Source organism: Pelophylax lessonae (genome assembly GCF_965119305.1).
Source record: "Pelophylax lessonae genome assembly, chromosome: 6".
Taxonomy (NCBI): Eukaryota; Metazoa; Chordata; class Amphibia; order Anura; family Ranidae; genus Pelophylax; species Pelophylax lessonae.
This window is the reverse complement of record NC_138773.1, coordinates 24858526-24930614: the sequence shown is the minus strand read 5'-3', so window position 1 is coordinate 24930614 and position 72089 is coordinate 24858526. Positions and strand designations below refer to the sequence as shown.

General features: G+C 42.9%; 1 protein-coding gene across 1 annotated transcript; it reads left to right on the top strand.

Annotated features, from left to right (window-relative positions):
- Window positions 1-26215: 26215 nt before the first annotated feature.
- LOC309558500 (up-regulator of cell proliferation-like) lies at window positions 26216-65244 on the top strand (the record flags this gene model as incomplete). The annotated part of the gene is made up of 3 exons (XM_082261580.1): window positions 26216-26236; window positions 47138-47448; window positions 60563-65244. Exons 1-3 carry the CDS (start codon window positions 26226-26228, stop codon window positions 65242-65244), a joined length of 5004 nt encoding a protein of 1667 aa, XP_082117706.1. The 5' UTR covers window positions 26216-26225.
- Between the last annotated feature and the right edge of the window lie 6845 nt (window positions 65245-72089).

Sequence of the window (72089 nt, the reverse complement as noted above, 5' to 3'; positions counted from 1 at the left end):
CATATTAACAAGCTTTCTAATCCACTTGGTGTAACTCTGACTAATGTGACTGCAGAGTGAACACATGATATTGGGGGGGGGGGGGGGTGACCCATTGGGAATGGATGGTGACCTCCTGTTTATAAACATGGTCAATGCAGCTCATTGATGTAATTGCTCTTGTATGTACAGAATTGTAAGGGCATTGAGTATCGTGCTAGCATGTTTAGAGGTTGCTGCCTATTTGTGTCCTCAAATAGTGTGTAACTTGTCATGTTGTTCCTTTTAGAAACTAGCGATGAGGAGCTGGAGGCTCAGCCTTCTCAGGCCCACTGTAAGTAATGTGGCTGTGCTGGTGTTTTGTGTGTTTGGTCTAACTTTGAGGAATTGAGGAGGAGGGTGACCAGGACAAGGCAGCATTGGCCGTGAGTGATAAGGAGGAGGACAGCTGCCCTCAAATTGGAAGTAAATACACTACATGTGTTTGTGTCTTCAATGGGTCCTCGTAATTATAAGGGCTGGAATGTATGATTTTTTTTCTTTGTTTTGGGGTTATGTAGCAGCTGACATTGATGATGATGTTAGTTGTGGAGGACAGGGGAATAGGGGCCGCTGCTTACCCAGTCCACTGTAACTACTACCTTCAATGTTTAGGGACTACTTTCTGCGTGCCTTTAGAAAATAGCTGTTGTTAAATTATTGTATTCTTGTCTTTGTGTTTCTAGGATCTCCAACATCATCTCCCCAATTGTCGCCCCCTCCAGGGATGGAGGAGAATAATCCTCCGGCAGTGTCGGCCGGCTCCCCTGAACCACACTGTAAGTACATCGAATGTGATTCTCACACGTATTGTGTGTGCTAGGGTGATGTGTATCTGTGCTAATCTAAGTTGTAGTCAAATCAAGTGCAGTTTAGCTAGATGTGACAGGAAGGTTGATTTGGAGTTTGACATATATAGGAATGATAAGGTCAAGGAGGGAGAATTATACCATGAGGGTCAATGTAAGGCTGGGATCTTCTAAGACTGACCAATATTTGCAAGGTTATTTTGCACAACACTGTCAGCGTGGAGAGACTAGTGCTTAACTTTCACGTTTGGAAGGTGTTATTGGGGAGCATTACTGGACGTTTTAGTATTTCTTTGCTTTATGAAAGCCACCCTCCTCAAATCAATAGGAGAGAGGTGCCTAGAGGGGTGTAGAGGGACCCTGTGAAGAGGAGGATCAGGACTGCTGTGGTCCAAACCACTAAACAGGCAACAGCGGGTAAGTCTAACCTGATTCTTTTTTCCAGCCATCAAAAAGGAGATGGTCCAAACACTTTGAAAAGGCAGGGCCGAGGCAGAAACAACATCTGAGAAAAACCTTCATCACAAAATCATGAGAACTTATCTTTATGGCTACAAGCTTCACCAAGAAGCATGAAGTTTGCAGTGTAGAAATCAGCCTCACCCCTAAAAATGTTCAAAAAGCGCCCTTTCAGGGGAGTGTGGAGGGGGAAGAAGTGGGTGTTTGATGAGCTTTTTCCTGATTGCCTAACCTATTTGTGTGAGTAAATTTATTGATAAACTTTTTACTCTCTCTTAACACAGTTGTGCTGGACCAAAGTGGGTCTGGTGAGGAGAGGGATCAACCCTTAGCACCTTACGCCATCGGTCTTCCAAGGGGTGAGTCTCTACAATGTGTCTGTTTCGATCTATAAACTGTAAGAGGGAGAGAGAACTCAATCCAAATGTTGAGAGATGTGTGCACATGTATCCTGGGAAGCAATTGAACACAACACCTTGCATTGTTCCAAATGTTTGGTTGGGTTGATATGGAAAGCCTTTTACATTGCTTTTGTGGAACTGCTACTAACATTCAAAGCCATCTTGTGGAACCTTTCAAACTATTTGCCGTGGACGTTTGAGTTCAAGGTTTAGGTCCTCTTAAAGCTGTAGCACCTAGGATTTATCTGTTAACAACAACAAAGTGCTTCCTCCACTGTAATCTCTACCATCTTCAGGCTTCAATGCTAAGCGATGAAAGACCACACCTAAGCTTGCTAGGAGCTAGGCCTCCTCCCTTCCCAAACATGTGATTACTGAAACCATCTGCCCAATAGGGAAGCTCTGTTCCTGTGTGTATGCAATTGGATAGCATTCCCAAACAAGCTATATCCAAAGAGGTTGAAATTAAAAATATCTTCTGGTTGACCATGCAATTCACCTTACAGCTGCCCAAAACATGTTTGTGTATTAAGCTTTGGAGTGTAACTATGTAGACCAGCAATCTATCATCTTTGCTCAAGAATGTCGAGAAAAGCCAGACAATCTACTCCAATACATATTTGTTGATGCGCATTAATTACAATCCTTGTGTTCATCATTTTGCCTCAAGGTAATTATCCTGTGTTTTTCTACCCAGGGCACACACCTATGACAATAGAGGTGGCCATGCACTACCTGCGCTGGTGCGGGACACGTCTCGCCCTCTTGGAGTGGAGGTTTGGAGTTGATCCCGATCCTGAGGACCCCTTTATTCGGGAGCATGTCCGTTTTTAAGTTTTTGTTGTTTTTTTACTTTGTTTTAATGTTTTAGGTGAAGTTTTGGTGTTGCACGCTGCAACGCAAGTTGTTGACATTTGTACATAAAAGATTTAAAATTTGATTCCCACTAATTTTATAAATATTTATATTTTCTTTAAAATTAGATTGTGTTTTTCCCCCTAGAATAAACTAAAAAAATACAACACCCAACAGATTCAGAGTGGTGTGGTCTGGAATTGTTTGCATGTTGGCTTTGGTTTTGCAAGTTGTTGACATTTGTACATAAAAGATACAGGCCCCGTTCACACTGGGGCGATCCGACTTCCCGGGGTGACCTCCGAGGTCGCGGTGAAGTCTATGACGGTCCCTTTTTCTAAGTCGGAGCGACTTGTGTCGCTCCTATTAGAACGGGTCCGCAGCTTCTCTATGGAAGGCGACCTGTGAGGCGACCAGGTCGCCTCACAGGTCGCCCCAGTGTGAACGGGGACTTAAAATTTGATTCCCACTAATTTTATAAATATTTATATTTTCTTTAAAATTAGATTGTGTTTTTCCCCCCTAGAATAAACTAAAAAAATACAACACCCAACAGATTCAGAGTGGTGTGGTCTGGAATTGTTTGCATGTTGGCTTTGATTTCTGTTCTCCATGAGAACTGAATTCTGGGTAAATTAAGAGACACCTTTTAGTATTTCATTATGTGAAGATTGTGTTTAGCAATTAGAAATGTAACCACATGTTTGGAGATAGAGAAGCACCTGTGTAGAAAGGCCAACATTATAACTAGGCAGGGCCATTACTTGTCCAAAATCACACATAAAATACAAGAGATCAAACACAAAGAAATCTATTGTAAACTACATTAATTACATATCAATATCCAAATGATAAACAGAAATGAGTTAAGATAAAACAGAAATGTCTACACTGCTCTTCTGTATTCTTATTGCTGTCTTTTTATCTTAGATGCTTTAGTTTTGATCCCCTAGATGGCGCTGTTGCATTATCTAATCTCAGCCCATAAGTATTCTCAAACTTGAACTTTCAGACTGAGAAGCTCTCACTAAAAGGTATGATTGTTCAATTCATACTCGTTGTTCTCAGTTTACACATGTTCTGGTTTAAACACCGTTGTTTAAGAAGATAAGATCTACTTTTTTCTCCTTTATACGCATAATGTGTCTACAGATTATACTGGCTTAGGTTACTACCATTGCATCACCAGCAACAAACACCTGAATTAGTGTAATGCCTAGATCAGTGGTTCTTAACCTTGTTGGAGGTACTGAACCCTACCAGTTTCATATGCGCATTCACAGAATCCTTCTTAATTGGAAAAATAAAATATGATTTTTTCAAATTCAAAACATAGGTTTATATTTAGGTATATATTTATACATAGGTGCACAAAATGAACAAAACCATTAAAGAACAAAACCATAAATAACAAAGAACAAAACCATTAAAACATGATTTTCACACAAAAACATAATAATGAATATTTACTGCAAATCAGTGTGACTTCTACTGTTGTCTTTCAGAGACCAGTTCAGAAATTACCTCCGCCGAACCCGCGAGACTGACTCACCGAACCCCTGGGGTTCGATCGAACCCAGGTTAAGAACCACTGGCCTAGATTGAGCACCTAGTGTTATTCTCATAAAGAAGCTTCAAACAAGGTCTATACCACGGTTAATCGTAATCTCTGTTATGCATAGATGTTAAGTATTTACACAATTAGCATCACCATAAGGTAGCATTCCATCTCTGCTGTAATTGTAAAATATACTTATTATTGTATATATTTGAATCTTTATGCTAGATAAACTATCCCCGCAACTAACCTTCTATTGGAATTCTATGAATTCCTGGATCCCAAATTATAATGCCAATCAAATTCTAAGTTAAGGAGTAGCTGTGTATGCAATGCACGACTTTTCCTAACCGTTATCTAAATTTTGACTTGCTATCGTTCTCCTAATCCTTCCACACACCCATACCAGTTCAGGTTCTCTTTAACTACAAATACTGACAAGATTTTGGTGTTTTAGCTGGTCTAGAACTACCGTTGGTTACTCTTTCTCACCCTAACACCCTCCTATTCATTCCTCACATCCCACCCCTTTTAACCTCACTACCTTCTAAGTAAACTAAACTACATACCTACTCCCCTCCCCATTCCCTCGCACACCAAATTTGCACTCACTCATTATATAGACCCAAATTTTACAGGTACTGAGATGGCTCCATCTCGCAATGTGCATATACTTCCCTGCTCGAGAAAAGAAAACATAACGATACCGCTACACTTAAACTGGTCTCTCTGAATACTAAGGGTCTAAACTTACCAGAGAAAAGATCTCACGTGTTGCATTATCTGAAAAAAGTAAAGGCAGATGTAGCCCTATTACAGAAAACTCATTTTCGATCTGACAATATTCCCAAATTTCAATCAATTGACTTCCCCACTATGTACCACTCCACCAATCCTCTTGCAAAAACTAACATAGTATCCATCCTGATCTCCAAAAATCTACCTATTAAAATATCTGACTCACCATTGCCAACATATACAGTCCCAATCATGCCCAAGTTTCCTTTTTTAGAGACATATCTGCCTCCCTTGCTTCTTTCCAAGAAGGAATTGTGATCTTGGGGGGTGATTTCAATGTGGCTCTAAATTCGCTTGAGGATACATCCACAGGTACATCTTCCTTACCCTACGTGGCTCTACGCCAAATCAAGCTGCAGCTTCAAGATCTTACCCTTCATGATTCATGGCGCCTATGCAACCCTACCACCAAAGATTATACATTTTTCTCCGCACCTCACAATCGATACTCTAGAATTGATTATTTTTTTATATCCCAAAAAGACATACCTTTCATTACTTCCACTACCATTGAACCAATGTTCATTTCTGTATATAAGCCAAAAAATATCAGCGCAAGAACTCTATAAATGGTGGTCCACTACTCTAAGTCAATCACTTAGACAATCATCTAATACGTAAGCACAAATAATTGTAGTAAAGTAAAATACGGAAGTGACAGTGCATCCAAAAAAATATATAAAGTACAAGCAGTAGTGAAGATATAAGTTGTGCAGGATAAGACACTCTAAGTGTGTCAGAAAAATGGACAAAGTAGAAGAAAACAAAATATTTCAAAAATTGAAAGGTGCCCTCTGAAAGGTGAACCAATAAACTTCCTATGTGAAATAAAGATGCGGTGATATCATCTTAACCACTTTACCACCGGAGGATTTTGCTGTCTTCCGTCTAGGCCACTTTTTGCGATTCGGCGCTGTGCGACTTCAACTGACAATTGCGCGGTCGTGCGACGCCGTACCCAAACGAAATTTACGTCCTTTTTTTCCCACAAACAGAGCTTTCTTTTGGTGGTATTTGATCACCTGTGCGATTTTTACTTTTTGCGCTATAAACAAAAAAAGAGCGTTTATTTTGAAAAAATAACAATATTTTTAACATTTTTTTTTTATATGAAATTCCCCCCAAAAAAGATGTAAAAACCAATTTTTTAAAAAATTTTTGGCCAATTTGTTTTCTGCTACCTATGTTTGGTAAAAAAAATCACAATAAGCGTATTTTGATTGGTTTGCGCAAAAGTTATTGCGTTTACTAACAAAGGGAAAGATTTCTGTCATTTTTGGTGTTTTTTTTTTTTAACGCGTAATGGCGGCGATCTGCGATTTTTTTTTTTTTTTGTGGGACTGCGACATTGCGGCTGACAGGTCGGACCCTTGACTGACATTTTTGACACTTTTGGGGTTACCAGTGACATTACTGCAGTAATCAGTGCTATATATATGCACTGTTACTGTAAAAATGACACTGGCAGGGAAGGGGTTAATTTTATTGGAGAGGGAGGGGTTAATGTATGCCTGGTGCTTACTGACGTGTAGGGGGGGAGGTGACTGAGTGAGTCATGGACAGATCGGATGTCCAGCTATGCTGAACAGTCCGATCTGTCACTCCCTGTCACTATGGAGATCCGCCCGCTTGTGTTTACACAGGCGGGCGGATCTCCACACTAGATCCCCGGCGATCGGGGCAGAGCAGCGGCGATCGCCGCTGCTCCTCCCCTGGCCCGACTCCCGCTGTGAATGAAAACAGCGGGAGCGAGCCTCCGGCGGCGCGCAAGCGCCGCCCAGAAGGGGGAGTGTCTGACGACGTTAATACTACGTCGTCAGACGATAACGAACCACTTTGCCGCAGTACTATTACCGTACTCGGTCGGCAAGTGGTTAAAAGTGAAAAATCTAGATGTGATGTATCCAAATCAAAACATCAAGTGAAATGTTAAAATATATATAAAAAAAAAGATAGCAAATTGTCCTCTGAAGTGTGAACTACTGTCAACTCTTCAATATTATTCCATAAGTGTAAATACACACAGCTGAAAAAGTGAAACAAATATCGAAAAAATATTCACAAATAACAATGAAATAAAATAAAGTGTCCTCTGAAGAGTGAACCACTAATGGCTCTTCAATCCAGTTTACGGAGTGTAAATGTGCAAAAAAATATCACATGCACTAAAAAATAAAATCCAAAGAAAAATTCCAATCGGTGCAGAAATAAAATATAAATATTCAGGTGATTCCCAGTGCGATTCTTATTTCGTGAGCTAAACAGATCCAAGCGAATGAGTGCAATGGCCGCTCACCTCCACTGACACTTTTAAGAGCGTTTCAGGTATTACTTGTCAACCTGCAGACTTATAGGGTCTCTCCTCCAGGTCCTATGGGGTCTCGCAGTCCCAGTCACCATACAGTTCAGATAGGGGGTACTTGATACCACGGTATAGATACTCATATGCCAAAAAACCAGGGAGAAGAACTCATGGTGTAGTATTTTCAAAGACAATTTAATAGGCAAGATTAAATTGCACTTACATTTCATATAAGCAAATAGCGCCTTCAGAATGGTCTTTAAAAACCGCCGATGCGGTCACAGCATTAATTTCCACGAACAGTTTCCTACTTCCGGTCACGGCCGTCGACCAGGAAGTGATGTCACCACGGCGTCCCGACGCGTTGCGTCACAAACACATGTGACTTTTTCAAGGGTGCCGATTGGGTGATAGTCAAAGGCTTATATAGTGTCTCGGTATCCATAGGAACCGCATTGAAAGTTCTAATGTTGTTAACCCCATACGCTGCTATGGCTCTCGCAGCTACTGAGCACTGTGTTGGGAGGCCAAAAAAGATTAAATAAAGGATGAATGGGCAGTATAGATGGACATAAATAATCGCCAAACAAACGATTATTAGAATATTAAAAACAATGGGTAAGAATAAAATAGTGACATCTGGTGTTCAAATCTATAAATTACTCCAGGAGAGAGTTGTAAACACTGCTCACTGGCGACATCTAATGTCCAAAGATAAAAACTACATCTTCATATATAAAATATAAATACATATAAATGAATCAATTAATAGTGAAAAACAAGTAGGATATTTATGAAAGCATATCGGGTTAAAAACACAGAATGGCTGCTTAAAACCTAATTAAAATATCACATATAAAAATGACAGAATTTGAGAGAGAGATAAGGCTAATACGTATCAGGGGTAGTGAGATGCAGGGAATCAAGGTAAAAGGTTAATAGTCAGAAATGAAACAGTTCAGATCAAAATCTATGTTTAATCCAGCTGGCGTGAAGGTCTGTAACTCAAAGATCCATCTGGATTCTGATTGGCTTAGAGTCTTTACTTTATTGCTACCTCTCCAATGGGGTTTGTATCTTTCTATACCCCAAAAAAGGAGAGAGGAGGGGTCCTTGTGGTGTTTATCTGCATAATGCTTAGATACACTATGTTTCGGGAACCCTTTCTGGATGTTTTGAACATGTTCCCTCAACCGTTTCCATAAGGGCCTTTTGGTCCTGCCAATATATTGTAAACGGCATGGGCATTGCAGCATATAGACTGCTCCTTCAGTCCTACAAGAGATAAAATCTTTAAGTTGATAGTTCTTTACGGTTTTGGTAGATTGAAAATCTGCTTTTTTCTTTTTATTTCCCACAGTTCTCTTACAGGCATAACAGCCTTTACAGGGATAAAACCCTTTTCCTTCAAAGAAGGTCAAATTATTCTTCTTTGGTTGGTCTAAAATATTCTTAGCAATTACGTTTCTCAAGATCGGGGCCCTTCTGTATGTAAATTTTGGAATTTGTGGGAGAAATTCCGCAAAACTCCTATCCGCCAATAGTACCTTCCAATGTTTTTTGATGATGGTTTCTATTTTTTTGTGCTGTACATTAAAATTCAAAATTAAAGAGGGGTTCTGATATGTAGATACAGTTACGCTCTTTTTCTTTCCGTTGTTCAATAGAATTTCCCTGTTGGTTTCCCCTACTTCTAAAATCTTTTCATCTAAAAATTGGTTATCATAACCTTTAGTTAAAAATCGATTTTTTAAGATGGTGGCTTGTTCTTTATAGTCCTTAAAATCAGTACAATTGCGTCTGATCCTCAATAATTGTCCTTTTGGTATATTCACCAACCAAGGTTTATGATGACAACTGTTAATCGGTAAATAACTATTCTTATCGACAGGTTTGAAGAATGTTTGTTTTTATTCTGTTTTGTTCTTTAATGATTTCTAAATCCAGGAAAGTGATTTTCTCTTCACTCACAGTCCATGTTAGTCTGATATTCTTGTCATTTTGGGCGAGTGTTTCCATAAATAGGGACAAACTCTCTTGGTCTCCAGCCCAAATGACTAAAATATCGTCTATAAACCTTCGGTATAAAAGCAGCTGGTCAGGGCGATTATTAAAGATAGTGTCTTCTTCCCAGCTTGCCATATATAAGTTAGCAACACTAGGTGCAAACTTCGCGCCCATTGCTACACCTTGTTGTTGGTTGTAGTATTCTGATCCAAACCAAAAGTAGTTATGTTCTAAACAGAATCTTAAACATTTCAGTAGATATCTTCTTTGTTTCCGCGTGATCTTACTCATTGTACTCAATGCCCATTCTGTCGCATGCAGTGCTTCCTCATGGTTAATAATGGTGTATAGACTCGCGACGTCCGCTGTTGCCAATATTACTGTCTTGTCTTCCATAGGTAAATCTTCTAGTTGTTCCAGTAAATCTTTTGTATCCTTCAAGTAGGCTTTAGTTGTTTTTACAACTGGTTGTAGGAACCAATCAATATATTCCCCTAATCTGGTTCCTAAGGAATTCATACTATTGACGATCGGTCTTCCTGGGGGATTCTGACTGTTCTTATGTATTTTGGGCAATGTGTACAGGACGGGTGTTCTGCAGGTGTTTGGTATTAGGTATCTTGCTTCTTTTTCATTCAGAAGATGTCTCTGTTTCCCTTCATCTATCAAAAGTTCCAGGTCTTTTTTGTACAACTTCGTAGGGTTAGAAAGAAGCTTACGGTAAGTTTCTGTGTCCGAAAGTTGGTTCCTTATCTCATTGTTATAGGCCTCTTTAGTTTGAATAACAATAGAGCCTCCTTTATCCGCGGGGCGAATCACAATATTATTTCTCTCTTCAAGCTTTTTAATGCCATCTTTTATGTCTTTTGTATCCCAGGCTTTCTTTATTTTTAAATTATGCAGATCCTTAGTGACCAGTTTCTTAAAAATGTCACAGTGATCCGTATTAATTCCCTTAGGGTTAAACAGGGATTTATTTTTTAAATCCGTATGTACAACTTTTGAATTTGTATATTTAACTATTGGCGGTGCTCCAAGTTTGGACAGCATGTATTTTTTAACATTGATTTTCCTCGCGAACTTACATATGTCAACATATGTTTCAAACTTATTTAGATTTTTCTTAGGTGCATATTTTAACCCTTTATCTAATACCACCATTTCTTGTTTCGTTAATTCTACTCCGCTTAAGTTATAGATGCCTTCTCCTACTTCTCTCTTTTTCTTTTGTTTTTTCCTCCCTGCTCTGCATCCTCTCTTGCATCTCCGCTTCTTCTTTCCTGAGGGGTTCTTCGTCTCTCGCTTTTTCTCTCTATGTTTTTTGGGGTTCTCTGTGGACGATCTCCTAAAAAATGTCTCTCTCTACTTCTGTCATCTCTCTGTCTGTCATTTCTCCTATGGTCTCTGGGTGAGGTTTCTCTATTTCCGTCCCTCCCCAAAACCTCGTACCTATTGTGTGTAGGAACATCCCAATGTCTATCATCATGTCTTCGTCTATCAGGCGTATGCTGCCGTCTTGGGCTTTTCTTGTGGTCTCTGTTCTCTCTTCTAGGGCTTCTTCTATTTTCTTGATAGTCTCTCCTCGGACTTCTCCTCCTATCATACTCTGGTCTCCTTGGGCTTCTTCTCCTCTCAGAGTATTGTTGCTGGTAATACGTATCTGATTGTTGCGGTGGTCTTCTGTAGTTTTGTTGATAATAGTTATTCCGAGGTGGTTGATAATATCCTTGTTGTTGGTATTGGGGTGGTTGAAAGAAAGGTTGTTGTTGATATGGAGTTCTCATATTATCCTGGAAGTAACTATTTTGTGGTTGTCTATATTGCTCATTATTCTTCCAAAAGGGTTTTTTTCCCTGATAGCCATTATTCTGGGGTCTTTTTTTCCAGAAAGGTGTTCTTTGATTCGAAGGGCCATTTGTCTCTGTTCTTGGTGTGTTTTGAAAATAATGTTCTCTCCCTTTAGGATCTTCATTTACTCTGATCTCTCTGGTAGGTGTATCTGGGAATAAATCCCTTTCCGGGGTGGTCTCTACAGAGTTAGCTGTATTGCTCAACTGCCATTTAAAGACCACATCATCCTGATAGTCTTTCAAGTCCCTGTTGTATTTTTTTTTTCTTTCTTGCAGCCGTTTCCCTATCTTTATGCTCCATATCTCTGTTTAGTTGCCTCGAGAGTGTGTCAAATTCAGATGTATCTTTCAATGGTTCAATAGTAGCTTTAAGTGTTTTTAATTGTTTATCAATATTCCTAATTTTCTTCTGTTTTCTTTTTATAAGAAAATCCAATAATTCTAACCCTTTGTTATTAAAAAAGTTAAACCAATCATCTGTGGACTCCTTATCCAATAAACCATCACTTATGGGTACATCCCATCGTAACCTCCTGGGGACTAGTTTTTCTTTAATATATTTTTCATGGGTGGTAATATCCCACCATGAATTTACTTTTTCTCCATAAGGTGCTTCATTTTTCTTAGGAATATTGATAAACAATTAAAAACACTTAAAGCTACTATTGAACCATTGAAAGATACATCTGAATTTGACACACTCTCGAGGCAACTAAATAGAGATATGGAGCATAAAGATAGGGAAACGGCTGCAAGAAAGAAAAAAAAAATACAACAGGGACTTGAAAGACTATCAGGATGATGTGGTCTTTAAATGGCAGTTGAGCAATACAGCTAACTCTGTAGAGACCACCCCAGAAAGGGATTTATTCCCAGATACACCTACCAGAGAGATCAGAGTAAATGAAGATCCTAAAGGGAGAGAACATTATTTTCAAAACACACCAAGAACAGAGACAAATGGCCCTTCGAATCAAAGAACACCTTTCTGGAAAAAAAGACCCCAGAATAATGGCTATCAGGGAAAAAAACCCTTTTGGAAGAATAATGGGCAATATAGACAACCACAAAATGGTTACTTCCAGGATAATATGAGAACTCCATATCAACAACAACCTTTCTTTCAACCACCCCAATACCAACAACAAGGATATTATCAACCACCTCGGAATAACTATTATCAACAAAACTACAGAAGACCACCGCAACAATCAGATACGTATTACCAGCAACAATACTCTGAGAGGAGAAGAAGCCCAAGGAGACCAGAGTATGATAGGAGGAAAAGTCCGAGGAGAGACTATCAAGAAAATAGAAGAAGCCCTAGAAGAGAGAACAGAGACCACAAGAAAAGCCCAAGACGGCAGCATACGCCTGATAGACGAAGACATGATGATAGACATTGGGATGTTCCTACACACAATAGGTACGAGGTTTTGGGGAGGGACGGAAATAGAGAAACCTCACCCAGAGACCATAGGAGAAATGACAGACAGAGAGATGACAGAAGTAAAGAGAGACATTTTTTAGGAGATCATCCACAGAGAACCCCAAAAAACATAGAGAGAAAAAGCGAGAGACGAAGAACCCCTCAGGAAAGAAGAAGCGGAGATGCAAGAGAGGATGCAGAGCAGGGAGGAAAAAACAAAAGAAAAAGAGAGAAGTAGGAGAAGGCATCTATAACTTAAGCGGAGTAGAATTAACGAAACAAGAAATGGTGGTATTAGATAAAGGGTTAAAATATGCACCTAAGAAAAATCTAAATAAGTTTGAAACATATGTTGACATATGTAAGTTCGCGAGGAAAATCAATGTTAAAAAATACATGCTGTCCAAACTTGGAGCACCGCCAATAGTTAAATATACAAATTCAAAAGTTGTACATACGGATTTAAAAAATAAATCCCTGTTTAACCCTAAGGGAATTAATACGGATCACTGTGACATTTTTAAGAAACTGGTCACTAAGGATCTGCATAATTTAAAAATAAAGAAAGCCTGGGATACAAAAGACATAAAAGATGGCATTAAAAAGCTTGAAGAGAAAAAATAATATTGTGATTCGCCCCGCGGATAAAGGAGGCTCTATTGTTATTCAAACTAAAGAGGCCTATAACAATGAGATAAGGAACCAACTTTCGGACACAGAAACTTACCGTAAGCTTCTTTCTAACCCTACGAAGTTGTACAAAAAAGACCTGGAACTTTTGATGGATGAAGGGAAACAGAGACATCTGCTAAATGAAAAAGAAGCAAGATACCTAATACCAAACACCTGCAGAATAGAGATGTACAGAACAGTTCCCAGCGAACTTCGCATGTTCGCGTTCGCCGCTGCGGGCGAACATATGCGATGTTCGGTCCGCCTCCTATACATCATCATTGAGGCAAACTTTGACCCTGAACATCACAGTCAGCAGACACATTCCAGGCCAATCAGCATACCTCCCTCCCACACCCTCCCACCTCCTATAAATAAGCAAGGGCAGCATCCATGTTAGATCATTTCTGTGTTACTGAGAGCAGGGAAAGTGCTGGTGCTGCTGCTGTTGTTATAGCTGGGGACAGTTCCCGGTCTTGTTAGCCAGTGTTCTTGGTACACTCCTGCTGTAAGGACAGCACCCCAAAAAGCCCTTCCTAGGGCTGGTATTTGAGTTTTTTTTTGGAATATATATATATATATATATAATCAATTGCCCCCCAAAAGCCCTTTTGAGGGCTTGTATTTGTGTATTTTTTTTTTTGTTCTGTGATATATATATATAGATATAGTCCCCAAAAGCCCCTTTGAGGGCTGGTATTTGAGTATTTTTTTAATATATATATATATATATATATATATATATATATATATATATATATATATATATATATATATATATATATGTAGCATGTCCAGAACCAGAAAAAAAAATTCATATAGGTGTAAAAGGGGTTCCCACCATCCCTGCTCTACTGAAAATGTATCTTTTTTTCTGGTTCTGGACATGCTACAGAGCTGAAACTTCACAGGTACACTTTTTAGACCCCCCTAGACACTAAATCACACAAAAAAGTTCTTAAAAATTGTCATTTTTGATAGAGAGACAATTATTGGAAAACTTAAAAAAAAAAAAAAAAAATTTCTTTGGATTTATTTTCTGGGGGGTCTAAAAGGTGTACTTGTGAAGTTTCAGCTCTGTAGCATGTCCAGAACCAGAGAAAAAATAGAATTAGGGTTAGAGCTAGGGTTAGGGTTAGGGCTAGGGTTAGGGTCAGGGCTAAGGTTAGGGTTATTTTTAGTGCTTAGGGTTAGAGTTAGAGGGGTAGGGGTAGGGCTACTAACTCTAACCCTAAGTATCTCACCGTAACCCTAACCCTAGCCCCTAACACTAAACCTAACCCTAACCCTCTAACCATAACCCTAACCCTCTAACCTTAACCCTAACCCTCTAAGCCTAGCCATAAAAATAACCCTAACCCTAAACCTAACCCTAGCCCTAAGCCTAACCCTAGCCCTAACTCGTATTTTTTTCTGGTTCCGGACATGCTACAGATTTTTTTTTTATTTTTTTTTTAATTTTTCCAATAATTGGCTCTCTATCAAAAAATTACAATTTTTAAGAACTTTTTTTTTGTGTGATCCCTCTCCGGCATGCCACAGTCCAGGTGTTTGTCCCCTTGAAACAACTTTTCCATTACTATTGTGGCCAGAAAGAGTCCCTGTGGGTTTTAAAATTTGCCTGCCTATTAAAGTCTATGGCGGTTCGCCCGGTTCGCCGGTTCGCGAACATTTGCCGATGTTCGCGTTCGCTGTTCGCGAACGGCGAATTTTAGGTTCGCGACATCACTATTGCAGAACACCCGTCCTGTACACATTGCCCAAAATACATAAGAACAGTCAGAATCCCCCAGGAAGACCGATCGTCAATAGTATGAATTCCTTAGGAACCAGATTAGGGGAATATATTGATTGGTTCCTACAACCAGTTGTAAAAACAACTAAAGCCTACTTGAAGGATACAAAAGATTTACTGGAACAACTAGAAGATTTACCTATGGAAGACAAGACAGTAATATTGGCAACAGCGGACGTCGCGAGTCTATACACCATTATTAACCATGAGGAAGCACTGCATGCGACAGAATGGGCATTGAGTACAATGAGTAAGATCACGCGGAAACAAAGAAGATATCTACTGAAATGTTTAAGATTCTGTTTAGAACATAACTACTTTTGGTTTGGATCAGAATACTACAACCAACAACAAGTTGTAGCAATGGGCGCGAAGTTTGAACCTAGTGTTGCTAACCTATATATGGCAAGCTGGGAAGAAGACACTATCTTTAATAATCGCCCTGACCAGCTGTTTTTATACCGAAGGTTTATAGACGATATTTTAGTCATTTGGGCTGGAGACCAAGAGAGTTTGTCCCTATTTATGGAAACACTCGCCCAAAATGACAAGAATATCAGACTAACATGGACTGTGAGTGAAGAGAAAATCACTTTCCTGGATTTAGAAATCATTAAAGAACAAAACAGAATAAAAACTAAAACATTCTTCAAACCTGTCGATAAGAATAGTTATTTACCGATTAACAGTTGTCATCATAAACCTTGGTTGGTGAATATACCAAAAGGACAATTATTGAGGATCAGACGCAATTGTACTGATTTTAAGGACTATAAAGAACAAGCCACCATCTTAAAAAATCGATTTTTAACTAAAGGTTATGATAACCAATTTTTAGATGAAAAGATTTTAGAAGTAGGGGAAACCAACAGGGAAATTCTATTGAACAACGGAAAGAAAAAGAGCGTAACTGTATCTACATATCAGAACCCCTCTTTAATTTTGAATTTTAATGTACAGCACAAAAAAATAGAAACCATCATCAAAAAACATTGGAAGGTACTATTGGCGGATAGGAGTTTTGCGGAATTTCTCCCACAAATTCCAAAATTTACATACAGAAGGGCCCCGATCTTGAGAAACTTAATTGCTAAGAATATTTTAGACCAACCAAAGAAGAATAATTTGACCTTCTTTGAAGGAAAAGGGTTTTATCCCTGTAAAGGCTGTGGGAAATAAAAAGAAAAAAGCAGATTTTCAATCTACCAAAACCGGAAAGAACTATCAACTTAAAGATTTTATCTCTTGTAGGACTGAAGGAGCAGTCTATATGCTGCAATGCCCATGCCGTTTACAATATATTGGCAGGACCAAAAGGCCCTTATGGAAACGGTTGAGGGAACATGTTCAAAACATCCAGAAAGGGTTCCCAAAACATAGTGTATCTAAGCATTATGCAGATAAACACCACAAGGACCCCTCCTCTCTCCTTTTTTGGGGTATAGAAAGATACAAACCCCATTGGAGAGGTAGCAATAAAGTAAAGAATCTAAGCCAATCAGAATCCAGATGGATCTTTGAGTTACAGACCTTCATGCCAGCTGGATTAAACATAGATTTTGATCTGAACTGTTTCATTTCTGACTATTAACCTTTTACCTTGATTCCCTGCATCTCACTACCCCTGATACGTATTAGCCTTATCTCTCTCTCAAATTCTGTCATTTTTATATGTGATATTTTAATTAGGTTTTAAGCAGCCATTCTGTGTTTTTAACCCGATATGCTTTCATAAATATCCTACTAGTTTTTCACTATTAATTGATTCATTTATATGTATTTATATATGAAGATGTAGTTTTTATCTTTGGACATTAGATGTCGCCAGTGAGCAGTGTTTACAACTCTCTCCTGGAGTAATTTATAGATTTGAACACCAGATGTCACTGTTTTATTCTTACCCATTGTTTTTAATATTCTAATAATCATTTGTTTGGCGATTATTTATGTCCATCTATACTGCCCATTCATCCTTTATTTAATCTTTTTTGGCCTCCCAACACAGTGCTCAGTAGCTGCGAGAGCCATAGCAGCGTATGGGGTTAACAACATTAGAACTTTCAATGCGGTTCCTATGGATACCGAGACACTATATAAGCCTTTGACTGTCACCCAATCGGCACCCTTGAAAAAGTCACATGTGTTTGTGACGCAACGCGTCGGGACGCCGTGGTGACATCACTTCCTGGTCGACGGCCGTGACCGGAAGTAGGAAACTGTTCGTGGAAATTAATGCTGTGACCGCATCGGCGGTTTTTAAAGACCATTCTGAAGGCACTATTTGCTTATATGAAATGTAAGTGCAATTTTATCTTACCTATTAAATTGTCTTTGAAAATACTACACCATGAGTTCTTCTCCCTGGTTTTTTGGCATATGAGTATCTATACCGTGGTATCAAGTACCCCCTATCTGAACTGTATGGTGACTGGGACTGCGAGACCCCATAGGACCTGGAGGAGAGACCCTATAAGTCTGCAGGTTGACAAGTAATACCTGAAACGCTCTTAAAAGTGTCAGTGGAGGTGAGCGGCCATTGCACTCATTCGCTTGGATCTGTTTAGCTCACGAAATAAGAATCGCACTGGGAATCACCTGAATATTTATATTTTATTTCTGCACTGATTGGAATTTTTCTTTGGATTTTATTTTTTAGTGCATGTGATATTTTTTTGCACATTTACACTCCGTGAACTGGATTGAAGAGCCATTAGTGGTTCACTCTTCAGAGGACACTTTATTTTATTTCACTGTTATTTGTGAATATTTTTTCGATATTTGTTTCACTTTTTCACCTGTGTGTATTTACACTTATGGAATAATATTGAAGAGTTGACAGTAGTTCACACTTCAGAGGACAATTTGCTATCTTTTTTTTTTTTTTTATATTTTAACATTTCACTTGATGTTGATGTTTTGATTTGGATACATCACATCTAGATTTTTCACTTTTAAGATGATATCACCGCATCTTTTATTTCACATAGGAAGTTTATTGGTTCACCTTTCAATCTTTGAAATATTTTGTTTTCTTCTACTTTGTCCATTTTTCTGACACACTTAGAGTGTCTTATCCTGCACAACTTATATCTTCACTACTGCTTGTACTTTATATATTTTTTTGGATGCACTGTCACTTCCGTATTTTACTTTACTACAATTATTTGTGCTTACGTATTAGATGATTGTCTAAGTGATTGAGTAGTGGACCACCATTTATAGAGTTCTTGCGCTGATATTTTTTGGCTTATATATATTTTGTTTGTATGTGGTGACACTACATTATTAGCTGTAGGTCTCTGGTGCTCCATTCCTTTTCTCATTCCTTTTCCTCTAGGGGATCCTACCCTTTCTATCCCTTGGTGGCGCATAGATTATTTTTTGAATAATGTTCATTTCTGACCACCACCCGATAACACTTAAACCCTTCCAAACAACGTCCACTTTACAAAAACTTGGAGACTAGACCCCACATTACTGGCCAACCCCACAAATATAAAAGATATCTCCTCCCAACTCACAGAGTTCTTCCAACTTAGTGACACTCCATCCAGATTCTTCCCCGCTTTCCCAGTGGGAATCTCACAAATGTGTAATTAGGGGCTCGCTCCTTAAAATGGCAGCACAAAGAAATAAATCCCAACAAAAACTCATCAACTCCATTATAGAACACATCAGCTCTCTTGAAGCCCTACACAAGAGATCTAAAGCCCAAATCACCCTGACACAGCTAGAAAAATCTCGCCAACTTCCTCAGAAACAAACTTAATAAAAAATGTAAACGCTTTACACTCTCTCAGAAATTATTCTATGAGTTTGGCAAGAAGACTAGCAAATACCTAGCCAGAGCTCTAGCATCCAAAAAGGGAAACATTACGGTCCACCCCCTAACCTCATCTCAAGGAAGCAAACTCACTGCAAACAATGAAATAGCTAACAAATTCGCCAACTACCATTCCAATTTATACAACCTGAAAGATGAGGTCAATAAATCTAACCCGCCCATTGACCGACAATAGGCATTACCCCTCCCTTCCTTTCCCTCTCTTGTCCCTAACCCCCCCCCCCCCCTCCTTATTATCTGATTCTGGTATAAACAGGAGTTCATGCATAATTCTCCACTAACATCATCACTAATATATATCCTCAGCATAAACTATGTGTATCAACTACCGTTACTTAAACTTACCAATATATTTTTATGGAATGTTAAGATAGAGATCTTTCAAAAGACTCTTAGACTTACATCTCAAGGATCAGAACATTCAGGGCTATGTGAGATGATTACAGCCACACACACCTACACAGGTTGAACTGGATGGACAATTGTCTTTATTCAACCTCACCTACTATGTAACTATATAACTTGCAAATTTATGCTCATGTTCTTTGACTCATCTGTGTTCACATGTTGATGTTACCATGAACACCGAGAATGTTGATCGGTTTGTTCACCTGTTTATGTATATTTCCATATTCTTTTCTAATTTACAATAACGACTTTTGAAAAAACAAAAAAAGAAATGATAAATAAAATATACACCCCCCTCCCCCCAAAAAAAAAATAAAATAAAAGGCGATAACATTTGTGGCCATTTCCAGAAAAAAGAGAGGGAACAGCGAAGAACAAATACAAATAAACATAAAAGAAAATAACATGATATTAAACTTAAGACTTAAGGTGGTGGCTCAGCAGGTGCGGGGGAACCCTGCTGATGAAGCACCATCAAATTGTTCAACATATCAGGATCATCTAGCAGCATCTGCAGTACCGCTCTGAGGTCAGTCTGCTGTGGCAGCTGGTGCTGCTGCTGTAGCTGCATCTGTGGCTGCTGCATCTGTGGCTGCGACATTTTGCTGCTGCTGGGGGTGCATGGGGAGTGAAGATGAGGTGAGGTGTTTGGAGGTGCGGGGCACGGTGGAGGGTTGACATAGGAGGGGCTGTGTTGGGTAAGAATGGAAAGGGGCTGGGGAGGAGTGGTGAGGGGAAGGTGTGGACTGAATGGGGCTGTTTGGAAGGGGGAGTGTGGAACCTTAGGAATATTGATATGGGATTGTGGGTTGAGAGTAATTGGTGGGGAAGGAGTCTTGCTGGTTGAGGGGTGAAAGATTGGGAAGGGATTGTGAATTTCCGCCTAGAGCGGGAAGCAGTTCTACACCTCTACCAGCTCATAGAGGACAAAATGGCACCTGAGACACATTGCTGCCATGCGGTGCCCGGCATGGTCAGGTTACTGGTTACTTTGTACATCTTAGGGCGTGGCAGCTTTCAAGCCACTTCTGGAAATATCATGGGCATTAGCCAGCCCACAGTGTCCAGGGTGTTCATGTTGGTGATTGATGCCATTCTGGAGCTTGTGCCCCAATTTATCCACTGGCCACAGAATGAAGACGAGTGTAATGCCGTGAAGGTGGGTTTCTACCAGCGGGCCCAGATGCCCCAAATACTAGGGGCAATTGATTGTACACATGTAGCCATCAGGCCACCCAGGAGCCACGAGATGGACTATCGCAACCAATTGGTGTGTGACGCAAGACAGCGCATTATGAGTGCCAACACAGGTTTCCCAGGGTCTTCCAAAATCTTCTAGGATTTTGGAAGAAATCGCCCAATACAGGACGTTTGAAAGTGGCCAAATGACCCCCGGGTGGCTTATTGGTAAAATATTATTTTTGGGCGACAACAAACTCTAAGGTTACATACAGACATGGTTTTTTACGTTGGTGTTTAGAGAGGAAGATTAATAATCAACATATGTACACCCTGCTTAAACACAAGCCTAGATAATGTTTCTGTTGTGAGCTGGCAGGCTGGTTGCACACAAGAAAATCCTCCATCAGGAAAAAATATTCTGGAGGGGAAGGACGTGAATCTTATGTCACTATTAATTGCGTCCCAAGATATAGTCGAGAGCAAGACCTACAATTATGGGGACCTGTCGGTGGTTCTGAAGGCCAAGGACCCCCAGACTGAACAGGAAGCTGTCCATTACCAAGTTTTTCTTGGCCTTCAGTCTGTTCAGGGATGTGGTCTGCTTTAACTTCCCACATCGCGGAGAAGAACTGGACTTGTATCTGCACAAGTTGGTCGACCTGGGGCATAAGTACGGCGGAACCACCTTTTATGATTATCACTGCTCGTTCTCGACCAACTAGGCGGACACCTTTGCCCAGTTCAATATCAGGGTAGATTGGGGTCAGCTGGACACCGAGTTGTTCTGTCGCCACTTTGCCGGGCTTGTGCCACCGGCATGCGCTATTTGCGCGTCAACCTCCCACTCCACCAACTTGTGTGCCATCGAGCCCAGTTCTCCCGCCGCCGGTGAGGTCACCCGGGCCCCAGCAGATCTGATCAGAGGACCGCCAAAGACAAATTGGGGAGACCGATAGTGTTCCTGGGCAAGGCGCAGGTATGCAACAACTTCAACGCGGGGGGGGGGCTGCAGTTTCAGTGGCTGCAGGCTGTTGCATATCTGCTCCACCTGCTTCCAGGAACATGCCAAGTCCATGTGCCCCAGTCACCTTTTCCCCAAAAGCTGACTGACCGAGGTGCAGGTCGATTCCCTGGCTTTCTTACTGAAATCCCATCCCTCTCCGGACTTAGTCGAGTTTTTAGTCTCAGGCTTCACGAGAGGGTTCCACACGGGTCTGGTGGCACTGCCGTCAGGTACCATCGAGTGTAAAAACCTACAATCAGCCTCGGCTGACCCAGCTGTAGTCGACACTCTGTTGCAAGCAGAAGTAGACAAGGGTTTCATGTTAGGGCCTTTCTGTACCCCTCCTTTTTTCCTGCTGGCGAACCAACCCATTGGGGGTAGCCACCGGAAAATATAACAATAAAAAACGATTGATCATAGACCTCTCGGCTCCTCATTCCATCTCCACGCCAAGCCTCAATTCACTTATTCCATCTGAAGAGTTTTCGCTGCAGTACACCACAGTGGATCACGCCATTCAGGCTATCCTGAAAGCTGGGAAAGCGGCTTGGCTCGAGAAAATGGACATTTCCAATGCTTTCAAGCTGCTACCCATACATCCATCACTGTGGCATCTGCATGGTGCGAAATGGAAGGGTTTTTTTTTATTTCACCATTCGCCTGACCTTTTGGGGCCAAAAGCAGCCCCAAGATTTTTGATTGAGATTTTGATGAGGCTCTGTGCTGGCTCCTTTTTAAATATTGGTTGCTGTCCAGTCATCATCCATTACCTAGATGATTTCCTGACAGCGGAAAGTCCCACATCCACTCCTCTCAGCTTGGTAAAAACGGTGGCACTTTTTTTCGGCTCTGGGGGTTCCGGTAGCCGAGGACAAAACAATGGGTCTCTCCACCAAACTGACCTTCCTAGGTATTTGCCTATACTCGGTCGCCATGCAGGCAAGCCTGCACCCGGACAAAGTTCAGAGGATCAAGGCAGAGATTGAGGGATTCTTCGTTAGAGGTTCCGCATCTCGGAAAGACCTCCTGTCTCTTCTGGGTTCCCTGAACTACGCCATGAGAATCATTCCCCAAGGCCGTGCTTTTGTCTCCAGGCTCCTCTGTCTGCTCCCTGGCCTACCGCACGACGAGAGCACTATCTCGTTGGATGGGCAGGCCAAGGCGGACTTGTCCATGTGGAGGCAGTTCCTGGCACATTGGAACGAGGTGAACATGTTCATCCCGCCTTTTTCCGACAGCTCCCCAGTCTTATGGATCGACGCGGCAGCTCATTCGGGGTTTGCAGCCATTTGTGGGGTCAACTGGTTCAGAGATTTTTGGCCACCCGAGACTGCCAATCTACAATCCTTTAACCGCACTTCTGCCCTCTTCTAAATTTATGCCATGGTGGCAGCAGCCCGGGTGTGGGGACACCGGTGGGGAGGTCAAACAGTAAAAATTTTCACGGACAACATGGCGGCCTGCGACATAATCAACAAGGGCCGTTCCTCATCTCTCACCATCATGAGCCTAGTTAGGAGACTCACTTGGCTTGCCGCCACTCTACATTTTTCACTTAATTTGCGAGCACGTGCCAGGTTCCCACAACTCAGCAGCTGACGCCCTTTCTCGTTGCAAATTGCAGGTCTTCTTCCAGTTGCACCCCACAGCTGCGGGTATTCCCGACACACCAGCTCGGTTTCAAGATCTCATCCTGGACTAGCCGAACTCATGGCCCATGGGAGCACGCTAGCTCAATTAGCACTCTCGGTCAACACTAGGTGCTCATAAGATCGGGCTCTGACCATCTTCTCCAGATTCATCAGAGTTCAGCATCTCAGATCCTTTATCCTTAGACACCATAGTGGCGTTCATCTCTTTTTGTCACTTAAATCTGAAGCTCGCCCACAGCACGGTCAAGCTTTATCTCGCAGGGGTGCAGTTTCACGTGATCAACACACACCCCAGTCACAGTGCTTCATGTCTTCCAGGCCAATTAAAAACCTCTTAAAAGGCATCCTACACTTGGAGGGCTGCAAGCCTGCGAGACATCAACCGATCAACAGCTTCAGGTTTAGGGCCTTGTCCGACATGTTGGACACACGGCCGTTTTGAAGCAGGAACAAATAGTGTCATCAAGTTTGCCATATACCTGGCCTTGATTCTTGCGTCCCAGCGAGTTCACTGCAGAGAGGTTAAACGGGGCCTCCAACTTGTGAGGTTGGCAGATTTGATCAAAGTGGGGGATCACTTCCTCCTGACACTACGTCACTCCAAAACCAACCAGGTGGGGCCATCGGTTGACGTCCCCCTGTACCCTACAGGCAATCAGTGGTGCCCAGTCCGGTTACTGGACCATCTTCTCCCATCCTTGACAGGTCGTGGCCCAGATGCCCCCCTTTTGAGTCTCCACGGCTTGCCACTCACCACCTCAAAATTCATGCAGTACGTGAGAACCCTGCTGTCCAAAATAGGTTGCGACCCCGCAGCATTCTCAGGCCACTCCTTTCACATAGGGGCAGCTTCGGCTGCGTCTAGTCACAACATACCCGTGCATATAATCAAAAGGATGGACCGAAGGAAGTCCTCTGCTTACAGCCGGTACATTCCCCAGCCGGAGAATTAACTCAGAAAAGAAAGAAAGAGGAGGCGCAAACACCTAGTGCATTACCCGTGGTCAATTTGCAAATTGTTTAATAAAAAAATGCCAAATGCATACTCACAGACGTAGAGATAAAAACATGTTAAAAGAATCCACCATGTGTGAACTGGGACACGTCCTTCAGTCAGGACCGCTAACACGTTTCGGGGGTCAGGCCCCCTTCCTCAGAGCTGGTCTTATCACATGCAGATCACAAATATATATGAGACAGCTCTAATTGCATCAGTTCAATCCCCTTCCCTCACACGTCTGTGAGTATGCATTTGGCATTTTTTTATTAAACAATTTGCAAATTGACCACGGGTAATGCACTAGGTATTTGCGCCTCCTCTTTCTTTCTTTTCTATGTACCCGTATTGGAGTTCCCTGCCTGAGGAGAGCAGCACGCCAGTCTTCCCATTCGGAGTGAGCGCTGGGCTGAATTTTTGTACTTTGGAGAATTAACTCAGACTGGCTTTCAGAGAACTGGCCACATAGCACTACAGTCTTAGCTTCTTTCCGTTTTTAGGGATATGTGTGTATTAAAGGTTGTTTTGGTTAAGCTTATACTTTTGCCCTCTTTATTTACAGGCCTGCCCGAACCATGGTTTCGGCACGCTTCAACCGTACTTCTTTAAATGGTATAATTCACTCTTTTGATTCCCTGACCACAAATGGGCAAGCGGAGCCTGCAGTTGTGGGAGGGGAGGGGCCGGCCTATTTAACGTCAGCCCCCCCCCCTCTCTGGGCTGACATCTTCGGGTATCCCTCCCTCCACTCCCTTTTTTCAATAATTACATCTTGGTGGGCCCTCTTTATTTACAGGCCTGCCCGAACCACGGTTTCGGCACGCTTCAACCGTACTTCATTAAATGGTATATTGAGGGGAGGGGGATACCGCGCCTCTGGGAAGTGTATTTTTAAATTAATTAGTGAACACAAAATAAAATGTGAAATAACTTGACATATATATAGAGAAGAACGGCCTGTTGTGTTTACAACATCAGACGGTCGTTCTCTTTCCACAGGGAGCAATCGCAGGTGCTCGGCGGCAATCGCGGCCGCCCGTCCGTGGAACGGCTAACCCACTGTCTAATGGGGATGCGAGCATGCCTCCAGGAGCGCTCCTGCAAAGCGCTGTACAGGTGCGGCGGTTCGTGCAGGCGATCCAGTCTGCCGCAGTATATCTGCAGTGGGGGGTTGGCAACTGGTTAATGGGTCAGGTTCCTGTCTCACTTCCTGTCTGGGAAAACCATAATCAATGGGAAATCTCTTTAACAAAGCCCCAAAAAGCTGTGACAACAAGCTTTTTAACAATGCAAAAAATAAGTTGAAAAATACATGAATTGAGTTGTAAACAATAGGGTTGATTTAGCCCCCGTTATTACTGGGGCGACCTGCTGTAGGTCGCCTGGCATAGAGAAGCTGAGGACCCGTTCTAAGTCGCTCCGACTTAGAAAAAGGGTCCGGAGCTTCTTTGGGGCGACCCGGAGCGACCTGCATAGACTTCAATGTTATGAAGTCCGTGCTGGCCTTTCCAAGGTCGCAGTGCGAGCAGCGCGCCGCGACCTGTGAGGTCGCCCCGGGAAGTCGGATCGCCCCAGTGTGAACGGGGGCTTAGGGTCCATTCACACTAGCGCGACTTGTCAGGTGACTTGGTCGCCTGACAAGTCGCGGTCGGTCGCTCGCCATTGAATAGTACAGGACCCGTTCTAATAGGAGCGACACAAGTCGCTCGGACTTAGAAAAAGGGTCCTGTACTACTTTGGGGCGACCTGGAGGCGACTTGCATTGACTTCAATTATATGAAGTCCCTGCAAGTCGCGCCGAGGTCGCGGTGCACGCTGTGCACCACGACTTCACAGGTCGCCCCAGCAAGTCGTGTCGCGCCAGTGTGAATGGACCCTTACTGAAGGCAAATAATCTGAGGGAAATATGCAAGGAAAATAATAAAAACTACATTTTTGCTTGCACATGATTGCATGATAGAAATCCGCAGAGCTTCCCCTCACATTTAGAGCAACTGCACCAGCAGTGTACACTAGATTTGCCTTTAGTAAATCAACCCCAACAACTCAACACCCAGGATACTGGAAACGTTAGTTTCGTTTCTCAGAAATTGCTCTGCATTTACCTTTCCACACCCTCCCTATAAATACAGAACTGAGCTGAGTGACACCATATCTCCAGATCTCCTCTTCCCCAGAACAGGACCATGGATGAAAGGTCAGTAGAAAACTTACATTTACAGACAATTCTTCTTTCTTTTCCTGTGATTTTCTCATTTGTCTCTACAGCTCACGTGTTATATCTTTGTAGATTCCTGATATCGAATTTTATTTTTATAATTCCCTGTGTGAGGAGATGCAGATCTGATAAAGCTGTTGTAGAAAGGGGACCTCCAGCACTGAGTGTAATGTAATGGTAAGGGGTGCTGGGGGTGTACTGGAGTGTCTACTGATGCTGGCTACTGTGGGATCTATGCTTGTTGGGGAGGTCTATTTTTGCTGGTGGTGTCTTATCTTATGATGCTGGGGGGGGGGGGGGGAGTCAGTTGTTGCTAGGAGGGATCTACTGTTGCTAGGAGGGATCTACCAATTGCCGACTACCGATTGCATGATCTCACATGTAGATTTACTGCGGCGGTCAGCCCCTCACAGGCAAAGTGACGTATATTTACGTCACTAGCCTTTGAGGCTCTGGGGAGCGAGCGCGTGCCGCCGGCGGCACGCTCCCGCTGCCGCACGGTCACTCGGCGATCGGCGGGGGAGAGGGAGAAAGGCAGGCAGGCTGTGTAAACAAGCTGCCTGTCATTCTCCCCTGTGTAGAAACACCGATCATACGGTTCTACTATGTAGGACCGTTGATCAGTGTAACTACAGCTCAACAGACAGCCAATCACAGTTAGAATCACGCCCCTAGGGACACACACAGCCCCTCCCTCTCAAATAAAGTTAACCCCTTCACTGCCAGTGTATTTTTACAGTAGCAGTGCATATGTATAGCACTGATTACTGTAGTAATGTCACTGGTAACCCCAAAAGTGTCAAAAATGTCAGTCAAGGGTCCGATCTGTCTGCCGCAATGTCGCAGTACCGCAAAAAAAATCGCAGATCACCGCCATTACGCGTTAAAAAAAAAAACCAACAAAAATGACAAAAATCTTTCCCTTTGTTAGTAAATGCAATAACTTTTGCGCAAACCAATCAAAATACGCTTTTTGCGATTTTTTTTTTTTTTTTTTTTTTTACCAAACATAGGTAGCATAAAACAAATTGGCCGAAAATGTTAAATTTTGATTTTTACTTTTTTTTTTTTTGGGGAATTTCATATAAAAAAAATGTGAAAAATATTGTTATCTTTGCAAAATTGTCGCTCTTTTTTTGTTTATAGCGCGTGATCAAAAAATCGCACAGGTGATCAAATACCACCAAAAGAAAGCTCTGTTTGTGGGGAAAAAAAGGACGTCAAATTCGTTTAGGTACAGCTTCGCACGACTGCGCAATTGTCCGTTAAAGTCACACAGTGCCGAATCGCAAAATACCCCCTGGTCAGGAAGGGGGTAAAATCTTCCAGGGCTTAAGTGGTTAAGAGAGGGGTCTATTGTTGGTGGCTGCTAGGAGATCTATTGTTGCTTGGGGGGTGGGGATTTTAATATGGGGGGAAGGGGTGTTAGGGCGGGAGCACGTATTCACCGAGGTAACGGGACCCCTGGACGCCGTACACGCTACCCGGGAATCACCGTTCAGCCTACAGAGTGGGATGGGCAGTGAGAGCGGATCTTTGCTTTTTGTAAGTGCAATATATGAAGGGAGTGGGAGTTTGATTTTAAACAATAAATGGGGAGTTTTTTAGCAATACTTCTCTATGACTTCCCCTTATTTTCCATTTTATCACTTTGATTGGAGTTTTGGAGTTTATTCCTTTTGAATGACATTCTAAGGTCGAATTATATAAACAGGAAATAGAGGATTCTCAGTTTTCATGGTGGTGTATGGGGCAGTGGAGGCAGATACCTGGATACTATATTTAAAGGTGCAGTGTAGAGTTTTTCTGGTGAGTGTGTATTGTCTAAGGGGAATCACGAAAGGTGTGGTGAAGGCGCATGCTGTGAACAACTAATGCCTCGTACACACGCATCGATTATTGGCCGGGAATTTTCGGCCAACGTCCGATCGGCAGATTTTCGGCTTGTTAGTATGATGCTTTCGACAACCGACTCCGACTTTTCGGCCGAAAAAAATCTGGTGTGCAGGCTATAAGATTTTTGTTAGCCATCAAAACACAATGGCCGATTGTTCCTCAGTCAGTACAGATTTCGGCAGACAAAAATCTAATGAGCAAGACTGGGCATGAGAAGAAAAAACACACGGAAAGTAACCCAGCACATGACATCACTTCTGAAGTTGGTTTTTGTTGGCCGAGAAAATTCATGTGCAGTCTAGGCACATTCCAACCAACAAAACACAACTCTGGACAAAAGACGGTCGATCGGTCGGCCGATAATCGTTGCGTGTGTACGAGGCATATTACACCAATGAAGGATAAGAACTGCATTATAAAAGAACTGCATTGGACTATTTTGTGATAATAGGATGATTTATAGCGCTGCTAATGTGTTTCTTTCCAATTGGTATTATCATTGTAATTGGGTAAGGTAACACATGTGTAATTGATTATCAGTTTTGGTTGAATAGTAGCAGCTTCCCTAAAGGTTAATTATCATCGAATAGAGGAACAATAAAGAATTTATACTTTGAGCGCTGGGTAAGTGATTAGATGTGTTAGCACATTCTTATCACTCTTTTTTGATTATTATTGCACGTTATTAACCTAGCAGCTATGGGTGCTGTCCAGTTTTTAAAGAACAGACAGCTCAATATTGAAACAAGTTTTAATGGAGAGTATTTTTAATGAGGTTGAGCATGATCTCACATGCAACCTCACTCTACCAGACATCCCAACCTGCAAAAACTCATTTCAGGGAGGTGGCAAAGTCATTTCAGGGAGGTGAGCCCCACCCCCACACGCCGTCGCCCCCCCCCCCCCCACGCACGCCTGCGCCGCACCCCCCCCTTTCCAATTTAACACTACCAGAGAATAATTAAATGAAATGTAATCAGTATATCTGGTCACTGGTACTGGTCACTGATGCTGGTACTGTTCACTGGTGCTGGTACTGTACTGGTCTGGTAACTGGTGCGGGTACTGGTCACTGGTGCTGGTGCTGGTACTGGACACTGATGCTGGTACTGGCCTGGTCACTGGTGCTGGTACTGGCCTGGTCACTGGTGCTGGTCACTGGTGCTGGTACTGGTGCTGGTCACTGGTGCTGGTACTGGCCTGGTCACTGGTGCTGGTACTGGCCTGGTCACTGGTGCTGGTACTGGTGCTGGTACTGGCCTGGTCACTGGTGCTGGTCTGGTCACTGGTGCTGGTACTGGCCTGGTCACTGGTGCTGGTACTGGCCTGGTCACTGGTGCTGGCCTGGTCACTGGTGCTGGTACTGGCCTGGTCACTGGTGCTGGTACTGGCCTGGTCACTGGCGCTGGTACTGGCCTGGTCACTGGTGCTGGTACTGGTGCTGGTCACTGGTGCTGGTACTGGCCTGGTCACTGGTGCTGGTACTGGCCTGGTCACTGGTGCTGGTACTGGTGCTGGTACTGGCCTGGTCACTGGTGCTGGCCTGGTCACTGGTGCTGGTACTGGCCTGGTCACTGGTGCTGGTACTGGCCTGGTCACTGGTGCTGGCCTGGTCACTGGTGCTGGTACTGGCCTGGTCACTGGTGCTGGTACTGGCCTGGTCACTGGTGCTGGTACTGGCCTGGTCACTGGTGCTGGTCACAGGTGCTGGTACTGGCCTGGTCACTGGTGCTGATACTGGCCTGGTCACTGGTACTGGTCTCAGGTGCTGGCTCTCAGGTTAGGTCACTGTGTCTGTCACAGAGTGGGGTGTCACGATGATTGGTCCCGCGCGCGCCAAAATGCCTCCTGGAGTAGAAGATGTGACTGTAGTAGAGAGCAAAGCCGCTGCTTGCTCTCTGCAGCTCCTCCCACAGACGGAGTGCATGACTCATATCACTCCGCCTGTGAGCCGGATCTACTTCGGCTCCGACTTGATTTCTCCGTGCAGGCTCAGCTTGCTGACAGCTGACACACTCTTCTGCCTGCATCGATGAGTCATCTGACTCACTGTGACTCACACACACAGCCGGGATATTGCCCTGACCTCGAGGGTGTCCGTGAGCTCAGGACGGAAAGCGGGAGTCTCCTGCGACTTGCGGGAGACTTGAGATGTCTGCTCTACTGGGGAACCTTTTAGAGAAGCAGGTTCGGACTTGGTGGGATATAGGAACCTTTGAGCAATATCGCAAAGAAAAGATCATCATGAGGAGTTTACGTTGGGAGATGACTCCTCAGGATGGCATAGACAATGAACAATCCAGTGCAGAATGGCTTGATTTTTGTTTAAAAGTGTAGGTTTTAAATTACAGGAATTAGTTTTAAAAAGGAAAAAGAAAAAAATGGCGACACTTGAAAAGAGGATAGCAGAATTGCAGGTTCAGATAGACCCTAACAGGGATTTAGAAACAGGTTATTCAGTTCAATATTGATATAAAAAAGAAGTTAGAGAAAATAGACACACACAAAAAGGTTAAGAAGTTTCATAGAAGGTTAAGAAGTTTCATAGAGATAAAGGAGATTTTAGAAGAAATTAGATATTTCTCGATCGTTCATTGACGGACGTAGTCCTCTGATCCATATCAGTAGGGTTATACTGCCCCCTACAGGAGTAGGACACTAGGCAGGAAAAAAGTTCTGGCTACGCCTATAGGCAGTCCCGGAGGGTACACCCTCTCTCTTCCTGAATAGGATGTCAGTTTTAATCTGCCTAGTCAGGAGTAAGGACCTAGTTCCTTGCTGGGATCTTTGGTCCTGGCATAAAAGTAATTTTTATGTAGATTTTTTTAGCTAGCCTTTTTCTCCGGAATTTTTTCCTGTGAGATCTTCAAGCAACTATGCCGGGCTGGGCGATGCGCTGGGTATCTAGATCCAGTGGTCACCCCAGTCTGGCCAACGAGTGCGTGCAAGCCTTAGTTCCGCGATGGGTCAGCCGCGAAATAGTCCCACTGGACGGGGACTGGCCCCGCGAGTTAAACGTCTCGCCAGGTCGCACAGGACAGGTTCTAGGCCTATGTCGCAGCCGACAGCCCCCACCCTTCGGTGGAGAGGGGTCCTGTCAGGAGATGGCGCCCACCTGTGTTCTTGGTACAGTGAGTAAATGTTCCCCCCTCACACTCCTGGGTTTCCTTCTGTCCTGTTGTGACCATCCCTCCTCCCCCCCCATCCCTCCACGTGGGGGACTGTTTGGGCCTGCCTGGGGCTGGGACCTCGTTTGCAGGCCGCATGGGGGGCTGGGGAGTGCGTTGTCCGCACCGCTTTACCGATCGTGCGCTGGGGGGGGGGGCTCAGTGGGTTCCTACAGCTGGATGGTGGTAGATGGGCTGGCGGGGGGTCCCCCTGTGGGTCCTGGTTACCGTGCTCCCGTGTGGCACCGCCATTTTCCTGTAGCCTCGTCAGCTTCTATGATGGTGGCCATCTTGGTACACCCATTTTCAGCCATTTTGCGGTGGATTTTTTTGCTGTGAAGGCCGGGGGGTGTGCCTGGAGGCATTATTTTGGTGGAAGGAGCCCCTCCCATCACCCCGGGCAGCTTCCTGGCTCACTTCCCTTCACTGAGCCACTGCTGAGACCTTCCTAATCTGATTGCTATCTGGGGGCAGTGAGTTACTAAGGGTAGTCTCTCTATCTCTGTGACCTCCGGGGGGGCGTTGTAGCACTGTGGGGCCGCTCTTTTCATATAAAAAAAAAAGTCTTTTTTTTTGCAAATTTTGCTGGCGGGCTCTTCTGGTTAAGTATGGACCCTGCAGGCCATGTGTCACCACCTGATCCCCTCACGGAGGCCACAGGGCCTTCCGGATCTCCACTGTCCATTAATGCATTTTCAGCAGTTCAGGAAGCATTTGGGCCCAGGTGGAGGTGGCCTTGAGAGAGCGAGGTGCGCTGAAATGTTTCCCCACCTACCCCTGCCTCATCTGATGTCTCTGATTCTGAGTCTGACTCAGCCGCCGCAGACGTGGGCCTCCCTGCTGGGTCTGTTACCTTGTGCCCTGTCTCCTCGGATAATGAAGATGACATTTCTACCTCCCCTGCCGCGCATGATACAGGCGCTGGTGGATGCACTGGTTGTTTCAGTGCGTGACACCCTGCAATTTGGAGGACGCAGCAACGCCTGTACCTGGGGCGCAGGTTGCATCTGGCACTCACATGCCACCTGGAGCACCTTAATTTGCTAGCATGCTCATGAAGAATGGGACTGTCTGAGACATTCCCCTTGGGTGTCTACGCGGCTGCTAGACTTTACCCTTTTGAGGAGTCTCTGGTACAGTGGACTGTTCCGCCTAAGGTGGACCTACCGGTCTCTTGGCTGAATACGACTACCGTTGTTCCGGTGGAGAAATCCCCGTCCTATAATTACCTGGGGGAATAGGATGGCGTGGGCTGTGGCCCGCGATCTGTACTCCCTGGCGGGATCTGCACTGGGAACAGTGTTTATGATTGCCTTTGCCAAGCAGACTCTGCCTGATGGGTGGAGTTCCAATGCTGTGACTTGGTGAGGAGCAAGTCCCTCCTGCCCTGGGGGAGCAGTTGAACCAGCTGGCGCAGGGGCTGCAATTTGTTTGCGATGCCGCGCTGGACACGGCTGCTTTATTGGGTCACCTGTCGGTTTTGGCGGTGGTTGTCCAGCGTATACTTGGCCGCAGTGTTGGTCTGTGGATCAAACTTTCTAAGAAGGCCTTAATGGATCTCCCTTTTCAGGGGGATCGCCTGTGGCGCTGCCTTGGATGACATTATATAAGGGTCTCACGGAGGAAAGAGTGCTTTTCTTCCACAGATTAACAAGAGTAAGTGAAGGGCCTTCGTTGCAGACGGGGTCCCTCCCTTTCGACTTACAAACAGTGTCTTCATCCCTCGGGGAGTCGATGTGGAGAAGTCCTTCAAGACTTCCTCGGGTGATTCCAAACGACCCTGGTCTGGTGAACAAGAGATTGTTTTTTTCCAGACCTGCGGACAAGGCCTACTCTGCCTGAAGATGCGTCTTCACCCATATATGGCCCATTTCCCAGGCAGCTGGGTTCAGGAGGTCATGCGGTCCAGTTGCAAGATCGACTTTCGTTCTGTTTTTTTCCGGTAAGTTTTTCCCTTCCAATGTGTGGCTGTCCCCAGATTGTTTACAGGTGCTCTATGGGGCAGTTCAGGCTGTGGTTCAACAAGGCTGGATCTACTGGCCCTGATGCTTCCATGCAGATCAAAAATTCAAGATGGTATCGGTTCACACGAGGGTGGCTTCCCTACATCATGGGGATTTCTGGCCTCCATAGACATCAAAGATGCCTACCTTCACATCCCGTTATGTGTAGGACACCAACGGGATATCCGTTTTTGCCGTGGGGAAGGATCTCTATCGGTTTGTGGCGTTACCCCTTGATCTCACTTCTGCTCCTCAGGTCTTCACAAAGGTGTTGGTTCCGGTCCTGGTGCTGTTGCGGCAGCGGGGTGTATCAGTCCTGGATTCCTGGCCGATCTGCTTCTCCATGTGGAGTCCCCTACGGTGCTGACAATGAATTTGGAAGTCACCATGAGAACTCTGGAGGAGTTTGGGTGGGTTCTGAACCTTCAGAAGTCATCCCTGGTCCCTTCCATGAGACTGCACTATCTGGGCCTGACTTTGGACTTGTCCTCAGTCAGTGTGTTTCTCCCTCTGGGGAAAAAACTCTTGGAACTTCAGACTGCCGTTCAACTGTTTCCATCCAGCACATGGTCATCCCTTCAGACCTGCTCTATTTGGAGTTGGGTTGGTGTTACTTTTCTGACACTGCTTTGATACAAAACTGACATCCTATGCAGGAAAAGAGAGGGTGTACCCTCCTGTACTGCCCATAGGCGTAGCCAGAACTTTTTTCTGCCTAGTGTCCTACTCTTGTAGGGGGCAGTATAGCCCTACTGATATGGATCAGAGGACTGCGTCTGTCAATGAACTTAAGAGAAAAGGATTTTACGGTAAGTCAAAAATCCAGTTATTTCTGGCAAACCCCTAAATCTGACTCTAGAGTGAGTCAACATTTTGATATAAGTCCAACATTCCTAACATCATATCAGATCACCATCAGCAACAACCTCCAACTCAAAGGAATGGGGTTGAAAAGGGAAAACAAATAAGGGGACTAGTTGGCCATCAGCAGCAGGGAATGAGGGCTAATTTGAAAAAGAAAATCAATATTCCAATATGAGTACCCACCCTACAGGGAACCCTTATCAGTATCAGAAACATTATAGGGACACTTGGCCAAGAGATCCCCCAAGGCGAGATAATACCCAATATGGAACACCTGATAGGATACCATTGTCCAATTGATATGAAACTCCATACAATTATGGTGAACCTAATGAGTGTACCCCGGTCCGTCCTTTTTTAGGGAGAGGAGGGAGGGGCCGAGGCGGGAGAAGAGGCTGCAGACCTTGGAGAGGGAGACCTATGGGTCCCCCATTCCCAGCAAAAGAGCAAATGAGGAATATAAACCTGTATTGGGGAAGGCCTCAGAAGAGACAGTGGCCCATGTTAGAACAACATCGAGGGGATGCTGAGCCGGGAGAAGGGTTTAAAAAAAGGACGGAAATAGATTAAAGGGCATCTATAATCCAGCGGGAGTACAATTAACAAACAAAGAAGTTAATATCCTGAATGCATGGTTAAAATGTGCTATAAAAAACAGTCAACAAATTTAATGTCTATATGGATATCCATAAACATATAAGAAAGATAAATATGAAAATATATTTTTTGAACATCAATACAAATAAGAAAAGAAATCCCAATCTAGGCAAAAGCAGACGGTAGGAATAAATAGTGGTCTGAAAAGTAAATCTTTAATCCCCCCCCAGCTATCCAATCAACATGTGGAGGTGTTTAAACAGTTGGTAATTTGAGATTTAAAAAATAAAACCGAAGAAGGATGTCAATCCTAGATATATACAGGAAGGAATTGAAGCATTGGAAAAATGCAAAGAGGTGATAAGGCCCGCCGACAAAGGAGGAGGTGTTGTCATCTTGGATAAGACCTTTTATCATACTCAATTATCTAATATGTTAGCGGATACAACAACTTATGAGTTACTTGACAAGGATCCCACTCAACAGTAAAGAAAGTATTTGGATAATTTAATAGAGTTCTGGTATTATACGAGAATTCTGTCTAAAAAAGAGAAAAGATACCTGATGCCGAGCTTTTAGCAGGATACCAACCATATACACATTGCCTAAAATACATAAAGATGAGCTGAACCCTCCTACTAGACCTATTGTTAATAGCATAGGTTCTGTATCTGCACGTGTAGGTGAATGTCTTGACAAATTCCTTCAAGAAAGTGTCATTCAAACAAGGGCATATTTGAGGGACACTAAAGACTTCTTATTGATGCTTAAATAGATAGTATTACCCAATGTTCCAGATATATTTCTAGTTACAGTGGATGTGGCATCTTTATATACCATAATACAACATGAAGATGCTTTATTGGCATTAAATTTGGCTTTTAATCAAAGGTCAGACCTCCCTGATGTCCAAAAGAGATTTTTGGGAAGGGTGTTGGATTTTTGCCTCTCCCATAATTATTTTTGGTATGAGGGGAGTTTCTACACCCAAAAAAAGGAGTCGCTATGGGCGTGAAATTTGCACAGAGTATAGCGAACCTCCTTATGAGCGAATGGGAGGATAGGCATATATAGGCTAGACAGAGGAGGGAGCTACTGGCCTATAAAAGATATATAGAAGACCTGTTCTTTATCTGGGTGGGGTCCGAATTATCTTTGATTGACTTTGCTGATGAGTTGAATTCTAATACAAATAACATTAATATAGTGTTCCACTGGAGTAAAGACCGAGTGAACTACTTGGATGTTGATGAAGCATCAGCTCGTCACCAAGGCCTATTTCAAACCAACTGATCATACAAGGTATTTACCAAAACAAAGTGGCCACCATCCACGTTGGCTTAGAAATATCCCCAAAGGACAACTGTTAGGTATCAGGAGGAATTGTACCACTGATCGGGATTTTATCTCTCAATCCCAGGTAATTAAAGAGAGGTTTGTTGGGAAAGGGTATAACGAGCAATCATTAGACAGAACTGTTAGGGAAGTGAAAGAAGTCTCACAGGTAGTATGTTTACAGAATAGAGAAAAAGCGATTGATACCAAACATGAATGGGGTTTTATTTCTAACTAAAATGAACAATTTAGAGAAGTAGAGGAGATCTTTAAAAGACACTGGAGTATTTTGGGTATGGATAAGGTTTTTGGCAAAGTCCTTCTAGAGGAACCAGTTTTCTAATATAGGAGGGCTCTCACTTTTGGGGAAAAAATAGTGAAGGTTTTAGATCCCCCAAGAGACCAAAGATGTTTCGGGAAAAGGCAGGGTTCTATGCTTGTAGAAGGTGTAAGGCGTGCAGGCAAGTTAATACACATCTGAGGAGGTTGACTGCTTTCACCACTAATACTAATGGTAGGAGTTTTGACATTAAGGATTTTATATCTTGTAATTCTATCTGCGTGGTGTATGAGTTGGAGTGCCCCTGTGCAGGGGAGGGCTGGTAGCCTTAGGGCTGGGGGGCAAGTCCAGTCAAGTGGCCCTTTGAACCACCTAATCAGCTCACCATCCATCTGCACTGCATTGCCCGCACAGAGAGAGAGAGAGAGGGAGACTGCTCCACATTGCCTGCACAGAGAGAGAGACACTGCTCCTCATTAGAGATGTACCGAACTGTTCGCCGGCGGACAGTTCCCGGCGAACTTAGCATGTTCGCGTTCGCCGCTGCGGGCGAACATATGCGATGTTCGGTCCGCCCCCTATAATACATCATTGAGGCAAACTTTGACCCTGAACTTCACAGTCAGCAGGTACATTTCCAGCCAATCAGCATACCTCCCTCCCACACCCTCCCACCTCCTATAAATAAGCAAGGGCAGCATCCATCTTAGATCATTCTGAAGCAGTGTGTGTTAGTGAGAGCAGGGAGAGCTGCTGCTGCTGCTGTTAATAGCTAGGGACAGTTGTTAGTCAGTGTTCCTGGTCTTGCTAGTCAGTGTTCTTGGTCCACTACTGCTGTAAGGACAGCATCCTGACAGCACCCCAAAAAGCCCTTCTAAGGGCTGGTATTTGTCTAATTTTTTTTTATTGCAGTTGCCTGGGCTGCCAGTGACTGTCAGGTCCACAGAGTGTACTGTGCCCACTGTAGTGCCACTGCGTGCCCACCCACCACTGATATATATCCGGTGGCACAGCAGCTTGCAAAGTAAAAAAATATATATTTTTTTTATAATTGCAGTTGCCTGGGTGCCAGTGACTGTCAGGTCCACAGAGTGTACTGTGCCCACTGCAGTGCCACTGCCCACCCACCACTGATATATACGGTGGCAGGCATGACTTTTTTTTGGATTAGTGTCTGGGGGGGTCTAAAAAGCGTACCTGTGAAGTTTCAGCTCTGTAGCATGTCCAGAACCAGAAAAAAAAGATCATAGAGGTGTAAAAGGGGTTCCCACCATCCCTGCTCTACTGAAAATGATCTTTTTTTCCTGGTTCTGGACATGCTACAGAGCTGAAACTTCTCAGGTACACTTTTTAGACCCCCTAGACACTAAATCACACAAAAAAAGTTCTTAAAAATTGTCATTTTTGATAGAGAGCCAATTATTGGAAAACTTAAAAAAAAAAAAAAAAAATTAAAAAAAAAAAAAAATTTCTTTGGATTTATTGTCTGGGGGGTCTAAAAAGTGTACCTGTGAAGTTTCAGCTCTGTAGCATGTCCAGAACCAGAAAAAAAATAGAATTAGGGTTAGGGCTAGGGTTAGGGTTAGGGCTAGGGTTAGGGTCAGGGCTAAGGTTAGGGTTATTTTTAGTGCTTAGGGTTAGAGGGTTAGAGTTAGAGGGGTAGGGGTAGGGCTACTAACTCTAACCCTAAGTATCTCACCGTAACCCTAACCCTAGCCCCTAACACTAAACCTAACCCTCTAACCATAACCCTAACCCTCTAAGCCTAGCCATAAAAATAACCCTAACCCTAAACCTAACCCTAGCCCTAACCCTAACCCTAACCCTAAGCCTAACCCTAGCCCTAACCCTAATTCGTATTTTTTTCTGGTTCCGGACATTCTACAGAGCTGAAACTTCACAGGTACACTTTTTAGAACCCCCAGATGCTAAATCCAAAGAAATTGTTTTTATTTTTTTTTTTTTTTTAATTTTTCCAATAATTGGCTCTCTATCAAAAAATTAAAATTTTTAAGAACTTTTTTTGTGTGATTCAGTGTCTGGGGGTCTAAAAAGTGTACCTGTGAAGTTTCAGCTCTGTAGCATGTCCAGAACCAGAAAAAAAATTAGAATTAGGGTTAGGGCTAGGGTTAGGGTTATTTTTAGTGCTTAGGGTTAGACGGTTAGGGTTAGAGGCGTAGGGGTAGGGTTACTAACTCTAACCCTAAGTATCTCACCGTAACCCTAACCCTAGTCCCTAACACTAAACCTAACCCTAACCCTAATCCTTAAAGCCCAGTTCCTGTCCCATTTTGGTTGGTTCTGGTCTGTTTGCGGTGCGTTAAACGGGGAGTTTGGTCTGTCACTGTGAAGCGGGCGTAACCCTTACACTACCTGATCGATACAACATCATACCTGATCGTATACACACACTGGATGTTTTAAAGCACGTTATTCCAAACAATTTAGGAATGTTAGGTGATTTATGCCCTTTATGGAATAAAACCCGACTCTGGGAGTTTTGCCATGGATCCCTCTCCGGCATGCCACAGTCCAGGTGTTTGTCCCCTTGAAACAACTTTTCCATTACTATTGTGGCCAGAAAGTGTCCCTGTGGGTTTTAAAATTCGCCTGCCTATTAAAGCCTATGGCGGTTCGCAATGTTCGCCGGTTCGCGAACATTCGCCGATGTTCGCGTTCGCCGTTCGTGAACGGCGAATTTTATGTTCGCGACATCACTACTCCTCATTGCCCACACAGAGAGAGGGACAACTCCATATTGCCCCAGAGAGAGAGAGAGAGAGAGACTGCTCCACATTTCCTGCACAAAGAGTGGGGGAGACTGCTTGACACTACCTGCACAGAGAGAGAGAGAGACCGCTTCACGCTGCCTGCACAGAGTGAGACCGCTTCACGCTGCCTGCACAGAGTGAGACCGCTTCACGCTGCCTGCACAGAGAGAGACGGCTTCACGCTGCCTGCACAGAGAGAGACCGCTTCACACTGCTTGCACAGAGAGAGAGAGACTACTTCACATTGCCTGCACAGAGAGAGAGAGAGAGAGAGACCACTTCACATTGCCTGCACAAAGAGAGAAAAACTGCTCCACATTGAGTGCACAGGAGAAAGACAGCTCCACATTGCCTGCACAAAGAGAGAAAAACTGCTCCACATTGCCTGCACAGAGAGAGAGAGAGCTCCACAACATTGCCTGCACAGAGACAGAGCCCGCTCCACAACATTGCCTGCACAGAGAGAGAGAGACCGCTCCACATTGCCTGCACAGAGAGAGAGAGACCGCTCCACATTGCCTGCACAGAGAGAGAGAGACGACTTCACATTGCCTGCACAGAGAGAAAAACTGCTCCACATTGAGTGCACAAAGAGAAAGACAGCTCCACATTGCCTGCACAAAGAGAGAAAAACTGCTCCACATTGCCTGCACAGAGAGAGAGAGACCGCTCCACAACATTGCCTGCAGAGAGAGAGAGCCCGCTCCACAACATTGCCTGCACAGAGAGAGAGACCGCTCCACATTGCTTGCACAGAGAGAGAGAGACCGCTCCACAACATTGCCTACACAGAGAGAGAGCCCGCTCCACAACATTGCCTGCACAGAGAGAGAGACCGCTCCACATTGCCTGCACAGAGAGAGAGAGATGACTTCACATTGCCTGCACAGAGAGAGAGGGACGACTTCACATTGCCTGCAGAGAGAGAAAAACTGCTCCACATTGAGTGCACAAAGAGAAAGACAGCTCCACATTGCCTGCACAAAGAGAGAAAAACTGCTCCACATTGCCTGCACAGAGAGACTGCTCCGCATTGCCTGCGCAGAGAGAGAGAGACCGCTCCACAACATTGCCTGCACAGAGAGAGAGCCCGCTCCACAACATTGCCTGCACAGAGAGAGAGACCACTCCACATTGCCTGCACAAAGAGAGAGAGAGAGAGGCCGCTCCACATTGCCTACACAGAGAGAGAGACTGCTCCTCATTGCCTTCACAGAGAGAGAGAGAAACTGCTCCACCTTGCCTTCACAGAGAGAGAGAGAGAGAGAGACTGCTCCACATTGCCTTAACAGAGAAAAAGAGACTGCTCGACATTGCCTTAACAGAGAGAAACTGCTCCACATTGCCTGCACAGAGAGAAAGAGACTGCTCCACATTGCCTGCACAGAGAGAAAGAGACTGCTCCACATTGCCTGCACAGAGAGAAAGAGACTGCTCCACATTGCCTGCAAAGAGAGAGACTGCTCCACCTTGCCTACAGAGAGAGACCGCTCCACATTGCAGTTTGTCTGTGGAGGCAATGTGGAGGAGTCTGTCTCTCTCTGTGCGGACAGAGTGGAGCAGTCACTCTCTGTTCAGGCAGAATGGAGCGGTCACTCTCTGTGTGGGCAGATGGAGCGGTCACTTTCTGTGGGGGCTTCTCTCAGCAGGGGCAATCTCTCAGAGACTGTTCCGCATGATTCCCACCTGCGTCTTCTCTACTCCTAGTACACAGATCAAAGAGACTGCAGGAAGATGAAGGCAAAAGACTGTGCTTTTACTGCTGCCACACTAAGCGCTACTTGTGAAGTCTGGACCCTCTCTGGTAAGTGGGAACCACACCACTTGGCAAGTCAAACAAGCAGAGTAGCTGAGAGTCAGAGTAAGTGCAGCAGGCTAAACGCGCCAGCCCGGCTGTCTCCCTGGGCATGACCACCAGATTCCCCAGGCTGCAGGCTCCTTCTGTGTCAATTGCCATTAGTGAGAAAAGCATATGCAGGCATATGCCGGTGCACCGGCCCCCAGGGCCAGATTAAGGGCATCATGGGCCTGGTGCTGCAGTGGAGCAGGTTTAGGAGTGGCAGGGATATGACGTAAAGTAAGTAATGTCATATCCCAGCTCTCCTCTTACTGGCCATCCTCCTATGTTTCCAGTAGTAAGGATGATCGAACTTTTGAAAAGTTCGGTTCGGCCAGAACATCCGAACTTCCCGAAAGTTCGGCCCGGATTTCAGAACCCCATTGAAATCAATGGGACCCAAACTTCGGTAATCAAAAAACACAATTTTTAAGCCCTAAAACCCAATAAATGCCCCTAAAAAGTCCCTAGGGTTCTGGGTCATACCCCATTAACTATTAATCACACAAAAAAAAGTTCTTAAAAATTGTCATTTTTGATAAAAAAGCCAATTATTGAAGAAAAAAAAAAAAGAGAGATTTTTTGATTTTTACTTTGGATTTAGTATCTGGGGGGTCTAAAAAGTGTGCATGTGAAGTTTCAGCTCTCTAGCATGTCCAGAACCATAAAAAAAGATTGTTTGTATTAGAACACTTTCAGCTCAGGGGGTTAGCTTCTCTTCTCGGTTTTCACACCTTGCCGGTTTCAAAGCAGGCATTTTTTTGGGTTCTTTGCAGTCAGGAAAAACATCTGAACTTGTGTATAGTGGTACTGTGCACAAGTTCTGATGTTTTGCCTGCCTCCAAAAACCCCCAAAAAATGCCAGCAAAAACACACCTGGGCATTTTTTTTTTTGACGCTAGCGTTTTTTTGGCATTTTTTTGGGTTCTTTTGAGGCAGGCAAAACATCTGAACTTGTGTATAGTGGTATATATACACACATAATTATATGTATATAGACACCTAGCCATATATAGGTGTGATAGTAGCAGAAATATATTACTGTAAATGATTTCATTAGCGCAAGCATATATTTCTGCTACTATCACACCTATATATGTCTAGGTGTGTATATAAATATATGTATGTGTGTATATACACCACTATACACAAGTTCAGATGTTTTGCCTGCCTCAAAAGAACCCCCAAAAAAAAACGCTAGCGTCAAAAAAAAAGGGTATATATACAGACATATATGTGTATATATACCCCCTATACACATGTTCAGATGTCATGTCTGACATCAAACATGTCCTCAAAAAAGCACTGGCAGTGGCAGCCCCTGCAGCATGAAAAATGCTTGGCTGGTGTGAAGCCATATGCCTGTGCCGAAGCAACTCAGAGAAATGATCATTTCTCTATAGCGGTCACCCTGCTATGGAAGGGTTTTGTCACCCTGCCATGGCAGTCACTGTCAGTTAACCCTACACTACACTACAGTCCCTTTACACTTAACACTTTCCCTACAGAAACTAAATTTTTGAAGCTAACTTAAGTGTAAAGGAGCACTCTAACTACACTAGATATCCCTTTCCTCACACTAAAAATAGCTAAATGACACTTTGTAACACATTAGGACAGAACAGCATTCCACATAAAAAAGAGAGAGAAAGGAGGCGCAAACACCTAGTGCATTACCCGTGGTACACTGTTAATAATTTTAATAAAAATGCCAAATGCATACTCACAAACATGAAGATAATAAAAGCGTGTTACAAGAATCCACCATGCATATACAGGAACATGTCCTTGAAGTCAGGACCGCTAACGCGTTTCGGGAGTCAAGCTCTGAGGAAGGGGGCTTGACTCCCGAAACGCGTTAGAGGTCCTGACTTCAAGGACATGTTCCTGTATATGCATGGTGGATTCTTGTAACACGCTTTTATTATCTTCATGTTTGTGAGTATGCATTTGGCATTTTTATTAAAATTATTAACAGTGTACCACGGGTAATGCACTAGGTGTTTGCGCCTCCTTTCTCTCTCTTTTTTATGTACCCATGTTGGAGTTCCCTGCCTGAGGAGAGCAGCACGCCAGTCTTCCCCCTTGGAGTGAGCGCTTGGCTGAAATCTTTTATTTTAGAACAGCATTCCACTCTCTTCCATGTCCCGTACAAGAATGCTAGGAATATGGCGGGCGATCTTATATACTGGGGGGCGTATTCACTAATGATTGGTCTAGGGACCCCCTAGTCACTCCAATCACATTCCTAGCATTCTCCTGCCCCCTCAATTGGCTTTTGCTAATGGTTCTGGTCCAATCACAGGCTTTTATAGCCCATTTCCTGAAGCATTGCATTTTGGGCGGTTCTGGTTGCCAAATTCCGAACTTTTTGGGCAAAAAGTTCTAAATTCGGCCGAACCTCGAACACCCAATGTTCGGGCCGAACCGATGGTGGACCTGAACCGTTCGATCATCCCTATCCAGGAGCCTTTGCTGGCTTGTGCCCAGACTTGCATAGGTGTAATGCTAGGGAAGCCTGGCATTTGATTTACCAAGCTTCAGTAAGAGCCATGCATTAGGGTGTTCTCTATGAAGAAAGTTTCTCAGCCATAAGAATACAGTGAACGCTGCCGGCAGCTATAGCAGCCAGCAGTGATCGACAAAAAAAAGACAAGCTGGTTGTACTGAAGTCAACTGATCAAATTCTGTACAACCAGTCTACACATAGATTGAAATTTTGCCGGTTCAGCAAAAATTTAAATCTGTCTATGGTGGCTTAAGTCCACCAGTCTCTGGGTTTCATAATATCCTCAAATCTTCTAAAAGGGATGCTCCTCTTAGGTGTATAAATTCACTTTGAACTCCACCCTATTTCCATAACTCTCTTTAGGTAATAGATGTGCAAACAATGAGGTGAGAGTACATCGAATACCTACAAAGAGTAATGGAAATAAGGTGGAGTTCAAAGTGAACCATGCCATTACCTGGAGGGACTGGCATTTAGGCATTAAAAAAGGCAGGGAGGAAATGTGATATCACCTCCTCACTGCCTGTCAAATACCTCTGAAAAGTGACCTGAGCATGGATTACTTTTCAGTGTAGTGGCAGTGCCTGCTTTAAGAGCATACAAGCCTTTGGGCTCACATGGTGTGCTGCGGTTTGGCCGCAGTGCAGGTGTACTGGCACTTTTCTTTAGCGGCAGTCCCTTAGACTTCTTTTAGGTTGTGCACTTTGGCTGCATTTTCTGACAGTGCACCAAAGATGCAGCATGCAGGACTTTTTGTGCACTTTCAGAACATGCAGTAAAAATGTGCAACCTAATAAAGGTCTATGGGGCTAGGGGCAACATGCCGGAAGGCTACCAGCACTTCAGCCAAACTGCAGCTTACCAGTGTGAGCCCACACAGCACATAGGTCATGGTACTGCACATGCTGCAAGAAAGAAAACTCTAGCTGCAGAGAGGGAGAGGAATTTGGGAGAGAGAGCAGGAAGGGAGGGAGAAGAGGCGAGGAGAAGCTCACTTACATCAAAAGAAGAAGCACAGAAAAATGTGCCCCCATCCTTAATTGCATGAATAGAGGAAAGGATTGGGATTTTAAATAAGGTGGAAACCAGAACACTGGGAAATATGAGCATGGGAAACATTTTATTGTTATACACCAACAATTAACAAAGTACAACATATGAAATGTCAATTCATGTATAGTCAACATAATGAAAACACTTGGATCAGTCCGATATGTGCGCAGATACACAAATTATATGTATGTATCAAGAGTATAGGGACTAATGGCACTCCATTTATGCCACACAGTCCATAATTATTCCATTGTTGCCATATTATTGATGGTCTGCAAGAAACACCATTGCAGTGAATGCTGAATCATCAACCTGCTGCAGCAGTCATGGACCTAGTTTGTATCGTGTATAATAAAAAAATACACAAAAATACAATAAACGTACAAAAGGTAAGTAAACGTTAAAAAATGATTGGGAAGCGATGGCGTCCTGTATGGTTGAACAAATGGTGACATCCTTGTAGCTCTACGCGTTTCGTGATTTAATACCATTCTTCAGGAGCGGATGCAATAAACTCTATAAAAAATTATAAATATTCCAATAATTCATTGGTCGACTAAAATCGCATACATTCAAATTAAAGGGAGGAAATTGTTGTCCAACCCTATTGTTACTTACAGGTCGACTGTCATTGACACTGTGTGGTCCTGTGGACGCAGGGCATCGCATGTGCCTCCCCCGGGAGCTGTGGTGGTAATCCCCGCAGTCCTGCAAAACGCACCACACATATCACCATATAAAAACGAAGTACAATGGTGGAATGAAGTAATTGGTGACTGTTGCTGTGAAAAAGCAAAAAACTGTACTGAGTGTCTAAAATACAAAAAATAGCTAAACCGGCATGTGTAAGTGGTGAAACCTTCCACAGCCCATAAGAAGAAAAGTAGAATAGAGGGAATAAAAATAAAAATAAAAAAAGCATGGATAAAGGATTAACCAAAAAGTAAATACTGCAACAGCCCTGATGATTGAGCTTGGAGGTTCTAATTAGACATCTCACAGCACAGAGCTGCCTGCACCCAGGGCCGGTGCTTCCACTAGGCAAACTAGGCGGCCGCCTAGGGCGCACTGCCACCTAGGGCGCAGCCATGGCCAGTGCTACATTCCTCTCCTGTCACCTCCTCATCCCCTGTGGATGTCACCTCTAGAGAGGGGGGCACTTTGTATATGAAGAGGTGTGTACAGTTAAAGGGGGGCAGTGTGTATATGAAGGGGGGTGTAGGGTTGAAAGGGGTGTAGGGTTAAAGGGGGGCAGTGTGTATATGAAGGGGGTGTATAGGAAGGGGGGTGTAGGGTTAAAGGGGGCCGTGTGTATATGGGGGTGTAGGGTTAAAGGGGGGCAGTGTGTATATGAAGGGGGGTGCAGGGTTAAAGGGGGCAGTGAGTATATGAAGGGGAGTGTAGGGTTGAGGGGGGCAGTGTATATATGAAGGGGAGTGTAGGGTTGAGGGGGCAGTGTGTATATGAAGGGGAGTGTAGGGTTGAGGGGGCAGTGAGTATATGAAGGGGAGTGTAGGGTTGAGGGGGGCAGTGTATATATGAAGGGGAGTGTAGGGTTGAGGGGGCAGTGTGTATATGAAGGGGAGTGTAGGGTTGAGGGGGGCAGTGAGTATATGAAGGGGAGTGTAGGGTTGAGGGGGGCAGTTTATATATGAAGGGGAGTGTAGGGTTGAGGGGGCAGTGTGTATATGAAGGGGAGTGTAGGGTTGAGGGGGGCAGTGTATATATGAAGGGGAGTGTAGGGTTGAGGGGGCAGTGTGTATATGAAGGGGAGTGTAGGGTTGAGGGGGCAGTGTGTATATGAAGGGGAGTGTAGGGTTGAGGGGGGCAGTGTATATATGAAGGGGAGTGTAGGGTTGAGGGGGCAGTGTGTATATGAAGGGGAGTGTAGGGTTGAGGGGGGCAGTGTGTATATGAAGGGGAGTGTAGGGTTGAGGGGGGCAGTGTGTATATGAAGGGGGTGTAGGGTTGAGGGGGGCAGTGTGTATATGAAGCGGGGTGTAGGGTTGAGGGGGGCAGTGTGTATACGAAGGTGGGTGTAGGGTTAAAGGGGGGCAGTGTGTCCAGGAAGGGGGGTGTAGGATTAAAGGGGGCAGTGTATACAGAAAGGGGAGTGTAGAGTTAAAAGGGAAGGTCATTATGTACAGGAAGGGGGCAATGTGTACAGTTTTTTTTTTTTTGTTGGCGGGGGGTGCAAGTAGCTGGTCTTGCCTAGGGAGCAAAATAGTCTAGCACCAGGCCTGCCTGCACCCACTCTCTTTGATTGAACGCTGCAAGACTGAGAGCCAGGTACTGGATCACAGGAAGAATTACATTTTGCATATCGTTAGCCAATACAGGACCAGTGCCAGTGCTTTCAAGCACAAAAAAATCCTGCTTGCTAGATAGAGGGACAAGAATTGTTGGCTCAAAAAGCTAAAATATGGTGACAATGCCTTCCTTGTCTTATGTTGCTGAAGGAAGAATTGATGAAATAGTGTTTTCTATAAAAGATGTCTATAGTTATCTAGTGGATCTAGCACAATTCCTGCTACACATTATTTATGTTTTTTTTGTATTTACTTACAGACAGTACGTAGCTTACACCATGTCATCGGCTGAAGAAGTGTCACAGACTGTAAGACGTCTGAGAGATAAATTGGTTGAAATATTTGAAGAGGATGTGGATGGATTGTGTGATGAGTTGGACTCCCTCCATCTCTTATCCCTGGAGGAATATATGGATCTCCAGTATGATGAGGATCCCGGGGTGAGAACGGGAAAGATGATCGATATTATACTTCAGAAGGGGGAATCAGCCTCAGCGAAACTCCTAGATCATCTCAATAATATGATTCTCAGGTTCCCGGCGCTGTCTAATTTATCTCCGCACCATCTAGGTGAGTATAATCCTGTAACACATTGATTGTCACCATAACACAAATATCTTCTTTAAACCTTGTTAGGATGAATATTTCATGTATGGGTCTAATTCTTTGTTTTCTTTAACCACTTCCGGACCACCCACTCAAGATGGCCCCCACTCCACTCTATGGCCTTGGAGGACCGGAGCGACGTCAGACGTCACTTCCGCCCAACGGCCTTAAAGGGCCTATTTTTTTTGTCTTAAAAAATTATTTTTTTCTTTCTACTTTTATTTTATTATTTATTTATTTCAGGTACTTATATAGCGCTGTCAATTTACGCAGCGCTTTACATATACATTGTACATTCACATAAGTCCTTGCCCTCAAGGAGCTTACAATCTAACTCACATACATACATGGTAGGGCCAATTTTTTTTTATACAGGATCCAATTAACCTACCAGCATGTCTTTGGAGTGTGGAAGGAAACCGGAGGACCTGGAGGAAACCCAGGCAGGCACAGGGTGAACATGCAAACTCCAGGCAGGTAGTGTCGTGGTTGGGATTCGAACCAGCGACCCTCTTGCTGCTACACCACTGTGCTACACCACTGTGCCGCCCACACTTTTAGGTGTAGATATGAGATCAGAGGTATTTTTGACCCCAGATCTCTCATTAAAGAGGACCTGTCCTGCTTATTTCTATTACAAGGGATGTTTACATTCCTTGTAGTAGTAATAAAAGTGATAAAAAAAAAAAAAAAAATTGTAAAGGGACAATGTAAAAATAAAAGGCAAATTAAATAAGAATTTTTTTCTTTTAAAGTACCCCATCCCTCCGAGCTCGCGTGCAGAAGCGAACCCTTTTGCAAGTCGCGCTCACATATGTAAATGGTGTTCAAACCACACATGTGAGGTATGGCCACGATCATTAGAGCAAAATAAATAATTTGAGCCCTAGACCTCCTCTGTAACTCTAAACTGGTAACGATGATTGCGATATATCAGGAAAAGTACATATCGCCCCTTGATATATCGGCTATGCCGATAATCTGTCAATCCCTAGTGCAAGGCTCCTGACAGGGACTGAGGTACTCACTGGTCAACCTAGCCAAAACCAGGCAGACCTGGTTCTCTGGGAGGTCTGCCAAAACAAACCAACCCCAAGTACTAGGTGGGGCTCCCACGAAGAGAGGGTGAACTAAGCCAGAAGGCCATATCCACCCCCTCCCAAAACTTTTAGGGCAGGCCCGAGGACCTACACCCTACTAATTAAACCGTCAAAAAAGTATACGGCAACAAAGAAAAAACAAACGTGACAAACACACACATAAAAGGGGGGGGGGGAGGAGGGGAAGTGCTTAGTTCTGTAGTGCCATACTATGGCAAGCTTCCAGGCCAGAAATAAAAAATTCCTCTAAAAAGGCCTGGCCCTAGAGGCATTTGCGAAAAAAAGTATGTTTGGTGCAGTGACCTTGGTGCCAATAAACTCAAAGAGATCCATTTACACTGTGAGTATATGGCACCCCTGGACTGCCACCCCAGGGGCATATACACCACAGGCTTCTTTTGCAGACCGGCCTTCCACCAGACCCATGCCTCTCCATTCCGCAGAAAGGTATCAGGAACCTAGAGAGCTTAGGGAGAGCCTCGCCTACAACTGGGGACAAGCACAAGGCCAGATTCAACCCAGGAGGAAAAAGGCTCCCCCACCACCCCCACCATTCCCACCTAATTACATCAGGGAAATACTAACTGGATCCCCAATTGGTGAAAGGGAGTCAGGGTTCTTTCCCTAACAACTGATAAGAACAGATACTACACTTGATCTTAGCCAGTACTGGGGTTCACAGTAAAAGTGGCAATCCCTGCTTGTAACCAGTTGAACAATAAAGACTTTGACTTATCACATTTTAAAAAGTAAGGATGACAGTGAGAAAGATAAAAGCTTCACAACACATCAACACAGGGATTTCCTAAATTTCTATTCTGCCCTGCTATTTAAAAAAAGAAGTATGGGTTACATTTTTTTGCATTATATGAATTCTGGTGAGCTTCTACTATGCCAAACGGTTTTCTGCCCTTTGAATTGTACACCCCTTCTTGTTAAATCCTAGAAAATACATGTGGGAGGGGCTAAGGTCTCATGTAATATCATCCCGATCATAAAGTCTGAATCCATCCCCTTATTTCTCTTCTGTATGATTGATATCGCCTCTTGGCTGTCTGTGCATTCCTGATAACACAGTGTTTCAGCTCTTCTCACCCTCCTCCCCCCTCCCATCTAGGCTGTTCTCAGTCTAATGGGCAATACACACTATACAATTTTCTTTAGATTTTTTCCTTCAGATTTACCAAAACCATATAATTATGAGGTCAGACCTAAACACTTTCAATTTGTATGCAATCTGGCAGGCCCTTGCACTACATAGTTGAAGGTAAATCTAATGGAAATCCACCAACAAAAGTTGTATAGTGTGTATCCAGCTTAGGACTTATACACACACACACAGCTGCTTTGTCCCTCCTCCTGTCCAGACTGAGCTCTCACTGTGTTAGTGAAACAAAGAAGCAGAAGAACGTCTGAGGAGTCTCTCTGCAGAGTGGAGTGGAGAAGCAGTTGAAGAACATTCAATCCTTCTCTTCTTGTACACTAAAGTCTCCTGGAGTTGCAAATCCCACAGCTCAGCATACTGTTATGTTCTTGTTAACAATGTAATGTTATAGAAACAGAGGCACATGCAAGCATGAATGCTCCAGAGGCCACAGCCGAGATCTGGAGGAGGGGGTGGATCACTGCAAACCTAAGAAGGGGGTAGATCACTACAAATCCATTCCATTACTTAGCCCTAACAGGGACTTGGAATGGGGATACAGCAAAACAGAGCAACAGAGACAAGAAAGAATAGCTGTTCTGTGGTGAGGGTAGTTAATGCTACAGTGGGTACGGAAAGTATTCAGACCCCCTTAAATTTTTCACTCTTTGTTATATTGCAGCCATTTGCTAAAATCATTTAAGTTCATTCTTCTTCCTCATGAATGTACACATAGCACCCCATACTGACAGAAAAACACAGAATTGTTGACATTGTTGCAGATTTATTAAAAAAGAAAAACTGAAATATCACATGGTCCTAAGTATTCAGACCCTTTGCTGTGACACTCATATATTTAACTCAGGTGCTTTCCATTTCTTCTGATCATCCTTGAGATGGTTCTACACCTTCATTTGAGTCCAGCTGTGTTTGATTATACTGATTGGACTTGATTAGGAAAGCCACACACCTGTCTATATAAGACCTTCCAGATCACAATGCATGTCAGAGCAAATGAGAATCATGAGGTCAAAGGAACTGCCTGAAGAGCTCAGAGACAGAATTGTGGCAAGGCACAGATCTGGCCAAGGTTACAAAAAGATTTCTGCTGCACTTAAGGTTCCTAAGAGCACAGTGGCCTCCATAATCCTCAAATGGAAGACGTTTGGGACGACCAGAACCCTTCCTAGAGCTGGCCGTCCGGCCAAACTGAGCTATCGGGGGAGAAGAGCCTTGGTGAGAGAGGTAAAGAAGAACCCAAAGATCACTGTGGCTGAGCTCCAGAGATGCAGTCAGGAGATGGGAGAAAGTTGTAGAAAGTCAACCATCACTGCAGCCCTCCACCAGTCGGGGCTTTATGGCAGAGTGTGGGGGTTTATGGGAGGTGTTGGTATGGGGCGCTACCACCTTGCACAGCGAATTACTTCGTTGTATATGATCCAAAAAAATGAAAGTGCACAGTGCTTATTAGTGAAATATTGAATGTGCAATATAGTGCAGATTTAAAATTAAATTAAATTAAAATTATAAAATTATAAACGGTAGTAGTCGTGTATCAATTAGATTGTACCGTGTATGTATCACTCATCGGATGTAAACAATCATATGGTGACCAGTGCAAAAAAAGTGCTAAGTGCAATATAGGTGATCAATAGATACTTTATTGTGGCCTCCTTTGAAAGAGGAAACTGACATCCGTGGTGAATATTACAGAACACTATGCAGTGTAAAGTGAGAGAATAAAAACGCCTGTGGCGCGTGTTAGAAGTGAGAAGTGCTAATACCGTGGGTAAAGCACTTACCAAAAATCCTCTCCCTTCTCACTCTAATATACTGTGTCTCCCTTCTCCTGATGCCTGTGAGAGCTGGTTGTTCCGTGCATACAGTTGCGCTTGCATCTAGGGAGTCAGTATACAAAAGACCAAGAGAGCTTCCATTGCGTAGTATAGTACATTATTGAGGGAAAAATAGCATCGACTCACTGTTAGGAAGTTCACCGTCAGCTTGTTTGGTGTGTCTCCAGTGTTCGGCCACGCGGTACTTCCGCGTTCCACCGGCCGGAGCCACCTAACCGGAAGTGACGTTGACGCTGCTTTGCCGCTCTACGCGTTTCGTCACTGCGACGTCATCTGGGGCGGTACTAGGCCACGTACTCCCGGAGCTTATATAGGCCTGCGTATCCTAGCGACCATTATGTGTACCTCCGCCATCTTGGTACCCTCACGCGAGTCATACCGGCGGCCATCTTGGTATCTTTGGATATAATGGTCCGCAAATACCGGATACCAGGTTATTTGTTTACATCACGTGAACTTCCTTATACAGCGGTCCCCACATATTAATGCATACATCTCATAAACATAAAGTGACAGTAATTAGTGAAAAAACGTGCCTTAAAAGTGCTGAGAGATGAGCCGAGTGGGTGATCCGCTTTTTTATAGAGAGATTGTAAAATGTTATACTTTTATTGTGAACACATTAAAAATTAAAAATTAAAATGAGGATAAAAATTAAAATATATATATAAAATTATAAAAATATATAAAATATATATATAGAGAAATACTCGATGGGAGGGACATATCGAGTATGTAAATTCCAAATAGATCCATAGAGGGTATAAAAACCATACTATCTAAATGGGACTGAGCGCCCAACATCATGGCCTCAAGTTCCATTAATGGAGGAGAGGAGTTAGGTAATATGTGTGGAGGAGGAGCCATAGTGTTTGAGTTGGAGGAAAAAATTACAGACTTATTATTGTGTTGGAGCAGCCATTGTGGAGGGATAAAAAATCAGCATAAAATTAGAAAAAGAAGAGAAAAAAAAAAAAGAAGAGAAAAAAATCGGTGTATACGCTTGAGTTCTGGTGCTTTAACATACCTTAGACTGTGAAACCCATAAAAACCCAAATCTAAAAATTGTGGTGAAGATGTAAAAATATAAAAATGCATGGGGTCACATGTCTAAAACTGCATAAACTGCATAAAAATGCGTAAACTGCATGGGAACCCTGTCCCTTCTAGAACTTTTAAAATTGTAAGGTCACAGAAAATTGTAAGGTCACAAAAAACAGGAGGATCATAAAAGAAGGAGGGTCATAAAAGAAGTGCTGGATATTAGATGTTCCTAAAAATACTAAAAGCCGTAAAAGACCATGGTGTTAAAAGTCAGTGATAAAACAGTTTAGATCGATGTCTATATTAAGGCCTTCAGGCTGAAGTGATTGCAATAAATATATCCACTTTGTCTCATTGCGGGATACATTGATTTTCTTGTTGCTGCCCCTCCAGTCATTCTTGATTTTGTCAATTGCATAAAAGGTCATGACTGAGGGGTCTTTTGCATGGGCTATCTTAAAGTGACGTGACAAGCTATGTTTGTCGAAGCCCTTCTTTATATTTTTCACATGTTCCCTTATCCTTACAAACAATGGACGGGTGGTTCGACCCACATACTGCAATTTACACGGACATTCCACCACATATGTCACATGTGTGCTAGTGCATGTGATGGTTTCATTAATTTTGTATTGCCTTCCTGTTGATGTGGACTGGAAAACGGTTTTTCTTCTTTCTTGCGCTCTGTTTGTTCTACATGGTAAACATTTCCTACACCGAAAAAAGCCTTTTAGATTTGTTGGAAGTTGCACTTGTTTGGGGGGGTCTATCACATTATGCACCAGTCTGTTTCTGAGTGTGGGTGCTCTTCTGTATATGAAGTTTGGCTGGTTTGGTAATATTTTCTTCAATGTCTTGTCTGCTTTCAAAATAGGCCAGTGCTTTTTTATTATCTTCTCTAGTGCCTTATGTTGCCTGTTGTATCCTGTAAAAAAAGCAAATTCCATGTTCTTATATTTGTCTCTTTTTGGACCATTCTCTTGTATCATTTCCTCTCTCTTCATGCTCATTACTTTTTTCTTTATATTAAGCAGTTCTTTTTTCTTGTACCCCTTTTCCATAAATCTTTCAATAAGCATGTCTGCTTGTATGTTGAAGTCCTCGGGGTTGCTACAGTTCCTTCTTATTCGCATTAGTTGGCCCTTTGGAATGTTGCCAAGCCATTTTGGATGGTGGCAGCTTGTTTTTGGTATGTATCCATTTCTGTCTGTCGTTTTGAAAAAGGTCTTGCTTGCCAATATTCCATCCTGTTTGAAGACCTCAATATCAAGAAATGCGATTTTTTGTGCATGCCAACTTCCCGAGAAGGTAATACCATTCATACCGTTCTGTTATTCATGTACTGTCAATCTACAAGTAGTTTTTGACCAGGACACAGTCATAAACAGACAGGATATGGACAGCACTTTTAAGCAGCTCAGGCATAATATGGAGAAACAGCTGCGTGTATGGTGGGACATAGCCACCTTAGATAAATACACTAAAGAAAACATCACCCCCAGGAGACTGAGGTGGGATGTAGCGCCAAATGACCATATTAATGACCCAACACATATGGAGGATTGGTTTAAATTCTTCAATAAATGTGAAAAAGACCTGCTAGGGTTGCTGATTAAAAGAAGACAGCATAAGCTAAGAAAAGTGGAAGGAGTAATCACCCAACTTAAAGAGCAATTGGCCCCATCGGCAGGCACCAGGGAATATAAAGAAAAGGAAAAAATCCTACAAGAAGCAATCCAGAAATATGACCAAACGATACAGAGCAAAAAACAAAAAAAGTATAAGAGGGATGTGCTGGACTATAGAAACCAGGAGGTCTATAAATGGCAGTCGGATGAGATATATGGGGGCCAAGCGACCCTCATAGACCCCATCGAACATAACTCCAGGGAACCTTCTGAGGCTGGAGATGATGATGACACAGACACCTGGATGGAAGTCAGCACAACCAGAAATCCCCAGAGGGAACGCACATTCAGGCCCACTAACCAAACACAAAATGGAGAAACCAACAGACAGAGGGATATAAGACACAATAGACCCTCTAGGGATGAGAGGGACTATGTGTCTACATACAACAGCTACTCGCCTCTGGAAAACTATCAAGAACCACAATACGATTATAGAGGTCCCCCACCAGCCAGGAGGGGTTTTTTTTCCAAGGGGCAACAGAGGGAGACCACCAAGAGGGAGAGGAGGACCATATCGCCCACCAGGACAATGGAGGCAACAGAGAGAGAACGGATGGCACCAAACCTGGAACCAAGGCCCACAGGGAGGACAAAGAAGAAATCCTTGGAACCAAGGATGGAACAATGGAACGAGGAGAGAAGACACACAGGGATATCAAGAAAACAGAAACGGAAACCAAGAGGAAAACGAGGAGGGACAAAGAAAAAGAAGACAACATTAGGAGCAGGAATTTTTAATCTAAGCAACACAGTTTTTGATGAGGAGGAGTTGAAAATATTGGACCTAGGTCTTAAGTACGCACCAGATAAGAATCTGGACAAATTCGAGGCATATATTGACCTTCAAAAATACGTAAGGAAGCTCAACATTAAGAAATTCTTTGCCCTTAAGAAAAATCAACAAACAAGTGTAAATGACACACCATACAGACACACTAACTTGAAGAATCGCTCAACCACTAACCCTAAGAATATCCAGAATGAAAATCTGGAAGTATTCAAACGAATGGTAGAAGAGGAAATAAGAGCACTCAAGATAAAAAACAAGAAAGAGAAAAACATTTGGGAAACCATAAAAAAGCTGGAAAAGAAAAAAGGTGTGGTCATCAGACCAGCAGATAAAGGAGGAGGACTAGTGATTTTAAACAAGAAAGACTATGAGGAGGAAATGGAAAACCTATTAAGCAAAGAAGACACCTACATCAAATTGAGAGGAAACCCCAAGAAAAACTATGAGAAAACACTACATAAATACGTGGAAAAAGGCAAAGAAATGGGTATTCTGAACAAGAAAGAAGCAAAATACCTCTGTCCAGAAGCACCTAGGACCCCGGTCATGTACTATGTACCCAAAGTCCATAAAGATGATAAGAAACCACCAGGTAGGCCCATAATCAGCGGCATCAATTCCCTGCATTCCAGACTTGGTGAATACCTGGACAAGTATCTGCAACCTTTAGTGCCCTTGGGGAAGTCCTACCTAAGGGACAGTAAACAGTTTCTATCAGAGATTCAAAACATTGAGATTGCAGAAGAGGATTTATTAGTCACTATCGATGTGAATTCACTCTATACAAATATTGTCCAGAAGGATGGTCTAGAAGCAGTAGAGTGGGCACTACATAGCAGTACGGAAATGAGGGAGGAACAGATCAATTTCATCTTGGAAGGACTAGGGATAGCCATGAACTCCAACTACTTTTGGCACAAAGGAAAGTACTATACACAAGTTAAAGGCGTGGCTATGGGGGCAAAATATGCACCGAGCGTGGCGAACATTTTCATGCAAAAATGGGAAGAAGAACAAATCTACAGTATACCAAGGCCTAATATTGGATACTACCGGAGGTACATAGATGACATTGTACTTATCTGGAAAGGGGATATGGAGTCTCTACAGAATTTTTTCAATGAAATTAACAACAATGCCTATGGTATTACCTTCTCGGGAAGTTGGCATGCACAAAAAAATCGCATTTCTTGATATTGAGGTCTTCAAACAGGATGGAATATTGGCAAGCAAGACCTTTTTCAAAACGACAGACAGAAATGGATACATACCAAAAACAAGCTGCCACCATCCAAAATGGCTTGGCAACATTCCAAAGGGCCAACTAATGCGAATAAGAAGGAACTGTAGCAACCCCGAGGACTTCAACATACAAGCAGACATGCTTATTGAAAGATTTATGGAAAAGGGGTACAAGAAAAAAGAACTGCTTAATATAAAGAAAAAAGTAATGAGCATGAAGAGAGAGGAAATGATACAAGAGAATGGTCCAAAAAGAGACAAATATAAGAACATGGAATTTGCTTTTTTTACAGGATACAACAGGCAACATAAGGCACTAGAGAAGATAATAAAAAAGCACTGGCCTATTTTGAAAGCAGACAAGACATTGAAGAAAATATTACCAAACCAGCCAAACTTCATATACAGAAGAGCACCCACACTCAGAAACAGACTGGTGCATAATGTGATAGACCCCCCCAAACAAGTGCAACTTCCAACAAATCTAAAAGGCTTTTTTCGGTGTAGGAAATGTTTACCATGCAGAACAAACAGAGCGCAAGAAAGAAGAAAAACCGTTTTCCAGTCCACATCAACAGGAAGGCAATACAAAATTAATGAAACCATCACATGCACTAGCACACATGTGACATATGTGGTGGAATGTCCGTGTAAATTGCAGTATGTGGGTCGAACCACCCGTCCATTGTTTGTAAGGATAAGGGAACATGTGAAAAATATAAAGAAGGGCTTCGACAAACATAGCTTGTCACGTCACTTTAAGATAGCCCATGCAAAAGACCCCTCAGTCATGACCTTTTATGCAATTGACAAAATCAAGAATGACTGGAGGGGCAGCAACAAGAAAATCAATGTATCCCGCAATGAGACAAAGTGGATATATTTATTGCAATCACTTCAGCCTGAAGGCCTTAATATAGACATCGATCTAAACTGTTTTATCACTGACTTTTAACACCATGGTCTTTTACGGCTTTTAGTATTTTTAGGAACATCTAATATCCAGCACTTCTTTTATGACCCTCCTTCTTTTATGATCCTCCTGTTTTTTGTGACCTTACAATTTTCTGTGACCTTACAATTTTAAAAGTTCTAGAAGGGACATGGTTCCCATGCAGTTTACGCATTTTTATGCAGTTTATGCAGTTTTAGACATGTGACCCCATGCATTTTTATATTTTTACATCTTCACCACAATTTTTAGATTTGGGTTTTTATGGGTTTCACAGTCTAAGGTATGTTAAAGCACCAGAACTCAAGCGTATACACCGATTTTTTTCTCTTCTTTTTTTTTTTCTCTTCTTTTTCTAATTTTATGCTGATTTTTTATCCCTCCACAATGGCTGCTCCAACACAATAATAAGTCTGTAATTTTTTCCTCCAACTCAAACATTATGGCTCCTCCTCCACACATATTACCTAACTCCTCTCCTCCATTAATGGAACTTGAGGCCATGATGTTGGGCGCTCAGTCCCATTTAGATAGTATGGTTTTTATACCCTCTATGGATCTATTTGGAATTTACATACTCGATATGTCCCTCCCATCGAGTATTTCTCTATATATATATTTTATATATTTTTATAATTTTATATATATATTTTAATTTTTATCCTCATTTTAATTTTTAATTTTTAATGTGTTCACAATAAAAGTATAACATTTTACAATCTCTCTATAAAAAAGCGGATCACCCACTCGGCTCATCTCTCAGCACTTTTAAGGCACGTTTTTTCACTAATTACTGTCACTTTATGTTTATGAGATGTATGCATTAATATGTGGGGACCGCTGTATAAGGAAGTTCACGTGATGTAAACAAATAACCTGGTATCCGGTATTTGTGGACCATTATATCCAAAGATACCAAGATGGCCGCCGGTATGACTCGCGTGAGGGTACCAAGATGGCGGAGGTACACATAATGGTCGCTAGGATACGCAGGCCTATATAAGCTCCGGGAGTACGTGGCCTAGTACCGCCCCAGATGACGTCGCAGTGACGAAACGCGTAGAGCGGCAAAGCAGCGTCAACGTCACTTCCGGTTAGGTGGCTCCGGCCGGTGGAACGCGGAAGTACCGCGCGGCCGAACACTGGAGACACACCAAACAAGCTGACGGTGAACTTCCTAACAGTGAGTCGATGCTATTTTTCCCTCAATAATGTACTATACTACGCAATGGAAGCTCTCTTGGTCTTTTGTATACTGACTCCCTAGATGCAAGCGCAACTGTATGCACGGAACAACCAGCTCTCACAGGCATCAGGAGAAGGGAGACACAGTATATTAGAGTGAGAAGGGAGAGGATTTTTGGTAAGTGCTTTACCCACGGTATTAGCACTTCTCACTTCTAACACGCGCCACAGGCGTTTTTATTCTCTCACTTTACACTGCATAGTGTTCTGTAATATTCACCACGGATGTCAGTTTCCTCTTTCAAAGGAGGCCACAATAAAGTATCTATTGATCACCTATATTGCACTTAGCACTTTTTTTGCACTGGTCACCATATGATTGTTTACATCCGATGAGTGATACATACACGGTACAATCTAATTGATACACGACTACTACCGTTTATAATTTTATAATTTTAATTTAATTTAATTTTAAATCTGCACTATATTGCACATTCAATATTTCACTAATAAGCACTGTGCACTTTCATTTTTTTGGATCATATACAACGAAGTAATTCGCTGTGCAAGGTGGTAGCGCCCCATACCAACACCTCCCATAAACCCCCACATTTCTTTACCCTTGTGGTAAGTTGGAGGCAGCATAACCATCTGATCCCCACATTCTGCATTTAAAACTGTTGATTCAGTGCTTGTGTTGTTATCCATAGCGCGGGTGCACCCCAAACCTCTTTTTTATGGCAGAGTGGCCCGACGGAAGCCTCTCCTCAGTGTAAGACACATGAAAGCCCGCATGGAGTTTTCTAAAAAACACCTGAAGGACTCCAAGATGGTGAGAAATAAGATTCTCTGGTCTGATGAGACCAAAATAGAACTTTTTGGCCTTAATTCTAAGCGGTATGTGTGGAGAAAACCAGGCACTGCTCATCACCTGTCCAATACAGTCCCAACAGTGAAGCATGGTGGTGGCAGCATCATGCTGTGGGGGTGTTTTTCAGCTGCAGGGACAGGACGACTGGTTGCAATCGAGGGAAAGATGAATGCGGCCAAGTACAGGGATATCCTGGACAAAAACCTTCTCCAGAGTGCTCTGGAGCTCAGACTGGGCCGAAGGTTTACCTTCCAACAAGACAATGACCCTAAGCACACAGCTAAAATAACGAAGGAGTGGCTTCACAACAACTCCGTGACTGTTCTTGAATGGCCCAGCCAGAGCCCTGACTTAAACCCAATTGAGCATCTCTGGAGAGACCTAAAAATGGCTGTCCACCAACGTTTACCATCCAACCTGACAGAACTGGAGAGGATCTGCAAGGAGGAATGGCAGAGGATCCCCAAATCCAGGTGTGAAAGACTTGTTGCATCTTTCCCAAAAAGACTCCTGGCTGTATTAGATCAAAAGGGGGCTTCTACTAAATACTGAGCAAAGGGTCTGAATACTTAGGACCATGTGATATTTCAGTTTTTCTTTTTTAATAAATCTGCAACAATGTCAACAATTCTGTGTTTTTCTGTCAGTATGGGGTGCTATGTGTACATTCATGAGGAAGAAGAATGAACTTAAATGATTTTAGCAAATGGCTGCAATATAACAAAGAGTGAAAAATTTAAGGGGGTCTGAATACTTTCCGTACCCACTGTATTTATTTGTACTATCCCATACTTCTTCTTTAAGAGTCGGTTCACACTAAGGCGACACGACTCCTTACTACTTCGGGGGCGACTTGTGCATTACCATGCACCACGACTTCGGAGCGACTTGCAGGGACTTCATATAATGGAAGTCTATGCAAGTCGCTCCGAGGTCGCCCCGAAGTAGTACAGGACCCTTTTTCTAAGTTGGAGCGACTTGTGTCGCTCCTATTAGAACGGGTCCTGTAGCGGTCAATGGACCACGAGGGAGCGCGACTTGTCAGGCTGACAAGTCGCGCTAGTGTGGACCGGCTCTAAAGGTTAGAATATAAATATTATAATTGTTTGGGCCTTCTCAGCGATGGTTTTAAAAAAGGTTGATTTCAAAATGGGTCATGAAACAGTTTTATTGAAGTATGTATGTCTTTTCTATCTACAGACAAGAAAAACTCTTTCCAGGAACTCGTAGAACAGCTAGATATGAAAAATCACTTGACTTCAAAAGTGACTTTGAGTGATATCCTGAGCATTGGTTCAGAGAGCCTGACAGAAGATCAGCCTCACAATATAAAGGATATTCCATGGCACTTCTTGAGGAACCTCATGGCTTTGAAAAGGATCTCCCGAAATACCCAACTGAAGAAAAACTCAACAATTTCATTTAATATTGATGTGTTTGATATGTTTATAGCTGAAGTTGACACATCAAGCACAGTTCACCCCCTGGATGTCCTCTGTGTTCTCCTCCATTGTTCAGACAGTTTTCTGCAACAAGAGATTGTAACCAAATTGTCTATGTGCCAGTTTGCTGTTCCTCTACTGCTCCCCCCGCCTGGTGATGGGTCACATTGCACCCTCATGCTGTGGGCAATGAGGGGTATTGTGAAGAAGTGGAGACCCCAGGCATTAGTCGACAGTAAAGGGTTCAGAGAAGAACATGTGGTTAATATTCCAATGCCGATCTTCTCTTTTGTCAAATTAGGGGTAAATAAATTGTCCAAATCTAAAATTCTCAACCAGATTCTAAATCCAGCTCAACAACATCACAATTTCTTCATCCATCATGATATGGATGGCGGGAATATCAAAAGGAAGATATCTGACGGACTGGTGGAAATGTCCTGGTTTTTTCCTTGTGGTAGTTCAGATGTTTTTCCAGAGCCCATTGCAGTGACCAACTTACGAGGAGACCTGGAGACCAACTGGAACCAATTCACCTTCCTGACTCAAGTCTCCTCTGCTGTGTTCATATTTATTGAGAATATTTCTGAGAGTCAATTCAAACTATTATCAACCTGTAAAAACACTGAAGCTAAGTATTATTTAATTATTACTCCAGGATCAGGCAAAAATATTAAGCCAGAAATGCAAACATTCTTAAGGCAGTTGATGGAAACCTTAAAGGTTAGTAGAGATCAAATACTAGTTCAAAGGAACAATTCAAATGATGCTAATTTTGTGAAAAACATCCAGGACGTCCTTGGAAGCTTAATAAGAAAAGAATCCCAAAAGCTGTCACTAGAGAGTATGAAAAAGCATGCAGAGGAGCTCCAGATGGATGTAGATGAGAACCTTCCTGAATGTCAGAAAGCGAGAACATGTGCATGTAACATTACAGCTGAAATAAAAGTTGTTGAAGAATATAAAAGGAAAATGCTGGGACTTCAGGGAGATTTATGGAAACAACTGTCCAAAGTAGAGAAAGAACTTTGCAGAATGACAAAACAAGGGGAAATGGGTACAGAAGATTATCAGTCTCACTTAAAAGAGCAACGCATTGCACTGCATCAACAGCAACATCAGCATGATTTGACGGATCCTATGATGTTGTTTATTACTGCAATCACTAATTTGTCTCAGGTAGAGAAACAATATTTTCTAAAGTGGATGAAATTAGAACTTGATTTAATCGCAAGAAGGAATCTGTCTTCCTTACAGGTGGAATACAGAGAAAGAAGTAGATCAGATAATCAAGAGGAACTTAAACAGGTAGACCAAAAAATCTCAGACAGTTCCTTAGGAATTGAACATTTCCTACGTGAATTAGGACAGTTTTATGAGGCCGAGTGTTCTCTGGTTATAGAAAAATTGATTGCAGCAGACCAAGCACAGTTTACAGGACTTCCAGGGATTGCTGCTAACCTTCTATTGGAAGGATTTCCATTGGAGCTGATTGATGGAGATGCCTCCAACATTCCATTGAAATGGATAACTGATGTCCTGACTGAGCTGGATAACAAGACAGGAGGGCATTGTAAAATAAGAGTAATCACGGTGCTGGGAGTGCAGAGTACAGGAAAATCCACCCTTCTGAACACCATGTTTGGTCTCCAGTTCCCGGTGGCCAGTGGAAGATGTACACGAGGAGCCTTCATGACTCTTCTAAATGTGAAAGAGAACTTTCAGGAGGAGCTGGGCTGTGATTTCATCCTGGTGATCGACACGGAGGGGCTGAAAGCTCCAGAGTTGGCCTTTTTGGAGGACAGTTATGAACATGACAATGAACTGGCCACACTAGTAGTTGGGCTGAGTGATATCACCATAGTCAATATGGCCATGGAAAACACCACAGAAATGAAGGATATTTTACAGATTGTTGTCCACGCTTTTCTTCGCATGAAAGAAATTGGAAAGAAACCCAACTGCCAGTTTGTACACCAAAATGTAAGTGACGTGTCTGCTCATGAAAAAAACATGAGAGACAGGAAGAAACTTCTAGAACAGCTAGATGAAATGACCAAAGCAGCTGCAAAAATGGAGAAAAAAGGTGGAATCACATCTTTTAATGATGTACTGGACTACGATCTAGATAAACACAGTTGGTACATTCCAGGTCTGTGGCAGGGGGTCCCTCCAATGGCTCCAGTAAACTCTGGTTACAGTGAGAATGTCCATAAGCTAAAGCAGCATTTGTTTGAATTCATGAAAACCCATAATGCATCTTTCAACATTGGTGAATTTATCACATGGATAGAAAGCCTATGGAGGGCAGTGAAACATGAAAACTTCATTTTTAGTTTTCGAAACAGTTTGGTAGCCGAAGCTTATAATAAATTGTCTATGCAGTTTTTTCAGTGGGAATGGGAATTTTCCAAAACCGTCTACAACTTTGTCATCAGAACAGAAAATATTCTAAAAAATCAGTCACCTGAGAGTCTGGATGCCGAAACGTATGAAGAATATAGGAGAGAACTTCAATTGTTGGTTTCTGAGGAGGAAAACAAAATGCTGGATCTGTTAGAAAAACATTATGACAGTAAGTCTGAAAATGTTCATCTTATAGAACGATATCGGGAAGAGTTTAGAATGAGTGTACAGTTCCTAAGAAAAGATTTAGAACGAAATGCTCTAAATAAATATAGAGAGACAATTTCTATCCAGAAAGGAAAGTTTGAGATCCAGAAAATCCAGAATCAATATCAGAAGCTCATAGAAGAAAAAATCAGTGGCCTCCTAATAAACAGTAGAAAGGACTCCACACTAAAGGATGAGGAAATACAATCGGAATTTGAGTCCATGTGGGAGAAAACACTGAGAGATTTACAGATAAAGAAATTAGTTAAACATAATGTTGATCAATCAATTCTACTACAATTAAGACAAGACCTGAGCAGTAAAGGATATGTGGCACTTGAAAAATTAAAGAACATTAAAAAACTAGCAAGTCATGGACAGCAAACTTTTAAAATGGATAAAAAGTATATCGATCGCTCATGGCGTAGTTGCGTCAAACAGATGGTGGGCCTACAAAGTGACACAACTGAAATGGTAGAGAAATTTGCTGTCTCACTAATAAATAAGTGTAACATGTTTGTAAAAGAAAAAGCTGATACCTCAGAGGATTATGACAACACTCACTGCCAAGAATTACTATACATGATCAATGAACAACTTAAAAGTACCAGTCTGCCATTTTCAAAAAAATTTGAGCTAAACATCAAACTCATAATTCTTGGAAATGCTGCCCCAATATTTCAAAAGATGCATGACACATTTATCAAAAATAATGACCCAACTGCCTATCTAGAGAGCTTAAAGCCTCAATATTTATCAACATTTCATAGTATATTTCAAAAGAAAGATGAAAGTCAGAACAGAGCCAGGCAATTCTGTGAGCGATGTCTCAAACCTGCAATCACTGACTATGTCTTCGAACATCTTGGAGAAAAGATAGTGGATGACATCCTAAGCGGCTCTGATCATATCATGTTCAGCAGCAGAAGCTTTTTTCATTGTAACATACTAGAGAAATTATTGGAAGAAATGTCATTTCAAAAATATATAAAATACATTCGTTCATATGAGACATTTTCAAAATCATGGATATTAAGTTACATCTGCAAAAAATACAAGAGCTCAACAACTATGGAAAATTTATGGAAAAATATTCTGACCACCATCACGATGGAAATTCAAACTGTACTTAAAGTGAAAGCTTGCCTAGAAAGTCCTAATATATCATCCTTTTTAGAAAATGTCTGTGAAATGTTACAAAGGGAACTGGTAATACCACAGAATGAGATGAAAGTGATCATTTTTCATAACACGGCTGCAGTTGGGCAGTTTTCATCTGACATTCAACACTTCCTCACAGAAACAGAGAAACAAATTGTAGCAGAACTGAAATCTTTTAAAATTGAGTTTGTGCTTTCCCGACTTACATTGATTCCCCAGGATGAATTGTTCAGGAAGGTAATTGGATGTGGAAATCAGTGTCCATTCTGTGGTGTCCCCTGTGAGGCCGGAGGTGATTACCATAAGGAGCACTTTGCATCTATCCACAGATCCCAAGGACTGAATGCATGGAGAAATTTGGGTGATGGGATTTTGGATATGGACATCTGTTCCACTCTGGTTGTGTCTGACATTACCTTTAAATGTCCTCACTCAAAATGGAAATATTGCCCATACAAAGAGTATCGTAGATATTATCCAAATTGGGCCATTCAGCCTGACCCCAGTGTTGAGTCCTCAGCTTACTGGAAATACATATTTGTACAGTTTAATTATCGATTTGCAAAAAAATACAGAGCAAAACCAGCCAAACTTCCAAGAGCCTGGAAGAAAATCACCAAAGATCAGGCTCTTGTCAGTCTAAAGAAAACCTTCAATATGACCTAGCAACCACGTTTTTTGACTGTCACTGGTAATCAGTGAAAAACTGTAGCTGCACTGTATTACATAACACAATAAAACTGGATGATCAGCCTGGTCTCTTCTTTCAGATCCTTCTGGAGGCAGTAATGTATTTAGGTATTGTGCTGCCCTAGGTCTGACTAAGTTTGTGCACCCCATAATTTAAATAGCACCCACCCCTTCCTGTAAAGGCCACACCTCTTCCTGTTTATGACCCGTCCTGTCATCTGTACACCGCAGACCACAACCACAGTATATCTGTGCCAATCAGCATAGCCTTATCAGTTCCCATAAGTTCAGCCTCATTACTGCCCATCAGTGCCGCCTCATTACTGCCCATCAGTGCAGCCTCATTACTGCCCATCAGTGCAGCCTCATCAGTGCAGCATATCAGTGTGGCCTCATCAGTGTCCATCAGTGCCGCCTAATTACTGCCCATCAGTGCAGCCTCATTACTGCCCATCAGTGCAGCATATCAGTGTGGTCTCATCAGTGGCTATCAGTACAGCCCCATCAGTGGCAACCAGTGTAGCCTATCAGTGCCCATTTGTGCAGTCTATCATACTGGCAGGTAGCAGTGTAACTGCTTTATGGGGGTGCCAGACTGATTTGCCTCCTGGACCCTGCCCTCTGGCACAATCCGCCCCATAATACTGGCACTAAACTAAAAGTGTAGCGCAAGCCGGCAGGAACCATTTTCGCGTGGGAGACGGGGGGAGGCTGTTTTTTTTTTTATTGCGGTGTACAGCTTTTTTTGCTGCCCCCCTGCAAAGTGCCTCCCTAGGCCTGGGCCTTGTCGGCCTAGGCCAAGATACAGCACTGTCTGGAGGTGCTTACAATTATTATGCAGGATACTGTATTCAAATGCTTAATTTAAATATATAAAGCTTTTGTAGTGGCATCCTATGACATTGGTATGAAAGATTATTGAACTAAATGGGTTTCCAAGTGCAATGACCTACCTTGGACATCTCTTTCATTTTACACCTTCTGAGCTGTACACTGATTCCTGAGCAATAAGACTGATCCTGTTCATCTTCAGTGTGAGAGACATCACTGCTCTGCAGCTAATATATAACTCATGTGGATCAATTAAAATTGGCAAGCTTTTTTTTTTTCTTCACAGAGTTCTTTGCATATTTCTGGTTGTCAGAGGTAATTACTGGATCAGCATGCTTATACCTACATTTTCTACAAATTTGGGCTTATGTGGAAATAGCAAACTGTTTTCCTGGTGAACCAGTTCAATCACTGGACTGGTAAAGTGGTCCAAAAGAACTACTTATTTGATCATTTTCTTGAAGACATAAAAAGGGATTCCTGCCTACCAGGAAGCAGGAAGTAGAGGACTCCATGGAGTGTAGAGTGGGCCAGACGTCACAAGATTTGGGACACTCAGGAGGCGTGGCCAGGGCCGCTAATAGGGGGGGACCACCAGCCCTCTTGTAGGGGGCCCGAGCACACAGGGGGGCCCACACAGAGAGGGGGATTAGTGATGGACAACAATTACAGAAATCTTCCTCCAGAACCTGAATCTGTCCCTCTCCCTGCTATCAGCTTTTATCTGTTGAGAAAAAGACAGTTGTCCCTCACTAATACCCCTCCCTGTGTGGGCTCCCCCTCCCAGCACTTATCTCTGCTCAGGAGTTTATTTGTAAATTGTAACTTTGTTTCTCTCTCTCTGTCTCTCTGATCACTGAGCTCCAATTGCCCAGCCTGTATATTTTTCTCATCTCATCTTCTTTTTTATTTAACAGTTTTTTTTTTTTTTTTAGATTTAGCAGGAATTATGCGAGTTATGTTATATTTGTGTCTGATAATAGTGATTTTTTTGTAATTTTAGCTAAACATATCTTTAATATTTTCTTGGGGGGGCCCTGCCAGGCAGTCTGTACGGGGCCCCGCGATTTCTAACAGCAGCCCTGGGCGTGGCTATGTATTTCAATGCCTCTCAGCCTCTTTGGCAAGCCTTCCTCTACACATTAGGACCAATCTAGTTATACAAGAATGAGACTAAAAGGCGCAGCATCAGAGAATGCGTAAACAGCTGCAAAACAATCATTTAAGGCACTTGGAGCATTAATCCAGTGTTTGGGTAATGCAAAGCACCAAATATGTATCAAATGTTCACATAGGAGTTGCAACTTTCAAAACAAATAATAATATTTACTACCCTCAAATTTGCCCTCTACTGTTCTTATCTATTACCTGTAGTGATTTTTTTCAGTCTCCTGGGGGTGCTGGATTGAGGTGTTCTGGAGCCAGCTAGAGTTAACCTCTGATGTACCAATTGGGAATTATATGGACTTTTTTTTTTGCTGAGTTTCCACATATATACATAAATTAATTTACACTAAACCTTCTGCGCCATATTACCATTTCTTGCATTTATGTATTGTGTAGAAAGAAGCTGCTAAGCATACAGGGATTTCAGAAAGTTGTGGAAAGTGATGGCCAGAAGAAAGGCAGAACTTATAATATGAAAGGAGATTTTTCAATAGATAAACTCATATTGTATTGTCAAAAATACCTATTGTTTGTATTGTGCTTATGTGCTTTAATGGGTTTTAACAATGCTTATGTTAAAAAAAAAAAAAAAAATTAAAGTGTATGCGGTGATCATATATTTCCTTTAATGAAATGCACTTTACCGCTTCTCCTCTACTGCTTGAAAAATAGCAACATTTTGTCCTATGGAAAGAATATCAGGGTCAGCTCAGCTGAATCGTCTGTGTATGATATTTCTATTACTCACTCATTATCAGTTGCTGGAAAAATTGTTATTGATTTATTTGTATTGAGCGATATTGTGCAGTAATCTTGTAGACATTAGAGTTATAGGTATGGTACATATAGGAATAGTGATTAAAATGCACCTGTGCCCAGATAATGAACATGTAAAATGTATACAACAAGAGCTTTAAAATAAGCCATCTATGACCTTTCTAGCTGCTTCTAGCTGTACTAAGGAGTAATTCATCCTCAAATAACACAGCAGAGACTTTGCACTTAGATTTTTTTGATTTTGAACACCTTACATTATCTGCTGTGTGTTTATGTTAGAGGGCTCGCAGGATGTCAATATCTCTTTTCCATAGAGATATCAAAGGGAGCCAGGCTGTGGTTTCAGTTCCTATGTTGGAAATATTAACACTGAACTCCAGGTAAAATTTAAAAATCTGCCCTTGCTCTTTTTGTTTAAGGCTAGTGGTTTAAGGTGTAAATATGAACCATAATCCTTGCTCCAGCAGGCTCTCTCCAGAACTGCAACTGGTGCCTGGCAGCTTTGGCTGGTTTCACTCCAGCCTCCTAAAATGTACAATATAGGGTTAATGCCAATGTATTATACATGATGACACTAAGGCTAAGGAGAGGAGAGGCTAAGAAGAGTTTTAGAGTTGGCCAGATAAGGGTAAGCGAAACAGCCTCTTCTGATGGGGGACTGCAAGGGTAGATTTTATTTTAATTCTGGAGTTGGACTTTAAGTATGAATTTCTCCACAATGCTTATAGCCACAACACTCAAGAGAGGGGCAACAATACTAAATTATGTAAAATAATTTATGTTTTTGCATTCACGACAGATTTTCATTTCTACTCTGACAATTAAATGTATACTTTTAATGAAAACTGTCTGCTGGGAATATACTGTCGTTTCTATTGTACTTGTTTTTGCTTAATCCTTTGTAATGCCAAACATTAATAAATGTCATTGATTATTGATTTCACTTCCTGTATTAGACAGTAGATTCAATAAATTGTCCAAATAAAGTCTTTGCTGTTCAAAAATGTATCTAAATATTTAGCAGCACACTGAAAAACATTGCACTAAAGGGATTGTTAACATAAGCTGCCAGGGGGGCAGTAAGAGTAGGTGGTTGAGCTGTGGGTTTTACTGCCCCCAACTGCTCACCTGAAGAAGCACATGAATCCACTCAGGGCTGTACACAGGCTGTGCTTAACAGCAGCATCAAAAAACTAAGCAACATGTCACATTTATTGGGTACTGTAGCCAAACATGACCCTTTCAACTAGTTCAGACTTTGGGGCGTGGGTACCACACCCAAAAAAACTTCATCACACCCAGACTCTCTGCTCTGCTGCCAGGACCCCCTCTCCCAGTATACAGAAATTCTGGGCTTTGATTCATCAAATCCAGGATTGCTAAGTACTAAGAGAAGATGTTGGAAACTGCAGCTGTCAAAAAAGCTGAATCAGTGTTTATAAACAACAATGCCCAGACATGAACATAGAAAGATAGAAAGTAACATAAAGTTACTTTAGTACCATTCTGTTCATTCATCTGCAGATCAAAGGAATACACTTAGATCTGCAGATAAAGTCAGGTGAAGCAACCTGACAAGTAAAAAACCACCTTCCGCCTGGCTTATTATAATAATACCGCCAAGCGGGAACACCATTATCCTGGGTGGACATCATATGTTTGGTGCCGCTAGGGGCCAGACAGCAGTGTGGTCTGTTCCCTGCTATGTCCAATGGACACAGTGGAAGACAGATTTTTGTAGTGAGCCGACCCTGGTAACATGTGATCGCTGAAACCAATCACATGTCAGTTGTACACAATGGCTTTCATTTTTAGCTATTCATTTTGTACTATTGTGATTTCTGTGATTGGTCACAGTGATCACATGGTACAGGGCCAATCACAAGAACCTGTACCATGGGGTAGCTGTGGCCAATCAAAGATATCTGTACACCAAAGCACATGAATGGATGTCATTTATAAGAATAATTGCTTGTAACAATGATCATCACTGTAATAAGCAATTATACTGTAAAAAAAAAATCCTGATCACCTCCCAGAGCAGTACAGTGTCATTATGGTAGGGAAACTATCTTTGCTAATAAAATACATAAACGTGATGCGCTAGAAGTGCACTCAATAATACTGTAGTGATGATATAAATAAAAAGTCCATATAAATAGTCCACTGTGATCGTGTTCAACTTCAACAGATGGTGCATAAGTGATCAAATCAGCAATTCCAATCTTGTGGGAAACATACACCCATAGTGAAATCCCTCCACCAGACAGATTGGCCTCTCACCTCAGTAGGGACCCAAACGGGCCAGCATACGCCTATATGAGGGTATAAGACTCCTAGGGTTGACTCTCCAGCTGCTCACCTCCGGAGGTCCCGGGACATGTAGTAAAATAATAATAAAGGCAGATCTAGTGCTCTCAGTATATACACTGTGGTAGGCTTTATTAAGAAAAATTAGGCAACTCACATGTTCATGGCACTCAGCCATGCCTGCTAGTAAAGCGAAAGCGTTATCCACTGGGAGAGAGAGTGCACTTCTAGCGCATCACGTTTATGTATTTTATGATTTATTGTGAGGAGTGAACACGATTGGTGTATGCTGCTGGATTTATTTATGCACATTTTATGATTTTGCTTGCGTGTACTTATTTATGTTTTTTAGCACATATTTCATGCACAGTGATTTATTTGTGTTTTAGTGTTTGTACCGCACAGATTTGGATTTGCGCTGATAGTTTTTTTTGTTTTTAGTATCTTTGCTAATACCCAGGGAAATGACCTCTGCTAATACCCAGGGAAATTACGTCTTCTAATACCCAGGGAAATGACCTCTGCTAATAACCAGATCAATTACCTTTTCTAATAACCAGGGAAACAACCCCTGCTAATAACCAGAGGAATTACCTCTACTAATAACAAGGCCGGTGTCCTGTCGGATAATGCCTCCCGTCAAAAAATGCATCCCACGAACTGCGCATGTGCAGTAGGTGACGTCACTCCAGATGACTTCTCCGATCAGTTGGGGTTGACGTAATCGATGCGCATGTGCAGTCCGTCAGATGCATTTTTCAAAGGGAGAGACAGAGCGGGTAGAATCTAATGTCAGATTCTGCCTCGCTCGCTGTACTATCTGTGCATGCGCGGGACGGAACGGCTCATTCTTATGTGAGATTCATATTGAGAAATGGCAGGAATATTCTCTGATTACAGAACAGTCACACAGCTCTTATCGGGACACATTAAAGGGGCACTCTCACGGCACGGGGACACTGATGTAAAGGAGAACTCTCATGGGGACACTGATGTAAAGGAGAACTCTCATGGGGACACTGATGTAATAAATAAATAATAAAGGGGAACTCTGACTAGTATAATAAAGGGGAGCTCTGAGTGGAATATTAAAGGGGAACTCTGACTGGAATATTAAAGGGGAGCTCTGAGTGGAATATTAAAGGGGACCTCTGACTGGAATAATAAAGGGCCACTCTGACTGGAATATTAAAGGGGAACTCTGACTGGAATAATAAAGGGCCACTCTGACTGGAATAATAAAGGGGAACTCTGACCCGGAAAAAATAAAGGGGAACTCTGATGGGGTCCCTGGATGTAAAGGGGGGCTATGATGGGGAAACTGATGTAAAGGGGGACTCTGTTGGGGACACTGATGTAAAGGGGGACTCTGATGGGGACACTGATGTAAAGGGACACACTGGATGTAAAGGAGCACTCTGATGGGGACACACTGGATATAAAGGGGCACTCTGACGGGGACACTCTGGATATCAAGGAGCACTCTGATGGGGACATGAATGTAAAGGAGGACTCTGATAGGCAGTGGCGTATTTAAGTTTTGTGCTGCCCTAGGCCTGACTAAACTTGGGCACCCCCTAATTTAAATATGACCCACCGCTTCCTGTAAAGGCCACACCCTTCCTGTTTATGACCCACCCTGACATCTGTAAAGCACAGACCACAACCACAGTCTATCAGTGCAGCCTCATCAGTTCCTATAAGCTCAGCCTTGTCAGTGCCCATCAGTGCAGCCT